The following is a 72,089-nucleotide window of genomic DNA, read 5'->3' on the forward strand; positions in this document are numbered from 1 at the left end:
AATAATACATTGACCCCTTCAACAAGTTTTGATTTAGTTATTAGGATTAAAAACATCTTTAGAGTTTAGTCTTGAATACCAATTCTTTGGATCGCCTTGAAAAAGAAATCGATTTTTTATTGACTTTCAATCTCGTGTATAAACGTTTTTTTTGAATTTTGAATTTCTCGAAAGTGTTTAATAAAAATATTAATACTTTGATGATGATGATTTGATTTTTTTATAGGCCTTATTTCGAGCCACGTTTATTTGAAAGTTACTTCATCTTTATTATTTATTGAATGTTTTGCAATTTTTTGTGTTGAATAGAGCTTTATTGACTCGTGGTATATTTGATGGAATCGGTACACCTGAGTTCTTTTTTGTTTGAGATTAATATCAAGTGGTGATTTCAATATCTTAACATCGATGAGTCGTTTTTGGAAATTGGGGTGTATCTAGTAGAATAAGTACATTAATGCTCTTGTCAACAAAAGTATCAACGTATTATGGATTATTTTCTTCGACACAAGTTCTTCCCATTTCTTTGGGGGTATACTTGTTGTGAGGTCGTTGATACCTTTCAATATTGAAATCTATGTACATAGACATTAGATTTGACTGTACTAGAGATTTAGGTATGGCTTTTATAGGAGGGATTGGGGGAATAGGTTTAGAATCAAATACTCGTTTTTCGAGTATATTTTTGAACTTTGAATATAATGTCGCTAGTTGTGCGGTCATTTGAGAAATCAGGATTTCATTTCAGCCATTTCAGAAGATGACCCTGCCTCCTTTTGTAGGGAATTCCCTCTTCAGCCATTGATGACTTTGTGAACCTTCTAGTTTTGGGACCACGTTCTCAAGTAGTCGTCTTTAGAGCTCCGGAGATTGTAGAGGTTTATTACCTCATGTGAAATGCACGTAATAAGTGTACAAACACATGTTCTTAAATGAGGGAATACCTATTTTCACATTCTTCTTTTGATAGGAGAAATTTCCCCTAATTTTTAGAATTATGATTTTTTTTTCGTTTTTTTAATGAAGATGTACTTAGAGATACCACTTTGACTATAATGAATACACATATTTATAAATATAGTAGTAATGTAACATGGTTGTTTGACGTTGTTTTAACGAGTTTGGGTAATGTAACCAAGATTTTTGTGCTATGGTGAATCATAAGAGAGTATCATTTACCGATAGTGGAGAGGAGTTGACACTGCTATAAACCGAGAAATATCAACTCAATTGGAAATTTTTGCTCATCTCCTCAATGTCTATGTCCTAATGGACGACTCATTGTCAAAAAGAATGATTGATCCCTTACTTCTAGGTGTTTTTATCGCATCATCGCTCAGATAGAACATATCGTCATTCTATTTGACGAACTTTTTGCACGTAGTTCAATAGATGTGTAAAGTGTATCGTGTAATACATCTATTACACATCTTCAAATACTAGGGTGTTTGTTCCCTTTTCAAAAAAGGCTCACGTAAATTTAATTAAATAAGTGTAAAATAATTTTTTTAAAGATTTTTGAATGCCCAAAAAATTGTTTTGAGCTAAGCCTCGAATGTTCCCGTATAATCGCAAAGAAGCTATAATGCCTCGAAATCTCTCGACTCTCTATTTTTAATTTGTTTTAAAGTATATATATATTTTTTATTCCCGGATTTATTTTAGAAAATATTTTAGGATATTTTAAATAAATCAGGAATTTGCTTTTGAAGTATAGAGTTGCAACCTAATAATTTTTAAATTAAAAAAAATATTTTACGTAATTTAACGCGTTTTAGAGATTAGGTGTTTGGTTCAGGGTTTACTTACTCCCTTACTACTCTTCATTAACAACTTGACCTAGATAAAATTATCCAACAACATCATTAGTAAATTCAACCGGTCCGCCAATCCCAACAGCCTTTGGGCTGGTTTTTCTTGGACTTTTTTTTTATTTTAAATATTTTTAACCTTGACCTTATATGATAATAATAATAATAATAATTATTATTATAATAATAATAATAAATTAAACAAATGAATAAGAAAGAAAATCAAAAAATGAATATAAAATAATATTAAAATATTTCTTCATAAATTACTTTTAAAATAATTTCTTTATAAAATTCTATAGAAAAATTAATTTTTTATTTAAAACTAACTTTTGTTAATTAGTTTTTCCCGTGTATTATTTAAATTTTTAAATTTCAATACTTTTAATAATTTAGAATTTGAATAAAATTAAAATTTGAAACAATAAATCTTAAAATTAATCAAAATTTTAAAATATATGGATAGTTATTCGGGAGAAATTTGACGAAATGACCCTAAAGAATGACTTATTTGCATCCGTGGTCACCCCTTAATTTGTATTGCTCTGGTAATCACTTTATTTTTTTTGGACAAAAATACCTCTATCGCGTAACGCGAAGGGATTTATTTTTATATAAATACTCAAATTTTTAAATTTCGTTATTTTCTTTCTTTCTTTTCTCTCTCTTCTCTCTCTCTTCTCGCGACGGCACGGTGACGACACGACGACGAAACCCTTAACGAACACATTATACAGATCGACGACGAAAATCCATTATAATATCAAGTGATTGGATCGATTTATTTTCTTATATTCATCTTCAAACTCTAAACTATGAGGTTTTCTTATTATTTATCTTGGTTCTTATATTCACGTTTCGCGTAGGGCCTTCACATTTTGCGAAGGGCCTTCCCTTTTGACTGAAACCGTTTCCTTTGGTTGAAACGTCCAAGGATCTAAAGCCTTAGGAGTTTGTGTATGAAGTTAGGTTCACCAAAGAGATATTCAGGGATTATCGTTATCCTTCCCACCCTTTGTTCTTCTTTCCTCAAAATTTGCTAGAATATTGTCTTTATTGGCTATTATTCAAAGGTGATATTCAGATTTTTTAAATCTTCATTGGCTATTATTGAGAATATATATGTTTTAGAACTCATCCAACTATTTCGAATGTTACTTGTTTATTCTTCAGCAGGCAGGCCAGAGAGGTTATTAAAGCTATTAAAAAGAGGATTGGAAGTAAAAATGCAAATTTAAAGTTGTTTGCAGTTATGGTGGGTAGAACCTTTTTTGGATCATTGCATTAATTAGAATATGCCTGCCAGGTTTAATTAAACAATCACTTAATTTGATTCTGCAGTTGTTGGAGATCTTGACGAATAATCTAGGAGATGAGGTTCATAAGCATGTAATTGATGTAGGGATTATCCATTTGCTTGTGAAGATAGTGAAGAAGAAGAAGGTACGTACACTGACATTTTGCAAATATTTTTGATCTAAATATGAATAAATCGTCAATAAATGAATGATGATTTTTGTTAGGATCTAGATCGGCGATGGCGGACCGGGGTCCGGCCGATGGATACTCTCTGACAACACTCAATGGTTGGCGTTAATCCGGTTAAGAATTAACATTGGTTTCAATACTACACAAGCTGTCACAAACTCTTGAACCGAGTTCAAGTGCGGAAGTGGTTTGTTTCAGATTGAAGCAACACACACACAGAATGAATAGAGATAGGATCTAGTGAATATCGGTTTGAAGGTTAGTGAGGCGGTTAGAATTGTATGAGTCGGTTAGGATATAGAACCGACAGAAAGTAAAGTTTGAGACAGGTTTTTATGGATTTTCGGAGATAAAACTCCTACGTCACCCCTTCTTCTCAAACCACGAGAAGGATATTCACTAAGGAATACACAAATACACACACAAGCTTTTAATCTTTTAGAGAGATAAGGGCTTATTATCACTTTGTTAACTTGCTTTCTCTGTATTTCACACTTGTTGTTGTTTTCTCTTAACTTAGCACTTGTTTGCTTGTCTGATCAGCTTCTTCAGCTTCTCCTTTTATAGGTGAAATGTCCCAACGGTCACATTTCTTCAACGGATACCTTCAGGGTAATCCTTGAATCTGATTGGTTGAGCAGAGGATCAACATAGCATTAAATGCGGTTTAAACTTCCAAGGCATGGAGCATGCCGACTTTGATTTGTCTTTGCTTGATTATGGCAACTTTCGGTTGGACAGTTGCCTGCACCTGGGAGGTTGCTCCTTTGACTTGTACCAAAATGGTAACTGTTTTTTCAGGCATTTCTTCAGGCAATCTTCTACAGCTTGCAGCATATCATCAGACTTGTACCAATATGGCAATATCACAGTCTGATCCTTTGATGTCATCTTCTGCATATACCCAAAGTGTTTATTTGCACCAATTTGTACCATGTTCTCAATTTGATATTCTTGACTTCTTTCTCTAAGTAGTCTTCTCGTTGGATTTATTCTTTGGATTTGGATTGAATACTTCATTCTAACTGATCATATTAATCGGTTGTTCAGTTCAACTGGACAACTTCCGGTTTTGGATCTGTCACTTGCTTCTTCTGGCCGGTTTGATTACTTGGTCGGTTGTGATTCTTGACCGTTCGAAGTTCTTGACCGTTCCTGCATAATAAGTTTGTTAAGTTAAGTTCTTATTTAACCGGTCAATTTTATTTAACAATTTCTCCCTCTTTGATTATTTAATTTAAAATATTCAAAACCATGCGTCCGGTGGTCTTTTAAGGAGTTTGTTGTTTTGAGAAAATGTTTTGGAAAGGACTTTGAAAAACTATAAAAAAAAAATTTGAAAAAATTTTTTTAGAAAAATTTTATCTATCAATTTCTCCCTTTTTGATTATTTTATTTAAAATATTCAAAACCATGCAAGAAGTAAGAAATAAGCCGGTTTTGCAAAAATACGTTAAGTAGATACACCAGTTTTGCAAAAATATATTAAATATATAGAAAATATTATAAGTTAAACATAGGAGAAACCAATGTAGATATAAAGCAAGTAGATAGAATTTTAATCCCTCTTCTTTTCGGTCTTCTTGTTGTCCCTGTGTATGATTTCCCGGAAATATTCAGACATCAATCCTTTTCTTGGATTGCACGGATCGTAGCCCGATCTTGAAGAGGATGCTCGTGTGCCCGAGTGACCGGTTACCGATGAGGGCCGTGTTGGTGGAGCGAAAGGTGCTTAATAGGTCAGAGGGCGGTGAGGAAAAGGACCTAGAGGAATTGACTGTAGTGGCATTACATTAATTGGAACAACTCGCGGTCTTTTCTACAGCGGTGGAACATTTTCCACATTTTTATCGGAATCCGATAGTTCCAAGTTGACTGGTGATACGCCTGTTGAATTCGCACAATCGTTCAATAACTGTTGAGCTTTTTTCGCTGCTGCCTTTCTCTTTTTCGTTTCACCGCGCGTTGTATGGATAACCAGAGATATAGTTTGTTCCGTTAAGTCCGGATTGTCATTTTTCTCTTCATTAACCTTTCGGGCCATTTCTGCATCCGTCTGTTCTCTTTCCTTCAAGACCCGTAATCTTTCATTTTCTTCTTCTTGAAGTTTCAAGGCTGCCAATTCATTATCTTTGATGTGTGCTTCATTGGCTACTATCTTAGCCGCTATCAACTCTTCAAGTTGTGCCGAAACCGCTTTTAAAGAAGAGTCGGTTTGAGCACTTCCTTCTTCAAGTGTTGCAATCTTTTGATCTGTCGAGTCAAGCTACTAGGTCGTAAACTCGATCAACTGGTGAGATCATGTTTGTGTTTGTTCTTCCATCTTCGCCATCCACGGTGCAATAGCATCTCGGAAGAATTCCTCGAAGCATGCCTTGATCATTTTTTTAGACATGGCAGACTCTATCGGTGGATCGTTGCTTGGATGTTCATTCTGACCGGATATCAGATCATCCGTCTCAATGTTAATGTGTTGGTGTTCAGAAGACTTACTCGAGGATGTTCTGGCCGGGGACGTTGGTGGAGGAGAGGTGTTAGCTTCCTTTCTTGAAGGTTGACCGTCGTCAGGCTCCGATCTTTGCGCTCTATCCTCATCATTAAGATCTGACCGAGAGGGGTGGGGAGCTACATCTTCCTGACCGGTCTCTGATTCCAGCCGCGTTATTGTGTCTTCCATTTCTTGAGCCGATATCGTTAGTGCCTCCAGCACCATATGATCAATGATAGTCTTATCATTTGGTGGTTGTTGTTGTAGGTCGAAGATGAATTTGTTGACTTCGATTAACCTGGCATGTGTCTCCATGAGCGGTCCTCTCTTAAGAGCAACCGCAACTCTCCTTGTTTTCGCCAGATCAAAAACCGACTTTTCAATTTCCACCAGCGTTTCCCACTTCAGATGGGCAGGACAGTCTGGAATCATATCGGCGAATCCGATTTCCGCTCTCAGAGAAGCCCATTCATAAAAGATGTTGCTTCGTTCGTGTACCTTCATAGTGAGTTGCTTTAGGACTTGGGTTATAATAATATTCCCCATGACCTTTAGTACGTCTTCAGCTGTTTCCGGTTGTTCGTCCAGACCGGTTTCGTTTTCAACATTCACCGCTGAATGACCTTCATCATCATCGACTTCATCAACTAGTTTCTCTTTCCCTTTGTCACTTGTTTTATCAGCATTGTCTGACCGGTCTTTCTCGGTTTCATTATTAGGAAACTTAGGAGAAGTGTTTACTTGATGTGCTGAGCCGTCCTTAGAGCGGCTAGATATGCTGGCCGTGGAGACAGCCGGATTTGGAACATGTGCCTGAACATCCACCGAGCCGGCTGCACGAGGAGCGAATTTCGTCCTTTCACTTCCGGTTTCTTCTGCCACCGGAGCCTTCTTCTTCTTGGGTTGTGTTTTCTTCTCTTAAGCCTTCGGCTGATTAACTGCCGAGACTTTTGTCTTGCCGGTTTTTGTAAAGTGGACGGATTTTATGATTTTGATGCTTGGAAGGAAAATCCATGGACCGGTCTGGACGTTAAGATGAATGAGTAGTTTGCCTAAGGGTATGGCGTATCCTTGAGATCGGTTCGAGTTAGGATCCACCATCTCGCATAGGTTGGAAAAGATCACCTCGGCCCAGTTGATCTTTTCTCCTTTGACGATTGCGGTCAATCTTTCAATCTTTAGACTTGTGAGACTGTCAAAGTTTCCTCCCCTTGCCTGAATTGACTTTGATATGATGTCGCACAGCGGCCTGTATTCCGGTTTCAGGTCTCTTTTCTTACCAGAAACCACTATCGGTTCGCTGGTGCAGGATATGACATAACACACCGCCATAGTTTCATCTTCATTTCCATCCTCGGTGAAATCATGACCCTCTATTGGCAATTGAAAAACTCAGAAAGTGTTTCCTTAGTGACATCAAAGGTCTGTCCACAGACCGTCGTGGAGATAGTTTCGTCGTGTAAAGTAGCGTTCGTGAAGAATTCCGTCACTGTATCCTGGTAGATGACGAACGGGCCGTTTAGGAAGTTCTCCAGACCCGAGGCTAAGATCAGTCCTATGACGTATCGAGCTTCTTCCGAACCATTGCTTTGAATCTCCTCGAAGTCGACTTGCACTATGTGGACAAAAAGAGCGGAATCACGACCCATTTTAGATTTTAGGAAATTGGTCGAAAGCTTGGATTTGAGAGTGATTTCAAGAGAGAGAAAGCACAGAGCGTAAAAATGAATTTGTGAGAGATGTGGTGTATTTATTGACCGCGTGGGACGCGTCTCAGAATGCGAACCGGCACTTTGAACTGTCAAATCAATAAAATGGCGCCAAAGTTTTCCTCCAAAACTGTTGGCGGTAACTTTGAGCGGTAAGATTTTGATGAAATGTAATGATTGAATCGACAAAGATTTTTATTTATGAAGGGAGAAATATACTGACATAGTAAAGATAAAACTGATGTTACATCGGTTGGAAAAGCATGAACGGTGAAATAAAGAAACCGTTTCAGAAAGAACCTAGTGGAACAACCTATTAATCATCCTAGTCATCTTCTCTTCCGCCGATTCCTTGGTGAGGACATTCGTTGGATTCAGCGATGAGCCTAGTCCAAGACTTGGATCGGTTGATCGAATAATTCGGCTTAGCTGAGGAACATAGCCGAGCCTTTTCTTGGTGACGACCATTGTTTTCAGATTTCAAAAATGACCGAGCCCCAGTTGATTGGACTTGGGCTTACGATATATGTCATCATATCGAAAGCCTTTTTGGTGTAGTTCTGATTTGGAACCTGACACAATGGATCGGTTGACGATCTCATGAAGTATTTGAATGTGAGGGGCAAGTTGGGCTTTGAGGCCGTTGTTTTGAACCGGACTTTCAGAAATGGAGAACATGTCAGCATACTCATCATGCGTTCCGTTCACCCGGGGGGAAAATCCAAAAATCCCTCAGTCGGGAGATTGAACATTTCAGCAATGGTATCTTCGGAGATTTGAATGATAGTGGTATCATTGATGATGGAGACGATGAGGTCGTCGTCAAGCATGAAAGCATTGGAGAAGAACTCCAATACCTCTGGAAAAAGGATGGGTTCGGATACTTCTAGAAAACCGCGAAGGCCGATATCGACGAGTGAATCAAACACGATCTCTTTTGTTTCAATGTCATCGGAGGAGAGCATCGATTCAAAGTTAACACAGAGAAATTTTTGAAGTGTTGGGTGAGACATTTTTAGGACGTGCTTAGAGAAAAGGATGTTGCGTTCTTTGAGAACTTGCAAGGTGTATTGTGATCTGTGAAGGAAAGTGTGAGGCTCCTTAAATAGGATGTATAAGAGGGAAGGATAACATAAGGGCATTTATTATAGGATTTTGTTATTTATGAGATGTTCTATCAATGCTTTAAGGTTAGAGGAATATTTATGTTTTTAAAACATATTTCTTGAAAAGTGAGAGTTTTTGACTGGTCCGAGGTAAGAATCTAGTTAGGAACTAACTGAATTTAATGTTTTGTGGTTTCCATGCAATCAGAATTTAATATGCCATAAGTAGATAAAACAAGAGTAGGTAATATATTAGACCGATGTGAAGTAGTATCACATGAAAACAAGAGTGGCATTACAGGAAGTCAAGAGAAACACACAAAAGATCAACATAATTAAACATACAACCGGTGCATACAATAAAATGACCGGTTGTCCGAGAAGATGGTTCCTTAGCGACTGGAGGAGGAGTTGCCTCTCTACTTCTTCTTCCAAGCTTTCTCAAAGAGGTCGAAGAATGCGTCGGCCGAGAGAGTCATGATTTGAAGTGGGCTTAATCCTACGCCCGGACAGAGAGGAACACCGAGATTGAAGAGGAGAGTGCTGATTTGGGGAATGAAGCCGGTGTGACGAGTGGAGATCATCTAGATGAGGTTGTCAAAAATCAACCTTGACTAGTTGACCAAAACTTCATTGGTGATGGCGGTCATGATGTCAAAAGACTTGGTACAGAAAGTGTTGGTAACATCCTTTCCAGGATGGATTTACTGACGATATTGTTGAGCAACTGATATTCAGCCCTCAACGAGGATCTTGCCCCGTGATCATCAACCCGAAGAGGAGAGCGAGAAAAATGCTGAAACATTGCGGCCTTCTTTTCAGCCGAGGGAGAGAGGTCGATGAGACCCTCTCTTGGAAGGTCATAACACCGAGCGAAATCTTTCTCGGTGAACTCGAAGACGGTGCCTCTCACTTGGAATGGATGAGAGTGTCGAAAAAGGGGGTACCACGAAAAACTCTCGCGTTTTGGAAAAATTTCATGACGGTATCAGGAAATATAATGTGTCGGTCATCCAGAAAATTCCTTAAACCGGAGTATTCAAGAGATTTGAACATTTTGTAGATCTCAAAATGGTTTGATCCTAAGGCTGATTCAAAGTTAATCTGAAGGATGTTTTAGAATGATGTTTGAGACATTTTGTGTTAGTGGGGTGAGAGAGATTTCTAAGAGATGTAGAATATTGTTAGATGTGTGATTATGTGTTGATGTTCATCTAACTTATATATTAGGCAGTTGATGGTGTTATTTAGTAGATAGAGCACGTTGTATCTTATTAACCATCGGATAAAAGATCTTGCCAAGATTTAGTGTGATAATACCCTAAGGATGTAGGTCATAGGCCCTAGACGGTGAGAGATATCATATCTTCACGTCTTTTGAGGCATGACTGCTTTGTTTTGAAAATGAATCTTTTCAGAACAGATGCGTCCAAACACAATCAGTTATTCCCTTTTGTTGGAAAGCCAAATATTCCAAAGTAGAGTATATCCAAACCGGTTGGTTTTCAGTTATTAATCCCAATGTAGTTATTTGGTAAAGTACTAAATAACTGGTCGGTTTACCGCAACTGATAAGAAATGCGGTTTTTCAATAAATACATAGGTAATTCAATTTTCCAACATGTTGGGAAGAACTGATGGTTTTGTTTGTCTGAGCCGATGTGTCTTTTTAAAGAAATGACATTTCGGTTTAAGAAATAAGTTGATTCATATCGGCAAGGCTAAAAATATTTCTGAAGAAATAAAACTTAGCTTCCTGCAGATGTTTTTTGAAAATGTCAGCAACTTGTTGATCGGTTGAAATATATTCTAACCGGATGTGCTTCCGCTGGACATGTTCCAGGATGAAAAGATGCCTTATATCAATATGTTTGGTTCTTGAATGTAGAACCGGGTTGTACGTGATTGCTATGGCACTTGTATTATCGCAGAATATTGGAGATTCTTCTGCGTTGATACCGAAATCTCTTAGTTGCTGTTGAATCCATAGAAGTTGAGCACAACAACTTCCGGCTGCCAGGTATTCATCTTCTGCGGTTGACGTAACAACCGATGTTTGCTTCTTACTATACCATGAAACGAGCCGATCTCCCAAAAATTGACAAGTTCCACTGGTACTTTTTCTATCAACTTTACAACCTGCATAATCTGCATCAGAGTAGCTTGTTAGGTTAAAGCTGGAGTCCTTCGGATACCACAGTCTGACTTCCGGGGTTCCCTTTAGATATTTTAGAATTCGTTTGGCGGCTGTGTAGTGAGATTGTTTGGGATTAGCCTGGAATCTTCCACATACTCCAACCGCAAACAATATGTCCGGACGACTTGCTGTTAGGTAGAGAAGTGAACCGATTATTCCACGATAGGCTGTCAGGTCCACTCCCTGACCGTCATCATCTTTATCCAGCTTGATTGATGAACTCATTGGAGTGGAGGCAAGAGAACATGTTTCCATCCCAAATTTCTTTAGTAATTCCTTTGTGTATTTAGACTGGTTAATGAATGTTCCTCCTTCGATTTGTCGAACCTGAAGACCTAGGAAGAAGCTTAATTCTCCCATCATACTCATCTCAAACTTGTTAGTCATCAGTTTTGAAAATTTATCACATAGCTTAGGATTAGTTGAACCGAAAATGATATCATCTACATATATCTGAACAAGTAAGATATGTTCCTTTTTCTCGAATTTGAATAAGGTTTTATCTACTGAACCTATGGTGAATTCATGATTGATCAGGAATTTTGTTAATGTATCATACCAAGCTCTAGGAGCTTGTTTTAAACCGTAAAGAGCTTTGTTTAGCCGATACATATGATTTATCATGTCAACATTTTTAAAACCGGGTGGTTGTTCAACATATACTTCTTCACACAATTCACCATTTAAAAATGCACTTTTGACATCCATTTGAAATACCTTAAAATTTTTGAAAGCAGCAAATGCTAGGAAAATTCTAATGGCTTCAATTCTAGCTACAGGACCAAATGATTCTTCAAAATCAATGCCTTCTTCCTGTTTGTATCTTTGTGCCACTAATCTAGTTTTGTTCCTCGTAACCAAACCGTCTTCATTGAACTTATTTCTGAATACCTATCTTGTTCCAATAACCGGTTGATCTTTCGGTTTAGGAACTAAGTACCAGACTTTATTACTCTCAAACTGGTTTAACTCTTCTTGCATTGCCGAAATCCAATCCGGATCCAATAATGCTTCATCCACCTTTTTCGGCTCAATCAGGGATATGAAAGCCGAGTTTTCATATTGTTCCAGTAGTTGTTGCCTAGTTCGGATGGGTGGTGAAGGGATACCTATAACAAGCTCAGGAGGATGATTTTTGTTCCTTTTGAAATTCGGTATAGAGATGTCTACCAAATTACCGGTTATTTGATCAAGGCTAGACGTATCAGGAGGCTGAACAATAATGTCAGACCGACCGATTTCCTCAGTTGAAACTGAGGTGTCAGCTTCCTGCTGTTTGGCAGCTTGATCCGGCTTGGTTTCAACAATACTCATTTGGTCATGGACAAACCGTCTAAAGACTGGATTTCATCTTCACTATCAGAATGAATATTATGATTTTCCAATTTGTTGTGTAGATCAAAGGATGATGCATTATTACTTTCAACTGATTCATCGAATACAACATTAAGGGATTCTTCTACAGTTAATGTTCTAGTATTATATACTCTATATGCCTTATTGACCGCTGAGTATCCTAGCATTATCCCAACATCGGATTTTACATCAAAAGCATTTAAATAGGTTTTGTCATTCATGTGGATGTAACATTTACATCCGAAAATTCTAAAATACCGAATGTTAGAATTCTATCAAAGTATACTTCGTATGGTATTTTATTGCGATGCTTGTTAATCATAGACCGATTTTGTGTATAACATGCAGTACTGATAGTTTCGGCCCAAAATTTAAGCGACACTCGAATCAGTTATCAAAGACCTCGCGACTTCCTTGAGAGTTCAGTTTCTTCTCTCAGCTAGGTCGTTCTGTTGAGGAGTATTAGCACTGGACAACTCGTGTCTAATGCCAGATTCCTCAAGAAATGCATTTAAAGTACTATTTGTAAATTTGGTTCCTCTATCACTTCTAATGGTTTTTATACGTGTTGATTTCTCATTTTGTAAACGTTTAAGTAGTGTAATTAAATTAGAAACAGTGTCACTTTTGGAGGCCAAAAATATGACCCATGTATATCTAGAGTAATCATCAATAACTACTAAAGTGTGATGCATACCGCCTAAACTAGTGACCCTAATCGGTCCAAATAGATCCATGTGAAGAAGTTCAAGACATCGGTTAGACTAAATATTTCCTTTGCTCTTAAAGGATGACTTAGTCTGTTTTCCCATTTGACAAGCTGAACATACTTTGTCTTTATTGAATCTTATATCAGGAATTCCCTCAACTAACTTTTTAGTACGAATGTAGTTTATAGTTTTGAAATTTAGGTGGTTTAATCTCTTATGCAACAGCCATGTTTGATCATTTCTAGCTACCATACGAACAGGATATTCAATTTCATTTTTCCAGTCTACCTTGTAGATATTTTTCCTAGCCTATTTTCGGTCAGTAATGTGCTACCTTGAAATTCTACAGTATATCCAACGTCACGCATTTGACTGATACTTAGAAGATTGAAATGTAGATTTTCAACAAGAAGTACATTGTTAATTGTTAAATTACCATGGACAATCTTACCCCTTGCCCACAGTTCTACCTCTTGAGTTGTCACCGAATACTATCATTGAACCGACTTCAATTTTGATGTCGGTCAGAAGATTGTTGTTTCCAGTCATATGTCTGGAGCAACCGCTGTCCAGGTACCACTTAGAATTTCCAAGCCGCTTTTTCATAACCTGTAAAATGTACATATTTACAACTATTTGGTACCTACATTTACTTGGGTCCGTGGTTGATTAGTCTCTTGGGTATCCATATCGAGGTTAGTCATAATCTCCATTTCCAAGTCTGTAGTTTAAGCTGAAATGTGATGGTAGTTTAACACAAACTCATGTATGTTTTCAAAATAAAATAATAAAACGCAGTATTGTTGAGAAAGCTAGTGCGTCATTAGAGGTATTGAGAGAAGTTCTTGATGATGTTGATCCGCATCATCGTGAGGTATGTCTGTCAAGATCTCTCTCACTCTTTTATTCTCACATTTCATGAATTTGATCTGTCAAAATCTTCTCACTCTTTTATTCTCACATTTGATGAATTTGATCTGTCAAAATCTTCAGGGCGCTGAGGATGAGTTCACACTTGATCTCGTTAAACAATGTTCATTTCAACAACAACGTGTAATGCATCTTATAGTGACTTAATCATCTTGTTTATCAAAAGATCATAACTAATGAGCATATATTAATGTGATTTCAGTGATGATAAGGTGGTCTCGAGAGCAATTGATTTGAATGAACAACTGTAGAAGTTACTAGCAAGACACGATGAACTCAACCGATGGATTGTTGGGAGGACCTAACATAAACCGATGGGTCATACGACCATTAAGTATTGATGAGCCTCAAGAGCAGCAACAACTGCCAATTCGTCAAGGGGTGTCGATTCCACCACCACCCACTAAGTATGTGATGCAGCGTGCGTGGCTAGGATGAACCTTTATCAAGAATCGTTGATTCTTACGAATACCGAAAGTCGATAGATATTGAGGAAACCTCGTTTTCTAATTAATAATCTTCCCCTAACAAAGTGTTTTAAGATTCTTTTAAATACTCAAACCCTAGCTTGCAAAAGAAATAAACAACTTTTAATAAATTGCAAAAAAACACCCGAAACTAATAAAAATGCGATTTTGAGCCCCTAAACGTTTCCGCCCGAAAAACACTAGGCAATCGTCGAAATCTGACACTTGCGAGATATTTTCGGATGCTGCAACTTTCGCATAAACGCCTCTTCGACTCGCACCGCATCATTCCCCCCAGGGTAGAAAAGATTCGTCCTCGAATCTGGAACCGCATCATCCTCATCAGAAGAAGACTCACCCACAAAAGGAACAAGATGCTTCACATTGAACACATCAGAGGTACGCACATGGCTGGGAAGGCGTAAACGATAAGCATTGGGGTTGATCTTCTCCACAATCTCAACAGGACCAATCTTCTTAGCAGCAAGCTTGCTATATTCATGAGCTGGAAAACGATCCTTAGTCAGAATAGCCCACACAAAGTCACCAACTTCAAAATCAACAGCACGCCTTCTCGAATCAGCCTTCTCCTTGTACTTGGCAGTAGCAGCAACCAAGCGGTCATGAGTGGTCTGATGAACCTGAGCCAACTGACCAACAAAATCCGCAGCAGTGGAATGAGGACGCACCTTGCTGGGCAGCGCTAACAAATCAAGAGGAGCACGCGGAGACAGCCCGTAAATCACATGGAAAGGACTGAAACCAGTGGAGCGATTAACAGCATGATTGTGAGCAAACTCGGCCTGAGGCAGCTTCAGATCCCAAGCCTTAGGATGATCCCCAATTAAACTGCGCAGAAGGTTCCCCAAAGACCTATTAACAACTTCAGTTTGACCATCAGTTTGCGGGTGATAGGCACTGCTAAAATTCAGCTGAGTATTAACCAAACGCCAAAGACTCCTCCAAAAGTGACTCACAAAGCGAGTGTCCCGATCAGAAACTATGGAGGCAGGAAGTCCATGAAGGCGATACACATCCCTGAAATAAAGCTGTGCAACAGCCACAGCATCAAAGGTTTTCTTGCAGGGAATGAAATGAACCATCTTCGAGAATCGGTCAACCACCACAAAAATCGAATCAGAACCACGCTGGGTACGTGGCAGCCCAAGGACAAAATCCATACTGACATCAGACCATGGTTGAGTGGGAATAGGCAGAGGCAAGTATAACCCGGCATTAGTCGAAGCGCCCTTAGCCAACTGACAAACACGACAACGAGCAACAAAACGCCCCACCTCTTTGCGCATCGAAGGCCAGAAATAAGAAGCTGCAAGAAGCTGGAAGGTACGATCACGCCCAACATGGCCTTCTTTGTGGAGTTCCTGAATCATCCTCAAACGCAGGCTGCAATCTGGAATGCACAGCTGCACACCGCGGAAAAGGAACCCATCCTCCAAGACAAAGTCCCTCGAATCCCCCTGTTGGATGCGAATGAGGACCTGAGAAAAGAAAGGATCATCACGATAGAGGTCCACAAACGAATCAAAGCCGGGTACATGGACACGCATCTCCGCCAACAGCCCATGACGACGACTCAAAGCATCAGCCACGCGATTAGACACACCAGCCTTGTGTTTAATCACAAAAGTAAACTGCTGTAAATAAGAGACCCACGAAGCATGACGATGAGAAATCTTGTCCTGACCACCAAGATGCTTGAGGGAATCATGATCCGTATATAAGAAAAACTCCCGCTGAAATAAATAATGACGCCAGTGTTTGACTGCCTGGACAATAGCATAGAACTCAATATCATAGGTACTGAAACGAAGTTTAGCGCTAGACAGTTTCTCACTAAAATAAGCAACAGGACGCCCAGATTGGCTAAGTACAGCCCCAATACCCAATTTCGAAGCATCACAATGTAGTTCAAATGGCTGGGAAAAATCAGGAAGAACCAAAATAGGGGCTGAAGTGAGTCGGTGCTTGATCTCAACAAAGGCAGCCTCGGCATCATCCGTCCAGAAGAACTTAACCCCCTTCATACAATCAGTGATAGGAGCCGTAACACTACTGAAGTGAGGAATAAAACGCCGATAGAAGGAAGCCAAGCCATGAAAACTGCGAACTTCAGTGATCGAAGAGGGGCGGGGCCACTGATTGACAGCCAGTACCTTACTCGGGTCCACTTTCAGGCCCTCCCGAGACACCACATAACCGAGGAACTGGGTAGAATCAGTAAGAAATGTACACAGAAGCACCACCCAACTGATCCAACAAGTCATCCAACCGGGGAATAGGAAACCGATAACGCACTGTAATCTTGTTGATAGCACGACTATCAATGCACATACGCCAAGACCCATCCTTTTTTGGGGTAAGAAGGGCCGGGACAGCACAGGGACTAAGGCTCTCTCGAATGTGTCCCTTAGCCAGCAAGTCCTCCACCTGTCTACGCAACTCTTCATGTTCTTTGGGACTCATGCGGTAATGAGGACGGTTGGGTAGGGCAGCACCTGGAACCAAGTCAATGTGATGCTGGATATCACGCAAAGGAGGCAAGGCACAAGGCAGATTCTCAGGAAAAACATCTGCAAACTCCTGTAACAGCGGCTGCACTGGAATAGGCACCTCAGAACTAGCACCACAGGTAATCAGCGAACAAAATAGAGCAAACACCATGCCCGATTCGACCATGGCGGTCTGAAAAGGACCCCGAGACAACAAGGTGGTAGGGGGGGACGCATGATGAGTGGGGGCAGCACCCTTCTTGGGCTGATTTGGCATCAACACAATCTTGGTACCATGAAATAAGAACGTGTAAGTATTAGCACGCCCATCATGTATAACAGAATGATCAAACTGCCAAGGGCGACCAAGTAAAAGGTGACAAGCATCCATAGGAACCACATCACAATATACAGCATCACGATAATGGGAACCAATGGAAAAATTAACAAGTACGCGCTTGGAAACTGTAACATCCGTACCTTGACTCAGCCAGGACAGACGATAAGGTTTGGGGTGAGGTTCAGTGGACAAACCCAGCTTCGAAACTGCAACCTCAGAAATCACATTCTCACAACTCCCAGCATCAATGATGAAGGTGCAAACTTTGCCACCGATGGTACAAGTGGAATGGAACAGATTATTACGTAACCACTCGTTGTCAGGAGCACGAGGGGTTAAACATGATCGACGAATCACCAAAAGGGGGCCAACATCACCAGAAACATACTCCTCCGCTGCCTCATCATCATAAACATCATACACTGGCGCTGAATCTGAAGGAAGAGTAGAGTCAGGATCATCCACCTCAGTAAAAAGACCACGATTGGTGGACTTTGGTTGCGACACTCTGCTTGGCGATGGCCAACTTCACCACAATTGAAACAACGCAAGCCACCGGGACGTCCCTGCGGGGGGGTTGTAGTGCCGCGAGGGGGGGCTGGGGTGGGATGGGCCGTCTGGGAAGAAGAACCAATGCCACTAGTGGGGACAACCTGTTTTCCAAAGCTACCCGAACCGCGCCTGGCTAGCTATTTCTCAGCCTGTGAAGCACGCTGATGTGCCTCAGAAACAGTCAAGGGATCAAACATATTCAAAATATCTTGCAACTGGAGGCGAAGGCCACCAATATAGCGAGAAACCAACTGGAGAGGGGACTCAGACAGGTCAACACGAGCCACAAAGGTGTAAAACTCAGTGGAATAGTCATCCACGGAACGAGAACCCTGACGAAGATTCTGGAACCGCTGGTACAGGTTACGTTCGTAATTATATGGTAGAAACGCAGCCCCAATATGCTTCCTGAATTTGTCCCAATTCGTGAGCTTTGCCTTACCATGATGAACACGTGTCTGTTTCAACTGCTGCCACCATGCTTGTGCACGACCATGTAAGCGGATCGTAACAAGGGGTACACGACGATCTGCAGGAACTTCCTTGAAATCCAGAATCTCTTCAACCTGAGAAAGCCAATCAATAAACTCTTCCGGTGATAGACTACCATCGAACTTAGGGATGTCCACCCTGAAAGCCTGCTCCCAGCGATGATTGGGGCGTTCAGGGGATCGATTCCGAAGACCACCGAGAGGGTTTTCATCTGTCATCGTAACATCATCTTCAGGGTGGTGCATGTGCATAGATGCATCCATCCGTTGCGTCAACCATTCAACCTGCCGCCTCAAATCGTCGTTATCACGGCGAAACTCAGCGTTTTCACGTCGCAACTCAGCAAGGTCACCATCATCAGCACCAGGGGTAGGGTTGCGCGGCTGTCTTCGGGGCGGCATACCTCAGGGTCGACTGGAAACTGATACCAACTGATGCAGCGTGCGTGGCTAGGATGAACCTTTATCAAGATTCGTTGATTCTTACGAATACCGAAAGTCGATAGATATTGAGGAAACCTCGTTTTCTAATTAATAATCTTCCCCTAACAAAGTGTTTTAAGATTCTTTTAAATACTCAAACCCTAGCTTGCAAAAGAAATAAACAACTTTTAAAAAATTGCAAAAAAACACCCGAAACTAATAAAAATGCGATTTTGAGCCCCTAAACGTTTCCGCCCGAAAAACACTAGGCAATCGTCGAAATCTGGCACTTGCGAGATATTTTCGGATGCTGCAACTTTCGCATAAACGCCTCTTCGACTCGCACCGCATCAGTATGTCGAGAGAGAGAAGTTCTTTCAAGAAAAGAAGGTGGATGGATCGGGTTTAGCCAATCATGTTCGTGGACTTTCATTGCACTCTACGGAGGAGGAAGCGTCAACAGTGATTGATCAATGGATCGTTATGGTTTATCAATCTGCGTTTAGACTGGTGTCATTTTGTTTGATATGGTTGTGATATAGTTTTCAAAATTTTCTTAAACATTACTTACTGTAAATGACATATAATGGCATAAAACAAAACATTATTAATGTTTGAAGTTGTGCCTTATTTTATAATATTTCACATCTTTATTCTTTTAATTATTAATACTCAGTATTACATTCTTATTAACTAACACGCGTTTCAATATATTTAAAAGATCGGCTGTCAAAACTAAAAATTGTAACAATCGATTTCCGATTTGGATATTAAGGTAACATCTAATTGCAGAGCAACACAATAAATAAAATTTCTCCAAAATGAAACAAACAATTGTGAATAAAGGTCATGTCAAAAACAACAATGTTTTGTAACAAACAATATATCAAAATTCAGAGGATGTCTATCTATTTGACCAATCTCCTCATTTTATCCATTTGTATCAATCGTTATCATAATCATCATGAAAGTTTCCACAAGACAGACAACAAAAAAGAAACAACACTGATTAAAACGAAAACCAAAAATTTGGAACACCACCATCGGTTTTCTGTTTAGGAGAGGATTAGCGGGCAGTAGTTTGATTAATCGTCCCTCCATCTATTGACATATTTGAGAAAAGATAGTGCAGGATTGTCCCTAGGTAGGGCACGAACACAAGTTGACTTGCGCAAAACAGACTCATTCGTTGCACTATTGGAAGTTGCCTCGTTTAACCTTTTTTGCATCTCAGACTGTAAAATTGATTTGAAAAATTGAATCAACAAACTGGAAAGCACTCATCATATAAATACTTAAAAATTTGACTAACTAACCATATTTTACTATAGTACTTCTCCAGCTGCAGTTTAAGAGCCCTCTCTCTTTCACCTTTTTGGTTTAGTGAGCCCATTAAAGCCTCCAACTATCAAAAACAAAAGTATAGAAACATCAATGGGAATGTCAAAGAGAACTTAATCAGATAATTACAGTGGAATGGAATGGAATGCAACAAACATACCTCATCCTTAGTAGTGTAATAAAATAATAAATCTCCCTTTACTTTCTGTTTCTTCTTTTCTACAATCATTTTGTAAGCGTAGAAAAGTTGCATGTATTTCCACAATCATAACCACATTGCTTTCTTTATGGAAGATAGCACTTTCAAGCACAGGCCGCTCAGAGAAAATTGGATCATCTTCGACTGGTTTCACTAAGAGATCATCAATTGGATACTTAATTGGCTGCTTTTCCTCTTCATTTTCCAAGCATTCCTTCAGAGATATTTTCCTATTACAGATTCTGAAATCCTGTTCAGCAATAGAGAATATAAGTTAAGCTATTAAGATTGTCAATACCTGAAAAGAGAAGTAAGCTTACAGAATGGTAATGCCTACCCCATTTTCATGTTTACCATCCTTCTTACTGTTAACTATCTTCCCTTCTTTAAGAGAAACTATATATGCTTCAACTCCTGGGGAGGATCAGATGAAATGCCATATTTTTTCGCTAAGTTATCATGTATGACTCATGGACCACTTCGATATGTAGATTCTCTAATGAATGACTAGAGAATATCTCTAGTAAAAGGCAACTTTCTTCCTATTAAAACTTTTTCATTAACAATGTCATTATCAATTGTCTTTTTTATCTTTTATCCAGCCATTTTACCTCATATTCAGCTTTTCCATCTACATCAAGAACTTTCAATATTTTACACGGATATACCCGGTTGTTCCTCTTTCCCAACAACTCGATGCCTTATAATAAAGACAATATTCTAGCAAATTTTGAGGAAAGAAGCACAAAGGGGGAAGAATACCGATAATTCCTGAATATCAATTTGATGAACCTAACTTGATACACAAACTCCTGAGGCTTTAGATCTTTGGGCGTTTCAACCAAAGGAAACAGTTTCACTCAAAAGGGAAGGCCTTCGCAAAACGTGAAGGCCTTCGCGAAACGTGAAGGCCCTTCGCGAAACGTGAAGGCTTTAGCGAAACGTGAAGGAGTTTAAAATCTTTCCTAAAACGGAACCGAATCAGAGCATCATCAACTGTAAACATCATCATCGATAAGATTAACAATAAGATGAATATTAAGAAAACCAAATGGTTTAGGGTTTAAAGATAAACATAATGAATATAAGAACATAAATCGATCAAATCACCTCATATTAGAACGGATTTTCGTCGTCGATCTGTATAATGTGTTCATTTAGAGTTTCGTCGTCGTGTCGTCACCGTGTCATTATTGTCGTGCCTTCGCGAGAAGAGAGAAAAGAGGATAAAAGAGAGAAAGAAAATAACGAAATAAAAAAATTTGAGTATTTATATAAAAAAAATTATATTCGCGTTAAGCGATAAAGGTATTTTCGTCTAAAAAAAATAAAGGGTCATTCTTTAGGGTCATTTCGTCAAATTTCGCAGTTATTCTAAAAGAACATTATTGATGAGTAAATGAGAAAGTAAAATCCAGAGTACAACTAAGACCCGAACATAAACATAATCTATAAAAAATCGTTTTATAATGGAAACATTCTCCCTAAATTAAAAAAAAAACGTGTTAACTCTATAATCTAAAAAGTCAATTCTCAATTTATTAAAAATATTTTTAAATTATTTTTAAAACAAATTTGGGAATTAAATTAATTTTAAAATTAAAGATAAATAAAAAAGATATAGAGTCGAGAAATCGAGGCGTTACAATGTTTTTCATTATTTTTTTTAGAATCATTGAACTAAAAATGTATCAATTTTTTTTATTTTAAATGTCGTTGATGCTGTGTTTAAATAATATTTCTTTTTATTTCTTAACGATTAAACAATATATTTCATATTCAAATATGAAATAATTTGTTTATTAATATAAAAATATAATAATAATTTTACACAATTAATGAATCTCCCCACTATTCATTTAGATTGATTACCTTGATTTCTAATTTGGATTTCATTCAAATTCATAACATAGTGAATAAAATATTGATATTTTTTTTCTCAACTTTAATTTAATTTTCAAAATTTAATACAGTCAATTAAATGTATTTGGTTTTTTTTTTTTTAAAAAAAAAAACCAATTTCATAATAATTATAAGATAAAGTAGTATATATGTTATAGTATATTTAAAGAAAAGATTTGCACGATCAGATTGATTGATTAATATAGAAAGTAAAATATTTATTCATTATATACTTTTGGTATAATATAATTAAAATATTTCACTATTCCGTAAATAAAAAAATTTAAAATCTTAAACTTAAAATGATTTATGCATATAAAAAAGTTTAAATAAATATTAAATTAGGAAAAAAAAACTAAATATTCAAAATATTAAGGACTAGTTTCAATTTAAATTAAATCAAAGGCATTTAGAAAGGCATAATCCAAATACAGATTTATCAATCAATTAAACTTTTCTAAATGCATAAATCATTTTTAAGTAATATTTTAACAATCTTCATTTAATTAATATATATTATACCAAAAGTATATATAAATTATAAATATTTTCTTTTTATATCATTTACTGAATCTTTTATACAATTGTGCAAATCTTTTCTTTAAATATACATATTACATATATATACGCATATTATATTAGAACATATATTTATAACTATTTATAACATTAGGTGTCATACAATCAAGACAAAATACGAATGGACAAGTCTACGTTGATTTTGGCTCTGCTGACCATCATTTTAATGACACATTGTGGTACATATTATTAATTTAATTATTTTTGAACTAATTATTTATTATATTTTGAATATTTATTTTATTACAATTATGATAGGAATCATCTTACAATCTGCTCGAGCAGGATTTCCCCCACCAGGGGAAGATGTACAAATGACGTAGACTGTGACTACTCGTGCGACCCAGGTGTGGCGGGCCTTTGCATAAGCGGAATCTGCAAATGTTTTCCGCGGGTACCCTTAACCTAGTTGGCATTATTATTAAATATTATTTATTATAAACATCTTCATAATAATAATAAAGTTCACAATTTTAGTTTATAATCCTTTCTCACCTTCAATTTAATAAACACTATCCAAAATGTGGCCAAAGGGGTTAAACTCATAACCCGAAAACACACTTTATTATTTAAACAGGCGCAAAACTTGTCGTCTTACGGGCTCGAACCCAAAACCTCTCGAGAGGGTGGGGATATCTACCTCTTGTTGTCGGTAGGTTGGAAAATGTGATAAAACACAATTCAATGTCATATAAAAACAAGAATTATTTCTCATTTACTAATTTGACTTAGTTTTAAATAAGCTCCAAAATACAATCAGTTATCAAAATAAATATAATTTATTGTGTGTCTAAACTTTTTTTATACAAATTTAAATGCGAAAGAATTCATCCATTTAGTCACAAATTTATTTTCGAGTTTCATTAAATAACTTTTTACTCCGGTGATAGTTATCAAACCAATAGAGAAATCAAAGATATATTTGTGCAATATAGATGATAATTGATAATTTAATTATTATAATAGTATTTACTAATATAAATGATAATATCTACTTCTAATTGATTATTATTATTTTAAAAAAGAATTATATATTTTAATTAATCATAAATATTTATTTTATATATAATTAATTAATAATATTTTAACAAATTTTTATGTGCAAATAAAGATTATGATTTTTTTTATAAATTAAATTAATCTCATTAATTATTTAAATATAATATGTAATTAATAAAAAATTCTAAGATTATATAATTTAATTATTGAATTAAATGGATAAAATTGTATTTTTATTTTTATATAAAATTATCAAACTTATAAAATTTAAAATAATTTAAATTAACTTATTAGTGATATAAAATTAAATAATAATAATTTATATAACTTATTAGTGATACATCTTTTAATTTATAGTTTTTTATAATTTAAATTGATGGAGAATAATAACATAGTGATAGAACTGTAAGTATCAAAATTTGCAAATGAGATCCTATGCTCTCACTATTCCTTCTCACTGGAAGAAAAGAAAAAAAAAAAGTAATTTTACAATTTTTTTTTCTTTTACCATGGGTTAGGTGGAGCAAAAGATCTCATTTAGAAAACTTAACATATCTCAATTTAAAATAATATTTTCAATTTTTTAATTTAAAATAATAAAAGGAAAGGTGAAAATTAAATTAGGATTAATTATATGATAGTTAAACCCTAATTAGAAAATTTAATTAAAAAATCAACAATATTTTGAGATTAAAATATCGTACTTACGTTACCTAAAAAGGTGTTGAAATAATTTATTTATAATTTTATACATAAGTTATGTGATTTATGACCTAAAATAATTAAATAAATACTCAAAGATATCCAAAAATAAAATAAATGAATATAAATTTTATTATGTTTTTAAAAAAAATTGTGCATTAATTTGGTTAAGAAAAAGGAAAGAAATGGTTAAAAATTTGATTCAAATAACCATTTTATTAAAAATAAAAACTAATGATCCAATGTGGCCGAAATTAAAGAAATTGGCTACAGTAGGAAATTAATCCATCAAATGAGCGTCTGGTCTTCATCCAACGCACTAGGACGCTCCGCGTCTCCGGTTTTAACCAAGAAGATGCGTACCTGAGACCATACAGGATCAACTAATGGGACGTCAACCCCGTTAGTTGAAAATGCCCAAACGCCCAAACGCTTGACGGACCTTTAATGGATCACAACGTCGCGTTTCATTTTAATGAAACAATACAATTTTGGTCGTCTTCTTCGCAAACTCCGGAGAATTGTGCTAGACGTTGGCGATATTCCAAAAATTCTATCTTCGTCGTTTCTCATCCTTATCCCTTCAAACTTTGCCTACGTGCACGTCTTTCCATCGCCATTGTTTCTCCTATGGTTTGAATTCAAATCCAACCCTAGAACTAGGCCCACGAGGATATATAAAAAATGGTGTATCTGATAGAATTGATTTATTTATGTATTGCCAACGAAAGTATCAACATATTGTGGATTATTTTCTTTGCCACAAGCTCCTCCCATTTCTTTGGGGGTATACTTGTTGTGAAGTTGTTGATATTTTTCAGTATCGAAATCTATGTACGTAGACATTAGGTCTGAAGGTACTAGAGTTTTAGAATCGAAGACACGTTTTTCAAGTATATTTTCGAACTTTGAAGATAATATCACTATTTGTGCGGTCATTTGAGAAATTAGGATTTCATTTCAGCCATTTCAAAAGATGACCCTGTCTCCTTTTGTACGGAGTTTCCTCTTCAGCCAAAGATGACATTGGGAACCTTCCATTTTTGGGACCACGTTCTCGAGTAATCGTCTTTAGAGCTCAGGAGATTATAGAGGTTTAATGCCTCATGTGAAATGCACATAATAAATGTACAAACACATGTTCTTAAATGAGTGAACACCTATTTTCGCAATCTTTTTTTGATATGAGAAATTTCCCCTAATTTTAAGAATTATGATTTTTTTGTCAATTTTTTTATATCAAGATGTACTTAGAGATGCCACTTTGACTATATTGAATATACATATTTATAAAAATAGTAGTCATGTAACATGGTTTTTTGACTTGGTTTTAACGAGTTTGAATAATGTAACCAAGATTTTTGTGCTATGGTGAATCATAAGAGAGTATCATTTACCGATAGTGGAGAGGGGTTAACACCTCTATACACCGAGAAATATCAACTCAATTGGAAATTTTGCTCATCTCCACAATGCCTATGTCCTAATGGACGACTCATTGTCAAAAAGAATGATCGATCCCTTACTTCTAGGTGTTTCTATCGCATCATCACTTAGATAGAACATATCGTCATTCCATTTGACGAACTTTTTGCACGTAGTTCTATAGATGTGTACAATGTATCGTGTAATACATCTATTACACATCTTCAAATACTAGGGTGTTTGTTCCCATTTCAAAAAAGGCTAACGTAAATTTAATTAAATAAATGTAAAATATTTTTTTTAAAGATTTTTGAATGCCCAAAAAATTGTTTTGAGCTAAGCCTCAAATGTTCCCGTATAATCGCAAAGAAGCTATAATACCTCGAAATCTCTCGACTCTCTATTTTTAATTTGTTTCAAATTTTAAATACTTTTTTTTATTCTCAGATTTGTTTTAGGAAATATTTTAGGATATTTTAAATAAATCGGGAATTAGCTTTTGAAGTATAGAGTTACAACCTAATATTTCTAAAATTAGAAAAATATTTTACGTAATTAAACACGTATGAGAGATTATGTTTTTGGTTCGGAGTATAATTACTCCCCTTAACTACTTTTAATTAACAACTTGACCTAGGTAAAATTACCCATCAACATCATTAGTAAACTCAACCGGTCCGCCAATCCAAACAGCCTTCGGGCTTGTTTTTCTTGAACTTTTTATTTTATTTTATATTTTTAACCTTGGCCTGATAATAATAATAATTATTATAAAATTAATAATAATAATAATAAATTAAACAAATGAATAAGAAAAAAAATCAAAAAATGAAAATAAAATAATTTTAAAATATTTCTTTATAAATTAATTTTTAAATTATTTAAAATTAAAATAATTTATTTTTTAAATTCTATAGAAAAATTATTATTTTATTTAAAACTAACTTTTGTTAGTTAGTTTTTTTCATGTATTATTTAAATTTTTAAATTTCAAAACTTTTAATAAATTAGAATTTGAATAAAATAAAATAAAAAATTTGAAATAATAATTATTAATATTAATCAAAATTTTAAAATATATAGATAGTTATTGTGAAAGGATATTATTGATGAGTAGGTGGGAAAGTCTTTTCCTGAGTACAACTATGACTCGAACATAAACATAATCCATAAAAAAATCGTTTTATAATTGAAACATTCTCCCTAAATTTAAAAAAAAAAATAGGTGTTAACTCTAAAATATAAAAAGTCAATTCTCAATTTATTAAAAATATTTAAAAATATTTTTTAAAACAAATTCAGGAATGAAAAGAATTTCAAAATAAAAAAGGCGAGAAATCGAGGTGTTACAATGTTTTTCATTATAATTTTTTTTTAAGATCATTGAACTAAAAATTTATCAATTTTTTTATTAATTTTAAATGTTGTTGATGTTGTGTTTAAATAACATTTCTTTTTTATTTCTTAACGATTAAACAATATATTTCATATACAAATATAAAAAAAAGAAGTGTGTTTATTAAAATAAAAAATATAATAATAATAATAATTTTACACAATTAATGTATTTCCCCACCATTCACTTTGATTGATTACCTTGAAATTTAGACACTAGGTAGTTTATTTAAAAAAATACACAAATTTAGCCAAGTCAAGCTGATCAATCATCCTTTAAATGTATCCAAATTTATGGTTTACTTTTGGAGGACAAAAAAAACATGTATCACTTGATTTGTAATTTGAATTTCACTAAAATTCACAACAAACTGAATAAAATATTGATATTTTGTTTCTCAACTTCGATTTAATTTTCAAAATTTAATACAGTCAATTAAATGTATTAAAAAAAAAATCAATTACATAATAATTATAAGATAAATTAGTATATATATGTTATAATATACACTGGTAAAAAAAATGACCTTTACCGACAGATATTACCGAAGGTTTTATAAAACTATCCTAATTGATCCTGAGAGAAACAAATCTTTCATTATTAAAAATAGATTCCAAGAGGGGTATAAAACTTTCGGGTTTACTAATTAGTACCGAAAGTTCTACAAAGAACTTTCGGTTTTGATATTCCCAAAAATAAAAAAAATCAAAGTGTTGGGAGTTGGTTAATTGCGAAGGTTATTCCAAAAACTTTTGGTTTCACCTTTCCTGAATTGTTTAAATACGAAGGTATTCCATTAAACCGTCGGATTTGACTCATCCCCAAAAATTGAAAAAATATTCTAAGTTGGAGAATGATTAATTGCGAAGGTTATTTAAAGAACTTTCGTTTTTACCTTTTCCTAAAATTGTTTATTACGAAGGTTTATCCTATAAACCTTCGGTTTTGACTCATCCAAAAAAAGACAAAAAAAAATTAAATCCCGTGATTCTTATTACCGAAGGTTTATTGGAAAACCTTCGGTTTTAAGGAGGTCAAAACCGAAAGTAATATTAAAACTTTCGGTAAATACCTTTATAAATACAAACCATAACCCTTCTCTTTTTCATTCGCCTCTCTCCTTTCTCTCTCTCCCGCGCCACAGCCGCCTCCGCCGCTTCTCTTCTTCTTCTCCGTTCCAGGTTAGTTTTTTTTTGTTCTTCTTCGCTGTAATTTATTTGTTTTTTTTTAATTATTAGATTTAGATTTGTTATCATTTAGTTTATATTATCTAGTTTAGATTATTTGTTTGTGAGACAACTCGTTTGTGAGAAAAGTATTGTACTTGGATTATATACGTTAAAACTCTGTAGTATGACATAGTATCTGACCTGCTGTATCTTTCAATAACCACTCCACTATTTTGAGTGGTCAAACATTCGTCGTGTTTTTCTGTATAGAATTTGTATCTGTTAACTATACACCAAACATATATACATGAGTACATACTTGGACATTCGCCTAAGATCTTGAGGTCTCTTGATATGTCGTTATTTTCTGATAATTGAGCGACCTATATATATATATATTCCCTCAATTTAGTCGTTAAAATAAATTTAAAGTTATTAAATATGGTTTTGAATCTACTCACTCTATGCTTAAAATAGGTGACATACGTTTCTCCACGGGACTCATTGTTATTACAATACTTCATATAATCGCTAAAAATAGATAGAATATTAAATAACATACTCTTTAATGCTAATTAATAAGACGTGTTATAACAACAAAATATTGAATCTTATATGTAAAAAGGTTCTGCTTCGGGACAATTTTTCAAAATGTATATATGAGCTATCACTCGATCGCTATAATCCAAGTTGTATATTTTTCTGTTGGATAGGTCTTCCAACGATGAAAATATTGAAATGCCCGAGATTTCAGTTTGTGCATGTTCTTGGTCTTCTTCCTCCATATACCTAGAACATAAACTAATACTCTCATTTATAAGATAGTTCTTGCCTATTACGGTTTTGGGGTGGTTTTATTCCGCAAATATCTTTTCATTGTACCCATGTAATGTTCAAATGGATACATTCATCGATACTGGACAGGTGCCCCAAGTAAAGCCTCAAATGACAAGTGAACCGAGAGATGCATCATGATGTCGAAGATTGACGGTGGAAAAATCATTTTAAATTTGTAAAGTGTCAATATAATATTCAAGTACAACTGTTCGAGGTCTGCTGCAATCAACTCTTTGAAGCACATAACAACCGAAAGAACCGAGACAAATTTACTATAGCATCATACACATTACACTAGTAAAAAATCGACCTTTACCGACGGTATTTACCGAAGGTTTTCTAAATCTTTCGGAATTGATCCTGAGATGAACAAATCTTTCGGTATTAAAAATAGATTCCGAGAGTCGTGTAAAACCTTTGGGTTTACAAATTATTACCGCTTTCGGTTTTTCCCTTTCTAAAAAAATCAAAATAATTCTAAGTGTTGGAAATTGGGTAATTGTGAAGGTTATTCAAAAAACTTTCGGTTTTACCTTTCCAGAATTTTTTAATTACGAAGGTTTCCCAATAAACCTTCAGTTTTGACTCATCCCAAAAAAATGAAAAATAATTCTAAGTTTGGTGATGGTTATTTCCGAAGGTTTTTCAATAAACTTTCGGAAAAATCTTTTCTGAATTTCTTAATTGCGAAGGTTTTCCAATAAACCTTCGGTTTTGCCTCATCCAAAAACAATTAAAAATAATTCTAAGTTTGGTGATGGTTATTTCCAAAAGTTTTTCAATAAACCTTCGGTTTTGATTAATATCAAAACCGAAAGTAATATGAAAACCTTCGGTAACTACCTTTATAAATACAAACCCTAACACTTCTCTTTTTCATTCGCCTCTCTCCTTTCTTTCTCTTTCGCCCGCGTCGCAGCCTCTGCCTCTGCCGCTTCCCTTCTTCTTCTTGTTGAGTTATGGAGCCTACACTTATAATAAATTCTACATTGTTAATTAAAGTTTATTGGGTTTTCTTTTTTTGGTTTTGGGCTTGGGCCTGACCAAAGTTATTTAGGTTTATTACCTGAATGTTTACCCTATAAATATGTGATTATTAAGGGTTTACATTAGATAGACAGAATTCTAGAGAGATAAAGTGTGAGGCAAAAACTATGTATTCCTTCTTCTTCATAGTAAATCTGGTGGTGGCTGAAGTGGATGTTGCTCAATTTGAGTGAACCACTATAAATCTGTGTGTTCTTGTGTTCTTCTTTCTTGTGTTTTTACAGATTGTTTTCAAGCAGGTCGGATTTGGGAGATACAAATCCTAACAACTGGTATCAGAGCAGCTGGTCTAGATCTGAGCATTGGAAATGATGGCAAGTGAGAACAGTATAAGACATGGGATTGGAAGATTTGATGGGACAGATTATGCCTTCCGGAGAATGCAGATTGAAGATTATCTCTATGGAAAGAAGCTTCATGTTCCTTTGAGTGAGAAACCAGAGAAGATGGATGAAGCTGAATGGAAACTCCTTGATAGACAGGTTTTAGGAGTTGTCCGACTGACGCTAGCCAAGACAGTTGCTCACAATGTAGCAAAGGAGAAGACCACCATGGGTCTGATGAAAGCTCTTTCTGATATGTATGAGAAACCATCTGCTAACAACAAGGTACACTTAATGAAAAGACTATTTTACTTAAGAATGATTGATGGTACTTCTATCACTACTCATTTGAATGAATTCAATACAATTGTGAATCAATTGCTATCTGTTGAGATTGATTTTGGGGATGAAGTTAGTGCCCTGATTTTGTTAGCATCTCTACCAAATAGCTGGGAACCTATGAGGGCAGCAATTAGTAATTCAGTTGGAAATTCTAAACTGAAATTTGTTGAAGTTAGAGATCGTATTCTTGCTGAAGAGGTTCGTAAAATTGATTCTGGTGAAACGTTCAAAGGTTCTGCTCTGAATGTGGAAAACAGGGGCAGAGGTAATGATAGAAATTTCAACCGAAGTAAGAGCAGATCTATGTCAAGGAGCAAGAGGAGTCAGTCCAAGTCTGAGAGGACATTTGAGTGCTGGAATTGTGGTAAACAGGGTCATCTGAAGAGGAACTGCAATGCACCGAAGAAAAACGGTGATGAAAAAAATGATGCAGCCAACGTTGTTACAGAATCTGTCACTGATGCGTTACTTCTATCTGTTGATAGCCCGATAGATTCATGGGTTTTGGACTCAGGAGCGTCTTTCCACACCACTGCTCACAAAGAATTAATGGAGAATTATGTGGCTGAAAACTGTGGGAAAGTTTATCTCGCAGATGGTGAGCCACTAGATATTGTTGGCATTGGTGATATCAAATTGAAGATGGCAAATGGTTCTGTTTGGAAGATTAATAAGGTGAGACACATTCTAGGTTTAATGCGCAATTTGATCTCTGTTACACAACTTGATGAAGAAGGTCACAATTTCAGTTGTGGAAATGGTGCATGGAAGGTGACTAAATGAGCAATTGTTGTTGCTCGAGGTCACAAAACTGGAACGTTATACACGACTTCAACTTGCAGAGAAACAGTTGCTACTGTAATTGATGACTCGAAGAACAGTGAGTTGTGGCATTGCAGGTTGGGCCATATGAGCGAAAAAGGGATGAAAATTCTTTTGAAGAATGGGCAGATTCCAGAACTGAAGTCTGTTGAACATCAGTTATGTGCAACCTACATTCTTGGAAAACAGAAACGAGTGAGTTTCTTAAAAACTGGGAAGGAGCTCAAGAAAGAAAGACTAGAGTTGGTACACACTGATGTGTGGGGACCTGCACCTGTTTCTTCTATTGGCGGATCATACTACTATGTGACTTTTATAGATGATTCAACAAGAAAAGTATGGGTTTACTTTATGAAGCATAAGTCTGAAGTATTTGTTATTTTCAAGAAGTGGAAGGCTTTGGTTGAAAATGAAACAAATCAGAAAGTTAAGTGCTTGAGATCCGACAACGGAGGTGAATATATCAATTCAGATTTCAAAGAGTATTGTGCTGAGAATGAGATCAGTATGGTGAAGACTGTTCCCCGAACGCCTCAAGAGAATGGAGTAGCTGAAAGAATGAATCGAGCATTGAACAAGCGTGCTAGAAGCATGAGATTGCATGCAGGGCTGCCTAAAACCTTCTGAGCAGAAGCTATTAATACTGCTGCCTATTTGATAAATAGGGGACCCTTTGTTCCTCTTGAATTCATAATTCCTGAAGAAGCTTGGAGCAATAAAAAGGTAAACCTTTCTTATTTGAAAGTGTTTGGATGTTTATCATATGTTCATATTAATGAATGTGATAGGAGCAAGCTTGATCCAAAGTCTAATAAATGTTTTTTCATTGGTTATGGTGATATCGAGTTTGGTTATCGTTTCTGGGATAATCAAAATCGGAAGATCATTCGTAGCAGAAATGTTATCTTCAATGAACAGGTTCTCTACAAAGATTGTGTTGGGAAGACATCAGATGGTGATTCCAAGTTGGAAGAGACTGGTACAGTCGATTTGAGAGAATTTTCAGCTTAATATATACCGGTTGTCGAAGAAGAACAATGTGTTGTTGAAGATGAAATCGTTGAGAACGTGGCCCTAGAGGTAAATCAGCAAACACCGGTTATACAGTTGAGAAGATCATCAAGGAATCGAAAACCAGTTGAGAGGTGGTCTCCATCTCTAAACTATATCTTGTTGACAGATAGAGGTGAACCTGAATGCAATGAGGAAGCAATACAATCTGATGAATCGGTTAAGTGGGAGTCTGCGATGAAAGATGAGATGGACTCTTTGATGTTGAATCAGACTTGGGAGCTCACTGAGCTACCAAAGGGAAAGAAAGCACTTCACAACAAATGGATCTTAAGGATTAAAGAAGAACATGATAAAACCATGAGGTACAAGGCAAGGTTGGTTGTGAAAGGATTTCAACAGAAAGAAGTATTGACTACAATGAAATCTTCTCTCCAGTAGTTAAATTGATGACAATTAGAACTATTTTGAGTTTGGTTGTGAAAGAAGACCTTCATCTTCAACAAATGGATGTCAAAACTGCTTTTCTTCATGGTGATCTAGATGAAGAAATTTATATGCGACAACCAGAAGGATTTGAAATCAAAGGAAAAGATGAGCTTGTGCGTAAGCTTCAGAAGAGTCTGTATGGTTTGAAACAGACTCCAAGGCAATGGTATAAGAAGTTTGATAGCTTCATGAAAAGTAACAATTTTTTGAGGTGTGAAGCTGATCATTATTGCTATATCAAGAGGTTTGATAAATCGTACATTATTCTTCTTCTCTACGTTGATGACATGTTGATTGCTGGAGCAAGCTTGTATGAGATTAACAAGCTTAAGAAAGAGTTGTCTGAAAAGTTTGCAATGAAAGATTTGGGTGCTGCAAAACAAATCCTTGGGATGAGAATTTTTAGGGATGAAGAAGTTCTCAAGCTTTCACAAGAAGAATATGTGAAGAAAGTTCTTAGCAGGTTCAACTTGTATGATGCAAAACCAGTTACTACCCCCTTAGCTAGTCACTTCAGACTATCTAAAGATCAGTCGCTTTCAACAGAGGAGGAGAAAAATTACATGGCAACTGTTCCGTATGCCTCTGCCATTGGTTGTATTATGTATGCGATGGTTTGCACAAGACCAGACATAGCACATGTAGTGGGAGTTGTTAGCAGATTCATGAGCAATCCGGGTAGACAACATTGGGAAGCAGTAAAGTGGATACTACGATACTTAAGAGGAAGTACGGGTCTTGCTTTGTGTTTTCGAAAGTCTAATATGGGTTTGGAAGGATATGTTGATGCTGACAATGGTGGTGATGTTGATAGTAGGAAGAGCACAACAGGGTACATTTATACTCTGGGAGGTACTGCAATCAGTTGGGTATCAAAATTGCAGAAGATTGTTGCTCTTTCTAGTTGTGAAGTAGAGTATGTTGCTGTGACAGAAGCTGCTAAGGAAATGATGTGGTTACAACCCTTTTTGCGAGAATTGGGTGAAGACTACGAGGGAAGTGTGTTGTGATGCGATAGTCAGAGTGTCATTCATTTGGCAAAGAATCCTGTTTATCATGGCAGGACCAAGCATATACAGATTCGTTATCATTTCATCCGGTCAGCTTTAGAAGATGGAGTATTAGCTTTTGAGAAGATTCCCGGGACTGAGAATCCAGCTGATATATTGACGAAAGTTGTGACAAATGAGAAACTGAAGTTGTGTGCAACTTCAGTTGGTCTTCTTCGTTAAGACACCGAATGGAAAGCCACTACCGATCGAGAGATGATGAAGTTAGTCTCCAAGTGGGAGATTGTTGAGTTATGGAGCCTACACTTATAATAAATTCTACATTGTTAATTAGAGTTTATTGGGTTTTCTTTTTTTGGTTTTGGGCTTGGGCCTGACCAAAGTTATTTAGGTTTATTACCTGAATGTTTACCCTATAAATATGTGATTATTAAGGGTTTACCCTAGATAGACAGAATTCTAGAGAGATAAAGTGTGAGGCAAAAACTCTGTATTCTTTCTTCTTCTTCATAGTAAATCTGGTGGTGGCTGAAGTGGATGTAGCTCAATTTGAGTGAACCACTATAAATCTGTGTGTTCTTGTGTTTTTACAGATTGTTTTCAAGCAGGTCGGATTTGGGAGATACAAATCCTAACACTTCTCGCATTCGTTACCGATCCAGGTTAGATTTATTTTGTTTTGTTACTTATTAGATTTAAATATCTAGATTTAGGGTAGTTTAGATTAGTTGTTCGTAGTTTGATTTAGATTTGTTATTGTTTAGATTAGATTAGATTTATGTTAGTTTATATTATATTTTGTTTGTTAAATATATATATGATTTTATTAGATTTTGTTAAATGTATGATATATTTTGGTTATTGAGTTTGATTTAAGTTATATTAGATTTGGATTATGGTTATTTTGTTTGATTAATATATATGAAATTCATTCAGGATGAGTGATTCATGGAAAAAATTTCGACGTACACCAGAGAAACTTTTCAGGCAATACTAGAATTTGATAACAGCATCAAAAGCTGAGGAAGAGGTGAGACAAATAGCGTTGGAATTGGAGCAAAATTCGATTGAGGGATGCAAAAAGAGGTCAATTGGTTACTGAACTGAAAGCGGATAATACTAAAATGAAGCAAAAACTGGAGAATCTAGAACAACAAGTTGATTATTTTAAGAAGCATAATCAACCACCCCTCCTCCCCATTCATCTACTAATTAGTAAATTTTAGTGTTTAATTTATTATGTGTAATCTTTTTCGTTCGAACTGATGTAAGATTTGGTGTACTTTGAATTATGATTTATTATTATCTTTTGGTTTATCAATGTGGTTTATGAATTTTTTTTCCCTTTATTTATTGGTTTTGCTTTTATTTGATCAACATGAAAAATAGGGTAATTGCGAAGGTTTATTAAAAAACTTTCGCTTTTCCCAGGGTATTTGCAAAGGTTTTCAAATAAACCTTGGCTTTTGACCCTTCCCCAAAAAAGTGGAAATTTTTTTAAGTGTTGGGAAGGGAGGGGTATTTGCGAAAGTTTTATTGAAAACTTTCGCTTTTGACCCTTACCCCAAAAAATTGAATATTTTTCAAAGTGTTGGGAAGGGATATTTGCGAAGGTTTTCAAATAAACCTTCGCTTTTGACTCTTCCCCAAAAAAATTTAAAAAATTTCTAAGTGTTGGGAAGGGGTATTTGCGAAGATTTTCAAATAAACCTTCGCTTTTGACCCTTCCCAAAAAAAACTAGAAATTTTTCTAAGTGTTGGGAAGGGGTATTTGCGAAAATTTATTTGAAAACTTTCGCTTTTGACCCTTTCCCAAAAAAATAGAAATTTTTCTAAGTGTTGGGAAGGGTATTTGCAAAAGTTTTATTGAAAACTTTTACTTTTGACCATTCCCCCAAAAAATTGAAATTTTTTCTAAGTGTTGGGAAAGGGTATTTGCGAAAGTTTTATTGAAAACTTTCGCTTTTGACCCTTTCCCCCAAAAATCGAAATTTTTTCTAAGTGTTGGGAAGGGATATTTATGAAGGTTTTCAAATAAACCTTCGCTTTTGACGCTTCCCCAAAAAAATTGAAAATTTTTCTAAGTGTTGGGAAGGGGTATTTGCGAAGGTTTTCAAATAAACCTTCGCTTTTGACCCTTCCCCAAAAAAACTGGAAATTTTTCTAACTGTTGGTAAGGGGTATTTGCGAAAATTTATTTGAAAACTTTCGTTTTTGACCCTTTCCTAAAAAAATTGGAACTTTTCCTAAGTGTTGGGAAGGGGTATTTGCGAAAGTTTTATTGAAAACTTTCTCTTTTAAACCCTTTCCCAAAAAAATTGAAAATTTTTCTACGTGTTGGGAATGGATATTTGCGAAAGTTTTATTGAAAACATTTGCTTTTAACCCTTCCCCCCAAAAATTGGAAATTTTTCTAAGTGTTGGGAGGGATATTTGCAAAAGTTTTTTTGAAAACTTTCACTTTTAACCCTTCCCCAAAAAAATGGAAATTTTTCTAAGTGTTGGGAAGGGTATTTGCGAAAGTTTTATTTAAAACTTTCGTTTTTGACCCTTCCCCCCAAAAATTGGAAATTTTTCTAAGTTTTGGGAAGGGGTATTTGCAAAAGTTTTATTAAAAACTTTCGCTTTTGACCCTTCCCAAAAACATACTATTTAAGGTCAGGACCGAGAGTTTTATCTATAACTTTCGGAAATAGCTATCAAAACCAAAAGTTAATGATATAACTTTCGGTTTTACCACTTCACAAATTGTTAAATTAATTGGTTTTTCACCTACTAATCTAGACTCCTAACTAATCTAATCAAGTGTGTGTTGTTTTTTAAAAATTAAGATTGTGTTTAATGTTAAAATATTTTTGATTGTGTTTGATTATATAAAGAAGTGTATATGTATGTTTGTGTTTAATGATCATATGAATGTGTATAAAGTGTTATCATATGGATTGTGTAATGTTTTAAGGATATCAATGTTGTTCAAAGTCATTAGAAGTTGAAAACCCAATTAATTTAACAATTTGTGAAGTGGTCATTCCGAAAGTTAATGGTATAACTTTCGGAAATAATCACCAAAACCGAAAGTTACACCAATAACTTTCGGAATTACCACTTCATAAATTGTAAAATTAATTGTTTTCACTTTCTAATTTAGACTCCTAACTAAACTAATCAAATGTGTGTTATATTTTAAAAATTAAGATTGTGTTTAATGTTAAAATGTTTATGATTGTGTTTGATTATATAGAGAAGTGTAAATAAATGTTTATGTTTGATTATCATATGAAAGTGTGTAAAGTTTGATCATATGGATTATTTAATATTTTAAGTATATCAAATGTGTTAAATTAATTTTGTTCAAAGTTATTAGAAGTTGAAAAATCAATTAATTTAACAATTTGTGAAGTGGTAATTCTGAAAGTTAAAAAGAAAGAAAGTTACGAATGGAAACCAAATCGATGTATATGGTGTAGCACTTTCACACACGCTACGAATAAATGTCCAGTCAATAATAATCTAAAATCGAAGGCCAATAACAACACTCAAGTAAACGATATCAATGACTCTAACCAGGCTCAGGTTGAGAGAAATGTGAACAGGTCTGAACTTAATAGCAATGAACGCACTAAGGATGATAAGATGGGCAATCAAAAGCAAGAACAGATAAGGGTAAGGAAGAAGATAGGAAAAAGAATGAAGTGGGTAAGGGTACAAGCTGGCCCTACTAACGTTGATCATATTGGTCATGTTCAGGGCACCGGTCCTAGGGATTCTGTTTTCTCAAGAATAGGTCTTGTTCAAAATGTCAGTCCTGGTTAGGGTATCGGTCCTGATAAAGCTGGACATAGACACACCGGTCTTAGAGCTTCTCATAAAGCTACCGTTCCTAGCCATATTGACCATATTAAGTCTGGTTTTGGACTTGTTGATCATGAAACTACTCAAGCTATCGGACTTGCTACTACAGGTCCTGATGAAAAATGTGCAACCATTGCTGATCCTGGCTATATTGGTCCTAATACTGGCACAAGTCCTATTATTGTGGATGATACTATTGTTGGTCCTAACTCCACCGATCCCAATACTGATCAAAGAACTGGTCTTGATGTAACTACATGTCCTAGTTCCAAAGTTTCTGAAATTCAAAGATCTATGGGACGGGGAATACTTGGCCCATATGAAACAAGCAAAATTGGATCTGAAGGCACTCCAATAGGTCGTGAGTCTACTCTTCACAGTTCTAGGAATGCAAGTAGGAACCTAAAAAACAATGTCATCAAAATTCGAAATGACCTGACCATTGGGCTCAGAGCCACCTTTCGAGATGATGAACAGGAGAATCTTGGAATAAGTAATAAAAAAGCTCTTGAAAATGGACTGGGAAATCTTGGGTTTTGTGAAATCAAAAGATCAAGTGTAGAAGAAGACAATTTGGTCTTGAATAAGGCAGTGAGCCTTAATTCTGAAGTAGGGCGAATAAAAACCGATAACAAACATGAATCTAGTAGTGAAGAGGTTCAAAGTCAGAAAAGATCTACTAAAGCAGAACAAGATGAAAATCGAAGACAAAGCAGAAAGATCCTGGATCCAGAAGCTACTAAATCTATCACGGGAGAAGATGAGATCTACATGAGGCAACCCTCATTCAATGGCAATAGTATTCCATGTAATCAAACTGTAGCCATTGAGGATAGTGAGGCAAGTGATGCTTATGATTTCTCTGATGAAGAGGTCCAGGACAGTCTGGAAAGTCAGGAACCCAACACTTATATTCATTCATGAATATAGTGACATGGAACATAAGGGGACTCAATGACCCTCTAAAATGTAAAGAAATCAGTAGGATCATTGAGAATCAGAAGATCACTATTATGGGTATTCTTGAGACAAAAGTCAAAAGTCGGAACGTTGAGAAGGTTAGCAAACTGTGTATTGATAATAGCTGGGAAATCATTCATAACTCAAATGACAAAACGGGCAGAATCTGGGTTATTTGGGATAACAAAGTTGTTGAGGTGATGACTCTTTTTTCGAATGATCAAGCAATCCTGGTGGAGGTCAAAGACAGAATCACAAGAATCGTGTTTAATCTTGCTATTATCTATGGTAGCAACTCAAGCACGGAAAGAAGACTCCTCTGGAATTGTCTTAGAAACTGGATCGGTAATGATAAATTTTGGGCTGTCCTCGGTGATTACAACGTAACTAGAAACGAATCTGATCGTAGCCCAGAATCTGAAATTACTCGGGATATGATTGAATTTAATGACTGCATCAGAGATATGGGTTGTATCGAGCCTACCAATTCTGGGAACTTCTTCACTTGGTCTTCTACAAGAGGGAATGAACAAATTAGAAAAAGTAGAATTGACAGATGTCTGGTAAATGAGAACTGGATTAACCAATTTCCGAGAAGTCAACTTCATGTTTTGAATCCGGGTATATCTGATCACTGCCTGATTAAATTGTTTTGGGAAAAGGAAGAAAGGTTCAAAAGGCCCTTTAAATTTTTCAATTTTTGGATGGATAACGATAAATTCAAGGGTATCCTCGAAAGCGTATGGTCAACAGATGTTAGAGGTTCCAACATGTATAGGGTTTCTGAGAAGCTTAAGCTCCTGAAGAATTATCTCCAAAGCTTTGACAAGAAGAAGTTCAGCAATATCTCCAATAGAGTTCTGGCTGCTAGAGAAGAACTGGAAGAGGTTCAGAAAAAGTTATTAAGGGATGATAGTGATGAACAACTCAATGAAACAGAAAGATATGCGCTTGAAAACTTCAGGAAGCTAAGTCTACTTGAAGAGAATTTTGTTAGACAGAAATCAAGACAGAGCTGGCTTTCGTTGGGTGACAAAAACACAGCTTTCTTCTACAGAAAATGCAAGGCTAGAAACATGAGAAACAATGTGTACAGGCTGAAGAATGATGATGGTGAATATGTTCAGGGTCAAAAGGGTGTCCAAGATCTGGCTATTGATTTCTATAAGCAGCTTATGGGTACAAGAAAGCAGCATCAAAGTCACCTGAATACCTTGTATAAAATTATTGATAGGAAAATCTCTGCAGAAGATAGTCGCGAGTTGATAAGGGTGGTCACGAAGGTTGAGGTTAAAGAAGCTCTGTTTAGTATTGATGGGAATAAAAGTCCGGGTCCTGATGGGTTTAATGCACAGTTCTTCAAAGATAATTGGTCGGTTGTGGGTAAAGATGTTACTGATGGGGTTCTGAAGTTTTTCAAAAACAGGAAGATGTTAAAGCAATGGAATACAGCGGTCCTAACATTGATCCCCAAAACTGCGGTACCTGAGAAAGTACAAGATTTCAGACCAATTTCCTGCTGCAATGTGATTTATAAAATAATTTCCAAAATCATTTCTAAACGTTTTAAAAATGTTATAGGAAAAATAATAAATCTTAATCAATCTGCATTCATCCCCGGTAGGACAATATCTCATAATATTCTTCTCATGCAGAGCCTATTAAAAGGCTACGGGAAAAAGAAAATATCCCCGAGAGTGGCTTTCAAAATAGATATCAAGAAAGCTTTTGACTCTGTTAGATGGGAAGCCATTCGAGACTTTCTGGTTGTTTCTGCTTTTCCTATGATTTTTATCGATTGGATTATGCAATGCGTTTCATCATCCTGCTTTGTTGTTAGCGTCAATGGAGTCCATAGAGGCTATTTCAAGGGTGAAAACGGGGTAAGGCAAGGGGACCCCCTCTCTTATTTCCTTTTCGTAGCTATCATGGCGATCTTTGAGAGCATCTTCGCGATGTTCCGAAAGAATCGTCCATACATCTTTCACCCATTCTGTGAGGTAGAGGAGGTAACACATTTATGCTTTGCTGACGATTTGTTCATTCTAGCGCACGCGGACGTTGATTCCATTAAAACTATTAGGGCTGCACTAACTTTTTTTTTCTGAGGTAACAGGTTTAACTATTAATGAAAGAAAAAGTGTGGCATTTTATGGAAGCGTGAAGGACGAAACAAAACAGGACATCTTCAACATCATGGGCATCAAGGAAGGCAGATTTCCCATAAGGTACTTAGGAATTCCGTTAATTGCGAAGCAGATCGAGATCTCACACTGCAAGCCGCTGATTGAAAAGGTAAAAAACACGATATCTGGCTGGGCAGCGAAAAAACTTTCTTATGCAGGGAGGATCGAACTTATCAAAACCGTGGTTATGGGCATAGTTGGCTATTGGGCGCAGCAAATGGTCATTCCGAAGAAGGTAATGAAGGAACTCGACACACTGATGAGAAACTTTATCTGGGGTAATAGTGGAAGAGGAGGAAAGAAAGTCAAATGGACCGCTCTCTGCAAACCGAAGGACGAGGGAGGCATCGACTTGAAGAACTGTATCGAGTGGAACAAGGCTCTAACCTTCAAGCATCTGTGGGCTTTGGAGCGCAATCAGGAGTCACTATGGATCAAATGGGTGCATACGAGATTTATGAAACACGAAATCAGCATCTGGACTTGCAAAATTCACGAAGGTATGAGCTGGTCTCTAAAAAAGATTCTTAAACTAAGAAGCGATATTGCAGATCTTTATGACATCTGACTAGGGGACGGGAAAGGCACTCTATTCTGGCACGACCCTTGGTTTGAAAACCAGCCTATCATCGACAAGGAGCAGTTTCAAAATACTCGTATCAGAAGGGACTGCGCAAAAGCGAAAATCAGAGACATCAAATACGGGAATTAGAACTTGCTCTTGAGAAGAATTCCAGAAGGAAAGAGGATACTTGATCATATAAGTAACATACAACTACACGACAGACCGGATATTCATGAATGGAAAGCTGAGGACAATGGGAAGCTGGTATTGAAGAAAATATGGGAGGTAATCCGGGAAAAAGCGCAGAAAGTAGAATGGGCTCCTCTTGTATGGTCAACGAAGATTATCCCTCGACACTAGTTCATCCTATGGCTCGCCTTCTGGGAAAGACTCAACACACGTGATCGTATCAGTAAGTATATGAGCATCCCGGATGCGAGCTGTCTTCTATGCATAGGAAATGAAGAAACCATAGATCACCTATTCGGGAGCTGTTGTATTGCTTCGGAGCTTTGGGACAGATTCTATAAAATCCTGGAGCTGATCAGTTTCCCGAGCGAATGGAATGAAATCAAAGAAGCGGCACTACTCAAAGCCAAGAGAAATAGATTTGCAACAAGCGTGTTCAAGTGCGGCTTTGGAGCAGTGGTGTATAACATTTGGCAAGAACGAAATGCAAGGGTATATGACAGAACTCGCAGGAGCATTGACGAGTTATGGAAAGATATTGTATCGGATTGCAGAGCCCTCGCAGGAACGTGGAGAGGAATTCCAAGCACGGGGCAGAACTGGAATATCTGCAAGAACTGGAATTTACCGTTTTTTAAACTCACTAGAATTGAAAGCATTGTAAACAGATAATTCATTTACGTTTTTAGATTTTATTCAGAATGTTACGACTTCAAAATCATTCTAGGCCTGTCTAGAATGATCTCTTAAACTCGTGGTTTTTTTTCCCGTTTTTGGGAATTTTTAATGAAATGACGCTAAGTCGTTTTCCCAAAAAAAAAATTCCGAAAGTTAATGGTATAACTTTTGGAAATAAACATCAAAACCGAAAGTTATACCATTAACTTTCGAAATTACCACTTCATAATTTGTTAAATTAATTGGTTTTTTACCTTCTAATGACTTTGAACAACATTAATTTAACACATTTGATAACCTTAAAACATTACATAATCCTATGAATGTTAAAATGTTTATGATTGTGTTTGATTATATAGAGAAGTGTATATGAATGTTTATGTTTGATTATCCTATGAATGTGTGTAATGTTTAATCATATGGATTGTGTAATATTTTAAGGATATCAAATGTGTTAAATTAATATTGTTCAAGGTTATTAGAAAGTGAGAAACCAATTAATTTAACAATTTGTCAAGTGGTAATACCGAAAGTTAATGATATATATACTTTCAGAAATGAGATCAAAACCGAAAGTTTTATATTAAACTTTCTGAAATGACCCTTATCAAAACCGAAAGTTTTATATAACACTTTCGGAAATGACCCTTATCAAAACCGAAAGTTTTATATAAAACTTTCGAAAATGACCTATTAAAATAAAATAAAAAACCCAATCTTTTTTCTCTTCTTCTTTCCCCGATTTCTTTCTTCTCTCTTTCGTTTGACTCTTCCACCGCCGCCCTCATTTCTTCCGAAGACGCCGCCCTTTCGATTGAAGACGACGAAGACGGATATTGAAGACGACGAAGACGCCCTTCCGCCTTCTGAAGACGTCGGTCATTGAAGAAAGCCGCGACGCCTCCCTACTGCCCTGCCACTAGTCGTTGCCGCCCTGCTTCTTGAAGATAAGGTTAGATTATTGTTTTTCAATATTATTATTAGATTCTTGTTTGATTAAATGTTAGATTATGTTTTGAATTTGGTTTTGAATTAGATTTTGTATTAGGTTTTAGGATTATGTTTTTGTATTAGGTTTTTGGATTTGGTTTTGGAATTGGTTTTTGGATTAATTATGTTGGATTATTGTTAGATTAGGTTTTGAATTTGGTTTTGGATTAGATTTTGGACTAGGTTTTAGGATTATGTTTTTGTATTAGGTTTTTAGATTTGGTTTTTGGAATTGGTTTTGGAATTAGTTTTTGGATTAATTATGTTGGATTATTGTTAGATTAGGTTTATATTATTGTTAGATTAGGTTTATATTATTGTTTGATTATGTTTGAAATTATTCGATTAATGTTAGATTTTGTTAGAGTGAGTTTGAAATAATTTGATTAATGTTAGATTTAGGTTATATGTTCAATAGTTTAGTTTGATTTTGTTAGATTTGGTTTATATTTGTGTTTTATTTGGTTGGATTAGGTTTTTGGATTTGGTTTTTGGATTTGGTTTTTGAATTTGGTTTTTGGATTTGGTTTTTGGATTGATTTGGTATATGTTTATGTTGATTTTGTTGGATTCATGTTAGGTTTAATTTATTATTGTTTGATTAATAGGTACATGTGTTTATGTTGATTTTGTTGGATTTGGTTTTTTTATTAATAGTTTATTGCTTTATTAATAGGTTTATTATTGTTCGATCTACCTACGATGCCGCTCTTCTTCGTCGCTCTTTAATTTCCTGCAAGGTTAGTTATTGTTGGTTTTTTGATTAACAGTTTAATGTTTGATTTATGTTTGATTTTCATGTTAGATTTAAGTTTGATTTATGTTAGGTTTGATTTGTGTTATATTTTGTTAGATTTAAGTTTGATTGATGTTCGTTTAGGTTTGATTTATGTTAAATTATGTTAAATTTAGGTTTGTGAATGAATATTAGATTTATTATTGATTGGTTAGATTCATGTATTGAATGAATTGTGTATGAATAAAATTATGTTGGATTAGAATTGGTTTGAAATGTGTATGAATGAAATAATGTTAGATTATGTTTTATTATTGTTTGTTTATGTGGAATTTTGGTTGGATAATGTTAGATTAGGTTGATTTTTGCTTGGATAATGTTAGATTATGTTGAATTTTGGTTGGATAATGATAGATTAGGTAGAGATTATGTTAGAATTATGTAAGCCTAATTAATTTAGACAAAATTAAGTAATAATAATGCGGGTTGTTTTCATTTTATTAGAAAGATGGAAGTACCCGATAAAAGCTGAATGACCTTATGTCGAGATCATCCATATTACGAGGAAGGTGTTGACAAAATCCTCGAGTTTGCTGTTAGGAGTACATCCCGGCAAATAGTGAAATGTCCTTGCGTGAAATGCTTGAACACGCCGTTTATGGAAATAGAAAATGTGAAGACTCACCTCATCATTTATGGAATAAATGTTCATTATGAGTACTGGTATTGTCATGGAGAAAAGAGACGTGCTACTCGAGTGGTTAATGATAATGTCGATGACGATGCCAATGACTTGGATGATGATGATGATGATCAGTCAGAGGATGCCGTGCCAGAATTCAACGATCCGAGTACGGAGATTAATAATACAGTTAATGAAGAGGTTAATGAAGAACGTTATATGCACGATTTTATAAACGATATGTTCTCCAACGTTAATGATGTACCGAACAACCATGAACCAGTCTAAGATGCGCAGAGATTTTATAAATTGCTTGATGATTCCAAACGGTCATTGTATGAAGGTGCTCGAATAACGAAATCATCAGCACTACTTAAACTACTTCACATAAAGAATGTATGTCAATGGATAAATTTTTCGTTCGATATGTTGCTGCGTCTGCTTAAAGACTACATATTACCGATTTACGCTCAATTGCCAAACTCCTACTACGAAAGTAAAAAATTCATTACTGACATCGGGCTTAAATATGAAAAGATAGACACATTTAAGAACAACTGTATTCTTTTTTGGAAGGACGACAAAACTGAAGATTTTTGCAGAGTTTGTGGTGTTTCAAGATGGAAAGTTGACCAAACAAGTGAGGCAGTTCGAGAGAAGAAAAATGGGAAATTCATTCCAAAAAAGGTGTTGAGATAATTCCCTCTAATACCAAGACTACAAAGACTATACATTTCCTCAAAAACGGCTCCAATGATGAGATGGCATAAGGAAGGAAGAGTTGATAGCGATACGTTGAGACATCCCGCTGATTCCTTAACTTGGAAAATGTTTGATGAAAATTATAAAGATTTCGCGTCAAAATCTCGAAACGTAAGACTAGGTTTATCAAGAGATGGGTTTTAACCATTTACAAATGGGAAAAAGTCATACAGTATTTGGCTGGTTATTCTCATTCCTTATAATGTGTCACCCACTACTTGCATGGATTCTAGCAATTTCATTCTATCTATGTTAATTCCGGGTCCAAAGAGTCCGAGAGATGCAATTGACATATTTCTTCAGTCATTGATCGACGAGTTGACTAAACTGTGGCAAACTAGTGTGAGAACGTTTGATGCACACACCTCGCAATACTTTAACATGCGAGCGGCGTTGTTGTGGACCATTAACGACTTTCCCGCCTACGCGAATTTATCAGGCTAGAGTACGAAAAGGAAATTTGTTGTCCCTATTGTAACAATGACACGGTATCTCTTCGATTGGTTCATGGTTCCAAACAATGTTACATGGGTCATAGACGCTTCCTTTCACCAAAGCACAAATACAGAAGGGATAAAGAGTCGTTTGATGGTCTTAACGGAGCAAGAAAGTTACGAGCAAGCACGAGACCTAGAAGACATAATTCTTACTATGGATCTAAGCAAGAAAACCAAGATATATCATGAAACGCGGGAAGACAATTGGAACAAACTTAGCATTTTATTCGGTTTGTCTTATTGGAAATCACTATTATTGAGACATAATTTGGATGTGATGTATATTGGTAAAAATATTTGTGATACCGTGTTAGGAACAATAATGAATGTGAAAGAGAAGACTATGGATGGTCCTAAAGCCCGTAAAGACTTACAACTCTTATGCATAAAATCATGGTTACATCCTATAAATGATGAATGAGTGGTTCATTATCCAGAAGTGCCTTTCACTTTGACATCCAAAAATAAAAAACGTCTTAGTAAATTCTTGAAAGATCTCAAGTTGCCTAATGGTTTTGCTCAAATATCAGCGGTTGTGTATATTTGAAAGTGAAAAAGATTTCGGGATTAAAGAGTCATGATTGTCACATTTTGTTGGAATATCTTATTCCTTTAGCAACCCGTGGATTACTTCCAGATAATGTGTATGATGTTTTAGTAAATTTGTCTCGGTTCTTTCGGTTGTTGTGTTTAAAAAAGTTGATTCAAGCGGACCTCGAACAATTGTACATGGATATTACATTGACACTTTGCAAATTTGAAATGATTTTTCCACCGTCAATCTTCGACATCATGATGCATCTCCCGATTCAGAGCATTATCAACTGTAAATATCAACTGTAAATATCATCATCGACAAGATAAACAACCAAGATGAACAATAAGATGAATAATAAGAAAACCTCATGGTTTAGGGTTTGAAGATGAACATAATGAATATAAGAACATAAATCGATCCAATCACCTGATATTAGAACGGATTTTCGTCGTCGATCTTTATAATGTGTTCATTTAGGGTTTCGCCTTCATGTCGTCGTCGTGTTATTGTCGTGTCGTCGCGAGAAGAAAGAAGAGAGAAATAGAGAAAAAAAATAACAAAATGAAAAAATTTGAGTATTTATATAAAAAAAAATCAATTCGTGAAATGCGAAGTCCCTTCGCGTTACGCGATAAGGGTATTTTCGATAAAAAAAATAAAGTGGTCCCAGAGCAATAAAATTTAAGGGGTGACCACAAATGCAAATAAGTCATTCTTTAGGGTCATTTCGTCAAATTTCGCAGTTATTCTAAAAGGACATTATTGATGAGTAAATGAGAAAGTAAAATCCATAGTACAACTAAGACCCGAACATAAACATAATCTATAAAAAATCGTTTTATAATGGAAACATTCTCCCTAAATTTAAAAAAAAAAACGTGTTAACTCTATAATCTAAAAAGTCAATTCTCAATTTATTAAAAATATTTTTAAATTATTTTTAAAACAAATTTGGGAATTAAATTAATTTTAAAATTAAAGATAAATAAAAAAGATATAGAGTCGAGAAATCGACGTTACAATGTTTTTCATTATTTTTTTTAGAATCATTGAACTAAAAATGTATCAATTTTTTTTTATTTTAAATGTCGTTGATGCTGTGTTTAAATAATATTTCTTTTTATTTCTTAACGATTAAACAATATATTTCATATACAAATATGAAATAATTTGTTTATTAATATAAAAATATAATAATAATTTTACACAATTAATGAATCTCCCCACTATTCATTTAGATTGATTACCTTGATTTCTAATTTGGATTTCATTCAAATTCATAACATAGTGAATAAAATATTGATATTTTCTTTCTCAACTTTAATTTAATTTTCAAAATTTAATACAGTCAATTAAATGTATTTGGTTTTTTTTTTAAAAAAAGAAAAAAAACCTATTTCATAATAATTATAAGATAAAGTAGTATATATGTTATAGTATATTTAAAGAAAAGATTTGCATAATCAGATTGATTGATTAATATAGAAAGTAAAATATTTATTCATTATATACTTTTGGTATAGTATACATAATATACAAATTTTTTATTCTCACTTGTTATATTTGACTAAAATTAAAAAAATAAAGAAAAAATAAAAAAAAGATACATAATATATAATATATTTAAATACGTAACTAGTAAAATAAATTATAAATATTTTGAAATAAATAAATAATAATTTTGAAAAGATATAATAAATTATTTTTTTTAATAGGTAATAAATAATTATTACCTAAGAAATCTAAATACTTTTCTCTTTCATCTACAAATAAAAATAATGATAAAAATAACAAGAATAAATAAATCTTAATAATTAGTTTTGATAGTGGATTGTTTTGGGGTAAAAAATCAATCAAATCATATATGTATAAATGAAATTTCAATATCTTAAAAAAAATAAAATAAAAATAAAAAATAAAAAATTAAATCATGTGTAAATATTAAAAGAATAAAATTTTAAAATTATTAAAAAAAATTAAAGTAGAGAATAGTATTAGAGTAAGCGCAAGAGCCCTTTCACCAATATCAATATCAGAAGAAAAAAAAAACAGAGCTATAAAACGCGTTTAATTATGCAATTAGGGGATGATCATATACTCAAAATGTCCTGATTTATATAAAATATTCAAAAATATATTTTAAAACAAATTTAAAAATTAAATGACAAATTTAAAATTTTGTAACAAATTAAAATATTAAAAAATAGATAGCCTAGAGATTTTGGAGGCGTTAGACTATAGCTTTAATGAATAAATACTAAATTTTTATATAATATTTTATATTAATTTAAAATTTAAATATTATGTTGTTTACAAAAAGAAAATAACTTGATTTTATTAAAAAATAATTATGTTATTTTATAAAATAACTTCATTTATAATAACTTTTAGAGAAAATTAGAATTTAATTTTTTATTTTTTTATAGTTCAAGTTTAAATACTAACTCCTTACTTTATAAACATGAGATTATTATGTGCTCTTGTAACCTCGGGAAATCCCCGTAACTTAGCACGTGGCAATACGAACCTGAGGTAGTTTAAGGTTTGATGGTTTCAACTTTGGTTTGCGTGTTATGCATCTTTTAAAGTAAAATATTATTTTTACAAGATTTTAATAGTAACTCACAGTTTTTTAAAATTAATTATGTAAAAATAATTATTTTTATTCAAATTTTAATAATTTGGGGATTTATTAAAATTAAATGACTATTCGACTAAAATTCGAATTACATCAATTAAATATAATTAATTTAAGAAAAGATTATTTATTTGAAAATAGAGTCGTCAATTGATTTTAGAGAAATCAGTAAAAATGTACGTGTACAAATGTATTTTATACTAGAGTTTCCATAAGGGGTTCATTATTTAGTTACGCTCGAGAAATGGCTTGCGCGCTATGTCCTCCACGTCCGTTGAAAACGGTTTTATTTTTTAAAAAAGTTTGGTTATCAAAAGATTTATTTATAACGTTTATTTTCTTTAAATTAGTAATCTGGGGTCTTAAACAAAGATAAGTTTGAATTACGCAAATAATTGTACCAAATTATTTAGAGGTGCGTGCCTACGATTGCGATTAGAAAAGATTGAGTAATGGACTTGAAAAATATTCGTAAAGGGTGTTAAAATTTAAAAATAAATCCCAAACAAATCCTTAGTCAAAATATTTATTTGGAAAATATCTCAAATATTTTGAAATCATTTTCCGACCTCTCGAGATCATTTGAAAATGGATTGGGGTTCCAAAATTACAAAAATAATTTGGGTTTTGAAAAGTGAAACCAAACAGGCCTTAGGACCGGAGTCCTAAGAGTCAGGTCCATTCTTGTTAGTTAGGGACTGGAGAGACTTAGTCAAGATCGAGGGAGCTCTTGATCGGAGTTCGGGATACTCGGTCAGAAGACTAGAGTCCCTAGGTTAAGGTGCCAAGGACTCTTGGTCATTGGCTAAAATTACCAGTCTAGGCTTAAAAACCTATCGATCTTGGACTAGCCTAGGGCTAGGTTTCTCGGTCGAAGTGTAGAAACATCTCGGTCCAAGGTTAGCTCTAGGCTAAGATCCTCGGTCATGCGTGTGGGAAACTCGATCCCAAGGTTGGACATCTCGGTCCTAAGACATGGGAGTCTGGTCCAAAGTCATATTTATCGATCCTAAGTGAAACCCTCGGTTGGATTTACCGGTCCTAGATCAAGAACACCAGTCTAAAGGTTCGGTCCTAACTCAATAAAATTGGTCTTTGGTCTTGGTCATATGTTAATTTTATCGATCCTTGGTCTCAATCAGGACCGAGGATTCTCTGTCCTCGGTCCTACAAGACTCGGTCCAAGAACACCAAGTGTTCTTTATTTCGTTCAAAGTTGCAGGCTTACAACTTTTGATACAAATCATGAAAACGTGATCGGTAAGTTGCTATTAAATGAAATGGATGTAGGGATCACAACCCCTAATCCTAAAATCGATCAATCGAGCCCTAAGACAATCAATTTTCGAAATAATTTCTCGGGCAAGATTTAGGAATTTTCGAATTAGGATATATCATGGCCTAAATCTTGTTCCAATAGCTTCCAAATGGTGTTTATAATCAAACATGACCAAAATAAGAACATCAATCCAGCTCTGTAACATATTTCAAAACTGAAATTTAAACTTTTATATTTAAAATTTTCAGTTCGATCAAACATGATCGGGATGTATGTTATATGATATGAAATTCATCATAACATGTTTACAAACATGTTAGGCAACTATTTGAATCAAAATTCTTACTTTTGATTGAAGAACACTCTTATGATCCAAAGGAAGCTTTTCAAAACTCTAAATCAAAGTTTAGAACAAATGAACAGTTTCTACATAAGAAGTCGTTGGAGCTCCAATGAAAATCTTTTATGCAGGCTGTGATAGTTATATTTTTTTTACCAATGGATTGAAAAAAGAAGACCTAGGGAGTATTTATACCCAAGTTATGTCGATTTCAAAGTCGAATTCGTATTCAATTTGGCTTCTAAAGTTCATCATTTTTTTATATATCCTCGTAGGCCTAGTTCTAGGGTTGGATTTGAATTCAAACCATAGGAGAAATAATGGCGATGGAAATACGTGCACGTAGGAAAAGTTTGGAGGGATAATGATGAGAAACGACGAAGATAGAATTTTTGTAAGATTGCCAATGTCGAGCGCAATTCTCCGGAGTTTGCGAAGAAGACGACCAAAATTGTATTGTTTCATTAAAATGAAACGCGACGTTGTGATCCATTAGAGGTTCGTCAAGCATTCGGCCGTTTGGGCATTTTCGACTAACGGGGTTGACGTCCCATTAGTTGATCCTTTATGGTCCCAGGCACGCGTCTTCTTGGTTAAAACCAGCGACGCGGAGCGTCCTAGTGCGTTGGATGAAGACCAGACGCTCATTTGATGGATGAATTTCCTACTGCAGCCAATTTCTTTAATTTCGGTCACATTGGATCATTAGTTTTTATTTTTAATAAAAGGGTTATTTGGATCAAATTTTTATCCATTTCTTTCATTTTTCTTAACCAAATTAATACACAAATTATTTTTAAAAACATAATAAAATTTATGTTCATTTAAATATTTTTGGATATTTTTGAGTATTTATTTAATTATTTTAGGTCATAAATCACATAACTTATGTATAAAATTATAATTAAATTATTTCAATACCTTTTTGGGTAATATAAGTACGATATTTTAATCTCAAATTATTGTTAATTTTTTAATTAAATTTCTAATTAGAATTTAACTATCACAATAATTAATCCTAATTTAATTTTGACCATTATTTTGATCCATCATTCTTTTAAGTGTATCTTAGTTTATGTTATACTTTTGAAGGAAAAAAACATACACTTGATTTCTAATTTGGATTTCATTCAAATTCATAACATAGTGAATAAAATATTGATATTTTCTTTCTCAACTTTAATTTAATTTTCAAAATTTAATACAGTCAATTAAATGTATTTGTTTTTTTTTTTTAAAAAAATAAAAACCAATTTCATAATAATTATAAGATAAAGTAGTATATATGTTATAGTATATTTAAAGAAAAGATTTGCACAATCAGATTGATTGATTAATATAGAAAGTAAAATATTTATTCATTATATACTTTTGGTATAGTATAATTAAAATATTTCACTATTCCGTAAATAAAAAAATTTAAAATCTTAAACTTAAAATGATTTATGCATATAGAAAAGTTTAAATAAATATTAAATTAGGAAAAAAAAAAAAAACTAAATATTCAAAATATTAAGGACTAGTTTCCATTTAAATTAAATCAAAGGCATTTAAAAAGGCATAATCCAAATACACTTTAATCAATAAATTAAACTTTTCTAAATGCATAAATCATTTTTAAGTTTAATATTTTAACAATCTTCATTTATTTAATATATATTATACCAAAAGTATATATAAATATTATCTTTTTATATCAGTTACTGAATCTTTTATACAATTGTGCAAATCTTTTCTTTAAATATACATATTACACATATATATATTAGTATATATATTAGAACATATATTTATAACTATTTATAACATCAGGTGTCATACAAGCAAGACAAAATACGAATGGACAAGTCTACGTTGATTTTGGCTCTGCTTACCATCATTTTAATGACACATTGTGGTACATATTATTAATTTAATTATTTTTGAACTAATTATTTATTATATTTTGAATATTTATTTTATTACAATTATGATAGGAATCATCTTACAATCTGCTCGAGCAGGATTTCCCCCACCTGGGGGAAGATGTACAAATGACGTAGACTGTGACTACTCGTGCGACCCAGGTGTGGCGGGCCTTTGCATAAGCGGAATCTGCAAATGTTTTCCGCGGGTACCCTTAACCTAGTTGGCATTATTATTAAATATTATTTATTATAAACATCTTCATAATAATAAAGTTCACAATTTCAGCTTATAATCCTTTCTCACCTTCTTTTTATTAAATATATTAAAAACAAGAATTATATAGGATTATATTTCATCTTCAGTAATTTGACTTAGTTTTAAACGAGCTTCAAAATTCAGTAAGTTATCAAAATAAGTATAATTTATTGAGTGTCTAAATTTTTTTTATACAAATTTAAATGCGAAAGAATTAATCCATTTTAGCTATGAAACCAATAGAGAAATCGACGATATAGTTCTACTAAATGAGATATTTTGCAATAGTATATTAATATTTTAATCGCTTTGTTGTGAATTTTAGTGAAATTCAAATTACAAATCAAATCAAGTGTATGTTTTTGTCCTCCAAAAGTAAACCATAAATTGAGATACATTTAAAGGATGATTGATCAGCTTGACTTGGCTAAATTTGTGTATTTTTTTAAATAAACTACCTAGTGTCTAAATTTCAAGGTAATCGATTAAAGTGAATGGTGGGGAAATACATTAATTGTGTAAAATTATTATTATAATAATAATTTTATTTTAATAAATACATTTCTTTTTATATTTGTATATTTTTATATTGTTTAATCGTTAAGAAATAAAAAAGAAATATTATTTAAACACAACATCAACAGCATTTAAAATAAATAAAAAAAATTGATACATTTTTAGTTCAATTATCCTAAAAAATAATTATTAATAATAATAATGAAAAACACTTTAACGTCTCGCCTCTTTTATTTTAAAATTCTTTTCATTCCCGAATTTATTTTAAAAACTATTTTTAATAAATTGAGAATTGACCTTTTAGATGGTAGAGTTAACACCTATTTTTATTTTAAAATTTTGGGAGAATGTTTCCATTATAAAACGATTTTTTATAGATTATGTTTATGTTCGGGTCTTAGTTGTATTTTGGAAAAGACTTTCGCATTTTACTCATCAATAATATCTTTCAGAATAACTATCTATATAATTTAAAATTTTGATTAATATTAAAAATTTTTGTTTCAAATTTTTTATTTTAATTTTATTCAAATTCTAAATTATTAAAAATTTTGAAATTTTAAATTTTAAATTTTAAATAATACATGAAAAAACTAACTAACAAAAGTTAGTTTTAAATAAAATAATATTTTTTCTATAGAATTTAAGAAAGAAATTATTTTAAATTTAAATAATTTTAAAAGTAATTTATAAAGAAATATTTTAAAATTATTTTATTTTCATTTTTTGATTTTCTTTCTTATTCATTTGTTTAATTTATTATTATTAATTTTATAATAATAATTATTATTATCATATAAGGCCAAGGTTAAAAATATTTTTTTTTAAAAAATCCAAGAAAAACAAGTCCGAAGGCTGTTTGAATTGGCGGGCCGGTTTACTTCACTAATGATGTTGTTGGGTAATTTAAACTCCTAACCAAAAACATAATCTCTAAAACGTGTTTAATTATGCAAAATATTTTTCTAATTTTAAAAATATTAGGTTGCAACTACTTCAAAAGTCAATTCCCGATTTATTTAAAATATCCTAAAATATTTTCTAAAACAAATCCGGGAATAAAAATAATATTTAAAATTTGAAACAAATTAAAAATAGAGAGTGGAGAGATTTCGAGGCATTATAGCTTCTTTGCGATTATACGGGAACATTTGAGGTTTAGCTCGAAACAATTTTTTGGGCATTCAAAAATCTTTTAAAAAAATCTTTTACATTTATTTAATTAAATTTACGTTAGCCTTTTTTAAAAAGGGAACAAACACCCTAGTATTTGAAGATGTGTAATAGATGTATTACACGATACACTGTACTCATCTATGGAACTACGTGCAAAAAGTTCGTCAAATGGAATGACGATTGTTAGGATTTGTATCTCCCAAATCCGACCTGCTTGAAAACAATCTGTAAAAACACAAGAAAGAAGAACACAAGAACACAAGAACACACAGATTTATAGTGGTTCACTCAAATTGAGCTACATCCACTTCAGCCACCACCAAATTTACTATGAAGAAGAAGGAATACAGAGTTTTTGCTTCACACTTTATCTCTCTAGAATTCTGTCTACTTAATGTAAACCCTTAATAATTACATATTTATAGGGTAAACATTCAGGTAATAAACCTAAATAACTTTGGTCAGGCCCAAGCCCAAATCCAAAAAAGATAAACCCAATAAACTCTAATTAACAATGTAGAGTTTATTATAAGTGTAAGCTCCATAACTCAACAACGATATGGTCTATCTAAGCGATGATGCAATAGAAACACATAGAACTAAGGGATCAATCATTCTTTTTGACAATGAGTCGTCCATTAGGACATAGGCATTGTGGAGATGAGCAAAAATTTCTAATGGAGTTGATATTTCTTGGTGTATAGCGGTGTTAACCCCTCTTCACTATCGGTAAATGATACTTTATTATGATTCACCATAGCACAAAAATTTTGGTTACATTATCCAAAGTCATTAAAACCACGTCAAAAAACCATGTTACGTGACCACTATATTTATAAATATGTATATTCATTATAGTCAAAGTGTCATCTCTAAGTACATCTTGATTTTAAAAAACAACAAAAAAAATCATAATTCTTAAAATTAGGGGAAATTTCTCACATCAAAAGAAAATGTGAAAATAGGTGTTCACTCATTTAAGAACGTGTGTTTGTACATTTATTACGTGCATTTCACATGAGGCATTAAACCTCTATAATCTCCTGAGCTCTAAAGACGACTACTCGAGAACGTGGTCCCAAAATTGGAATGTTCACAATGTCATCAGTTGCTGAAGAGGGAACTTCGTACAAAAGGAGACAGGGTCATCTTCTTAAATGGCTGAAATGAAATCCTAATTTCTCAAATGACCGCACAAATAGGGACATTATCTTCAAAGTTCGAAAATATACTCGAAAAACAAGTCTTTGATTCTAAACCTATTCCGCCAATCCCTCCTACAAAAGCCTAAAACTCTAGTACCTTCAGACTTAATGTCTACGTACATAGATTTCAATATTGAAAGGTATCAACGACTTCACAACAAGTATACCCCCAGAGAAATGGGAAGAGTTGTGGCAAAGAAAATAATCCACAATATGTTGATAATTTCGTTGGCAAGACATAAATATATCGATTCTATCAGATACACCGTAATTGCCAAAACGACTCATCGATGTTGAGTTAGTGAAATCACCACTTGATATTCATCTCAAACAAAAAAAGAACTCAAGTGTACTAATTCTATCAAATATACCACGAGTCAACAAAGTTCTATTCAAGACCAAAAGTTTCAAGACATTCAATAAATAATAAATATGAAGTAACTTTCAAATAAATGTGGCTCGAAATATGGCCTATTAAAAAAATCAAATCATCAACATTAAAGTATTAATATTTTGATTAAACTCTTTAGAGAAAAAAAATTCAAAATAATCGTTTATACACGAGACTGAATTCAAATTGATGATTTTCAAGTCAATAAACAAAATTGACTTCTTTTTTAAGGCGATCCAAAGAATTGGTGTTCAAGACTAACTAAATCAAAACTTGTTAAAAGGGTCTGTATTATTCCAAATTACAAAACAAACCAAAATAAGAAGCGATGATGAAACCTTGTATAAGGGGCATTTTGTTATAAAAAATGCAACGTTATTTTAAATAAAACCCTTTCAATAAAAAATAGGGAGAAAAAAAGGAAAAATGGATTAACCCTGTCAAAAAAATATAAAAAAATGACAGGGGCAACATTTCGTCAACTCTCTCTGATAATACAAAATTGTCGTCATGAATATCTTTGACTTGAGGAAACAATCAAGAAAGAAAATCAACGTAATAAATGTTAACAAGAAATTTGACATCTAAAGTTCAGTCCAAATTATGATTGAGGTAGAGGAAGTTAATTTGAACATTTGATATATGAAGAGGGAGGGGACATAAATTAAATTAACGTGAAAGCGTTACGAAATGAATCTTAACTCAAAAAAAATCATCAAGATTTGATTGACATAACAATCGTCAATTAAGAAATTGTTGGAATTATTTCCAATATTTGGGTACATATATAATTTAATAATTGTATATTAGTTGTTATCATAATAAAGATTAAAGCCCAAATAAAGTGATCTATTAAAGTATAAAGGTTGTGGGCTTATTTAGACATCTATAATAAATATGGGGACATATTTGTGTAGAAGCAGAAATACCATTCATTATTTTGTTGATGGGCCGAATAATAAATGGGTATATTAGGGCTAGGTCCCCAACCCATATAGATAGTCAGCCTATTTGTTTCTCTCATCAGACAATAAGGATTTAGTTCATCTCTCAAGAACTCTCAAGAAGGCTATCGATATAGGGTTGGAAGACTTAAACCCCACCCACATCAAACATTCCGATCCAGGTCCAGATCCAGAACAAGAAGATCCACATTCAGATTCAGGTCCAGATTCAAGATCAAGAGAAGATCAAGAAGAAGAGAATAACGAAGAACGGCTTAATGAACCGTTCTGCATTCAAGATCCAGGTACGTTTCCGCAATTACAGTTTATCTCGATTTATCGACATAGAGTATACAGATTATAGACTTAAGGATTAAAGATTTAGACTAAAGAAACTAACAGAAATATCTTGACAAATAAAAACCATGAAGATTTGATTAACATAACAATAGTCAATTAGGAAATATCTTGACAAAAAAATCTAGATTTAATTGACATAACAATCGTCAATTAGAAATATCTTAACAAACCAAAACCATCAAGATTTGATTAACTTAACAGTCGTCAATTAAAAAATATCTTAACAAAATCAAAAACCATCAAAATTTGATTGACAAAACAATCGTCAATTAGGAAATATTTTGACACACTCAAAACGATCAAGATTTAATTGACATAACAATCATCAATTAAGAAATATCTTAACAAACCAAAACCACGAAGATTTCATTGACATAACAATCGTCAATTAGAAATTATCTTGACAAAACTAAAATTATTAAGATTTGATTGACACAACAATAGTTAATTAAGAAATATCATGACAAACCTAAAATGTGCATTGTTGGGTGTGAATGTGATTGGAGTTTGGCTCAGTCTTTTTATTTATCGATTCCGTTGCACCACTATCTCACACAAAGGAAGTAACCCTCTCACTAACATTCAAACACCACAAAGGAGCTTGACCTCATCTTCCCACCAAGAGAGTAGTATCTATTTGTATTATTAGGTCAAGTCCAATAAGTGAGTTACTAGAGATTGGGCCACAATGTTGGGCCAACCAATACCCAACATGTATTAAATAAACAATAAGGCCAATGACCACTTTAAACGAAGAGAAAGAGTTGTGGGTCTCCACGTTTGGATAAAAGAGGAAGAGACCCCTCATTTCTCATAACCCTAAAATATTGTCGGAGATGAAGAACGAAGGCCACCCTTATTTCATCCCATTCACAAAGCGACGCTAGATTCGGTCTTATCCTTTTGGATAGTTTTATTTGAAAAAAATGAAATAGTCGTAGAAAGAATTGTGTGATTTGTGTATCTTATGTCACTGTTTATGTTAGATAAATTCAGACCGGTTCAAATAAACCTAACTTAAATAAACTTCCCATGCAGGAACAAGGAACCGGACCGGATGAAAGAACCGACTAAAGAAAACTAACCGGTCAAGCTACTAAACCGATCAAGAATATTCGGAACGTGACCGCACAAAGAAAGGATCGGCCAAAGCTTAAAACCGGAATCATCAAACAGCCGATCATCCACAAGACAGAGGAATAACCGGAAGAAGTCCTGTTACATCACTCACACCAAAAGCCTTTAGGCCAAGTCAAATGATCGACTAGTACAAGAAGACATTTCGGGTATCTGTTGAGAACGATACTAAAGGAACAGACTGAACACTTCCATATTCATGCAAGTCTGAGGAAAGACTGTAGGCTGCAGAAGACAGTACTACCGGATCCTTCCACTTCGGGATAAGACAGAAAGGAAATCTTCCAAGTACAGACAACTGTCCAACAGACAGTGCCTACATCAAGTAAAAGACAAACCCGGTAGGTTTGTCTTACACACCGGAAGAACAGACCGCCAGGTCTGAGACAGAATACCAGGTCTGAGGTTGACCGTCAGGTCTGAGGAAACAACCGCAGGTCTGAACCTCTAAAATACTGAATCACTGCACCTCTGATCAGCCAATCAGATTCAAGGCAGTGAAATATGACGGTTGGCATATTTCACCTATAAAAGGGGTAGCTGAAGAAGAGTAAATGCAGTGACTTAAGCGGGACATACACTGGGATAATGAGCGCTAAGAGCATTTACTACAAGTGATAAGATTGTGCTGTTTTAGAAAGCCTAATTGTTAAAAGTTAAAGTGTGTTTTACAATTTCGGTGTAAGTTGTAAGAGTATTATCGAGCAAGAAATAAGTCTCGATCGGTTTGTACTTGTATTCCTTAGTGAATATCCTTCTCGCGGTTTCGAGAGGAAGGGGTGACGTAGGAGTTTTATCTCCGAACATCCATAAAACCTGTCTTGTTATTTATTGTCTGTCGGTTTCATTACTTGACCGATCTATACCACTATAACCGACCTAACCTTATCCAAGCCTAACCTCCAAGTTACCGAAGCCGACCCATCAAACTTCAAATCTTCACTATACAATACCGATTCTGCCTATCATACGAGCGTGCCGCTTCAACCTGAAAGCAAACCTCTTCCGCACTTGAACCTAGTTCAAGGGTTTGTGACAGGTTGTGTAGTATTGAAACCCCGATGTTAATCTCTAACCGGATTAATCACCACCCTTCGAGTGTGAACCGCTAACCGGTCCAACCCCCGGTCCTTCAGCGGCGACCTAGATCCTAACAATTGGTATTAGAGCAGGTAGTTTCAATACTCAAGCAAGCATGTATCAAGATAGGCCTCCAATGCTAGAAGGTGATGACTTTGCCAACTGGAAGGCACGCATGCACCTGCACTTAGTCACTTTGGATGACGAAATGGAGTCCATTCTGACCGAAGGACCGATATTCATTGATAAGGACAAAAAGGAATGGACGGGCTGAAGATAGAAGAAGAAACAACCTGTATAATCATGCAAGAAACCGGATCTCCAACAGTGTGGACAGAAACACATACTGCAAGATCAGAGACTGCAAAACCGCAAAGGAGACATGGAACACGGTTATCCAGATCTTTGAGGGAAATGAACGAACAAGGGAAAACAAAATAATGGTGGCCACACAGAGGTTCGAAAGCATCAAAATGAAACCAGGAGAAACTATGAAGGAGTACAGTGACCGGTTCACTGGGGTGCTAGATGAATTAGCATCTCTGGGTAAGAAGTATGACAACAAGGAGGTCATTATGAAAGCTTTGAGATCTCTTCCAAGTACTTGGGATATAAAAACAATGGTCATGAGGGAATCAAAGAGCCTACGTAAGATGAAACTACACGATGTATTCGAAGATCTTAAGGCATATGAGTTCGAGATGAGATCCAGAACTGAAGAGGAAGTCTCGGCCTCAACATCAACCAGAGCACTAATCACATCTACAGAACCGGCTGCACCTACTCCTGCACCTACACCGGCACCGGCCCCTGCACCCGTACCAATCAGAATCGTCGAACAGTTCACCGATGATGCCATGGAAATGCTTGCACAGAAGTTTGGGAGGTTCATGAAAAGAAGCCAACCAACGAACAATTACTATGGTGACAAATCCAGTGTAAGATGTTATAACTGTAACTGTTTGGGACATTTTAAGTGGGAATGCAGGAAACGGAGGAGAGATACCCAGAAACCGGACTACTAAAACAACCGGAACAACTATCAACAAATCGGTGAAGGAAGTGAAGTACCGAAAGCACTGATAGCCGACGATGGAGGAAGTCTATGGGCTCACAGTGACAGCGACGATGACCTCACATGTCTCATGGCAAATGAGGAACAGGTATTGGACTCTCCTTGTGAAGAATTTAGTAAAGATGAATTATACAATGCATTGAATGACATGGTAGAAGAATATAAGAACCTACTAACCATGCTACCTAAGCACCTCAACATTAGAACCGATCCTACAATACCTATTCCAATAGAACCAGAGGTACCTATCAGAACCGAACCGGAAGTCATACAATCTGATGATACCCATACTCTAGAAACCGAGTTAGATCTTAAGACCGAACAACCTAGTGAACCGACTAGAGAATTAACCAAGGAAGAGAATGCCCGACTTCAATATAAGATGGCCGCATTTAAGAGATCTAGTGATATAGTAAAGAACTTGAATAGACACTACATGCATCCTCGCTGTAAGCGTGGCCTAGGATACACAAAGAATAGCTCTAAAGACCGAAAACCCATAGGGAAAGCAAGTCTTACAAAAGGAAACCTTCCCTTTATAAAATTTCTTAAAAGCTCCTGGACCGCTGAAGAAGAGGAGACCGCATATTATAGGGAAGAAAAGCTAAAATACGACTATGTTGGTCCAACCGATTCATGGCTTGACCCTGTGAAAAGAAAAGCCGAAATCCTCAAATATAAGAAAGACTTTCCTGAACCGCGTAGGTCAAACTACAGATCATCAAATCAAAGACCATCACCATTTAGGTCATTTATAGGGAAACCAAAATACACAAGACAGAGTGCCAAAAAGACAGTTAAGACCCTAGCAAAGAAGACCGTCCGGTTTATCAAAGTTTGGATACCTAAGGGACTAATCGCATGTGGACCCAAGTAAATGTGGGTACCAAATAGTTGTAAATATATACATTTTGCAGGATTCAAAGAAACGGCTAGGAAACTCTGAATGGTTCCTGGACAGTGGCTGCTCCAGGCACATGACCGGAAACAGCAATTTGCTAACCGACATTAGATCAGTAACCGGTGCTTTAATCACTTTTGGTGACAACTCAAAAGGTAAAACTGTGGGCAAGGGTAAGATTGTCCATGGTAACCTAACCATTAATAATGTACTTCTAGTTGAAAACCTACGTTTTAATCTGCTTAGCATTAGTCAGATGTGTGATGCTGGATACACAGTAGAATTCCTTAAACATGCATGTTTAGTTAAGAACTCTCAAGGCATTGTACTATTAACCGGAAATAGGATAGGTAACATCTACAAGGTAGACTGGAAAACTAGAGTAGAACATCCCATATGCATGATAGCTAAGACTGATCAAACCTGGCTATGGCACAAGAGACTAAACCATCTAAACATGAAAACCTTAAACTACATTCGTGGTAAAAAGTTAGTTGAAGGCATTCCTGATATAGTATTTAACCAGGATAAGGTCTGTTCAGCATGCCAAATGGGTAAACAAACTAGGTCATCCTTTAAGAGCAAAGGAAACATCCAATCTAGCTGATGCCTAGATCTTCTTCACATGGATTTATTTGGACCAATTCAGGTCATTAGCCTAGGAGGTATGCTTTATATCATGGTAGTTATTGATGATTATTCTAGATATACATGGGTAATATTTTTACCATCTAAACGTGAAACGGTATCAAACCTGATTACACTTCTTAAGCGCTTGCAAAATGAAAAATCAACTCGCATTAATAGCATTCGAAGCGATAGAGGTACCGAATTTACCGATAGTACATTAACCGCATACCTTGATGAATCCGGCATTAGACACGAGTTGTCTAGTGCTAGGACTCCTCAACAAAATGGCTTGGCCGAGAGAAGAAACCGGACTCTCAAGGAAGCCGCAAGGTCCATGATAGCCGATTCCGGTATTGCTCAGAAATTCTGGGCTGAGGCTATCAACAATGCATGCTATACACAAAACCGGTCTTTGATAAACAAATTTCACAATAAAACACCATATGAGGTTTATTTTAACAGAGTTCCCAAACTTAAGTACCTTAGAATTTTCGGTTGTAAGTGTTATATACACATAAATGGTAAAAATCAACTCGCTGTTTTTGATGCAAAAACCGATACCGGAATCATGCTAGGATATTCAGCAGTAAGCAAAGCATATAGAGTATACAATAATAGAACTGCAACCATGGAGGAAACAATTCACGTTGTTTTCGATGAATCGGTTGAAAGCAATACTGCTTCATGCTTTGATCTACACAACAGACTGGAAAATAACAACATTCACTCTGATAGTGAAGATGAGACTCCGGTCTTCAGGCGGTTTGTCCATGACCAAATGGCTAACATTGAAACCCAGCCGGATCAAGCTGTTTCACAACAGGAAGCTGACACTTCGGTCCAAACTGAGGAAGCCGGTCGGTCTGATAAACCTGCTCAGCCTACCGACATGTCTAGCCTTGATCAAATAAACGGTAATTTGGTAGACATCCCTGAGCTGAATCTCAGAAGAAATAGCAAACATCCTCCTGAGCAAATTATAGGTGACCCTTCAAAACCTGTTCGAACTAGGAGTCAACTTCTGGAAGGATATTTTAATTCAGCTTTTATATCCCAGATTGAACCGAAAAGAATAGATGAAGCATTGTCAGATCCGGATTGGATCTTGGGAATGCAAGAAGAGCTAAACCAGTTCGAGAGCAGTAAAGTCTGGTACCTAGTCCCTAGACCGAAAGATCAATCGGTCATAGGAACAAGATGGGTATTTAGAAATAAACTCAATGAGGACGGTTTGGTCACGAGGAACAAAGCCAGATTAGTGGCACAAGGCTACAAACAGGAAGAAGGCATTGATTTTGAAGAGTCATTTGCCCTTGTAGCCAGAATTGAAGCCATTAGGATTTTTCTTGCATTTGCTGCTTTCAAAAACTTTAAGGTTTTTCAAATGGATGTTAAGAGTGCATTCTTGAACGGTGACCTACGTGAAGAGGTGTATGTTGAACAACCACCCGGTTTTAAGAATGCTACATTTCCAAACCATGTATACCGACTGAACAAAGCTTTATACGGTCTAAAGCAAGCACCTAGAGCCTGGTATGATACACTAACCGCATTTCTATTACAACATGATTTCACCATCGGTTCGGTGAATAAGACATTGTTCAAATTTGAAAAGAAGGAACATATCCTACTTGTTCAAATCTATGTAGATGATATCATTTTTGGCTCAACCGATCCTAAATTATGTGATAAGTTTTCAAAAATTATGACTGACAAGTTTGAAATGAGTATGATGGGAGAATTAAGTTTCTTCCTAGGTCTTCAGGTTAAACAACTCAAGGAAGGAACCTTCATAAGTCAACCTAAGTACACCAAGGAGCTACTAAAGAAGTTCGGAATGGACACTTGCTCCTCGGCGGCTATTCCAATGAGCTCATCAGTTAAGTTGGACAGGGATGATGAGGGCCAATCGGTAGACCAGATTGCATACCGGGGCATGATCGGTTCTCTCCTATACTTGACAGCAAGTAGACCGGACATCTTGTTTGCAGTCGGTGTATGTGGAAGATTCCAAGCAAATCCCAAACAATCCCACTACACAGCCGCAAAAAGGATACTGAAGTATCTAAAGGGCACACCTGATGTCGGTCTGTGGTACCCAAAGGACTCGTCCTTCAATCTAACAAGTTACTCAGACGCAGATTATGCAGGTTGTAAGATTGACAGAAAGAGCACCAGCAGAACATGTCAGTTCCTAGGTGACTGGCTTGTTTCATGGCATAGCAAGAAGCAGACATCAGTGGCTACGTCCACTACGGAGGCTGAATATTTGGCAGCCGGAAGTTGCTGCTCTCAACTCCTCTGGATACAACAACAACTGAAGGACTTCGGTGTCATAGCCGAAGAATCCCCGATCTTCTGTGACAACACGAGTGCCATAGCGATAACTTACAATCCGGTTCTCCATTCCAGAACCAAGCATATCGACATAAGGCATCACTTTATCCGGGAACATGTCACGCTGAAGCATATCCGGCTGGAGTACGTATCGACCGATCAACAAGTAACCGATATCTTCACAAAGCCTCTACAGGAAGCTAAGTTCTCTCAATTCAGACTAACCCTCGGTTTAACCGACATTAGTCAGATCCTTCCTAAGGATGCTTAAAGGGAAACCGGTTCAGACAGATAAAACCGGTAGTTCCTCCTAAGCTGTTGACTTTTAAATCTTCGAGATACCTATGGAAGAACCGCCCAGTTCATCAGATAGAGTAAACCGACCGGCTACTTGGTGGATGCACCAAATAACCGCATCGGGATGAACAACTGATGACTGACCGATTCGGAAGCAGGTCATTCTAGATTATTTGAATTTCACAGATGTGGAATAACTATCAATGCTTGTAGATATCTATTCTGAAACATTGCCTTTTCAAAGTAATATGGTCGCGCCTAAAAAGACGTTAAGATCTTTTGATATCTTTCACAGTCCAGGCCTATGACCGACACCTAGACTGCAAACATGCCTATTTTATACAATATCTCTTATCCTGCAGTTAATACATATCATCCCATTTAATGTCTGGATAATAGGATAGTCCCTAAACTAGTATTTAAGTCAATCAAACATTCACCACAACACTCACAAGTCACAAGAACATCCTTTCACTAAGGCAAAAATGTCTCAGTTTCCCAACATCCTTCAGGTTGATTTTCAATCTTGCTCTTCCACAGACCAATATGAGATATACAAAATGATAAAATCTTTGGAGGAAACCGGCCTTGAGTGTTTCCTATGTGCTAAGCACTCCATCTATCCGGACTCCGTTCTGGAGTTCTTCCACAATGCAAGGGTGTTTCGGGGCACCCCCCACTTTGACACCCACATCCAATCCAAGGTGGGAGGCATTTTCTTCGATTTCACTGAACGGGACTTTGCGAGGTGTCATAGCCTGCCAAGGCACGGGATCACAGATCTGGACATCCCTGGGGATGTAAAAGCCGAAGTCTGCGTGGCCTTTTCCCGGTCTGACGAACCGGTTGAGGACCATGAGGCAAAATCATGCTTGAGAGCTGAATATCAGCTTCTCAACGATGTGATCGGCAAGAGCATTTTTGGTAGGGATGTAACCAATACCTACAGTGTCTCAAACATCAACATGATGGCGGCTATAATCACTGGCACACCGGTCAACTGGTCCAGGGTGCTCTTTGACATCCTTATCTGGATGATCGGCATCCGATCAGGTTTCATTCCCCAACTAAGCTGTCTCCTCGTGGAGCTTGGAGTCCCAACCTGTCCTGGCGAAGGTTTGAACCAAGCTCACGTGCTCACCAAAGAAGTAACCGACCCATTTTATAGGCGGTTCGAGAGGGCTTGGAGGAGAAGAAACCGCAACAACGGTGGTGTCAACCCCTTTGCACCCTAAGTCACTCCTTCCTGCACCCGGTCGTTTTGCTTCATGCACCGGGTGTATTTTTAACCAACTCAAGTTTGATCATGTCGGCTTCATCCATGTCTCTTTCGACTTTGTTTATGATTCTCTTGATTTCATGTTTTCTTCATCGTTCCGTTATGCCATTTTCGGCATTGTCTCTACTATTTTCGGTTTCAATCTAATCAAATATCAGTTATGTTTTAAGTGCATTTAATGAGATAATCCCAATTAATGAGATAACTCCCAACCACCTGCACATTTAAAATCCAACTAACCTGGTTACTTCCCAACTAACACTTACCTCGGGCTTTGCAATCTGCCGCTTCCCCATGCGCCTTGAAAAGATAAAGATTCTTTTTCTTAATAAAACAAAACTGACCATCAATGCTTAGATTTTCCCTCCAAAACCGATCCTATATAAGGAGTCATCCTCTACTCATTTTATCACATCCGAAAGCGCAAAATCACTTCTGATATTCTTGAATCCCGTCTCTCTCAATACCGACATCATGCCGAGTCGCACTCTGAGTAACTTCCTATGCATCGATTTCAACTCTTGCATGGGCGAGAGGGATTGTACTTCTGCGCAGAAATTCATGTACGACTCCCTAGTTGAAACCGGACTTAAACCTTTTCTTGAGGAGGCCGGTCCTATTCTATTAGACGATGTCAATGCCTTCTTTCGAAGCGCTTGCATCATGGGGAAGTATATCGTCTCTACTGTTAAAGACCATACGTTCTGGATCGACAAGGTCGAATTTGCCTCACTATTCGGTCTACCAACAGAAGGTTTCTCTGACTTTCCGACCATACAGGATCTTGCGGGATTTGAAACCGCGCAATATCTGTCGGCCACCCCTGCTCCGGTGGAACACTTTGGGCCAAAAACCCAGCTTGCTATTCACGGTCAGCTACTGCTCGAAATCGTGACCCGGTCGATTCTGTGTCAATCACCGAATCAACGGTATTCAAGGAATACCTACAACCTTATGACCCACATCCTTTGCGAATCGGCCATCAACTGGTCAACGGTCATATGGTAAAACCTAAAGAATATGGTGCTGACAAAGAAAGGTTTCGGGTATGCACCGCATATCAGCAGGCTGATCCTTGGGTATAGACCAGAATTCGGACCGGGCACACCGGCTCCTTCCTCAAACATCCTCGACAAGGATTCGGTCATAGACCGAATCTGTAGAATGTTCTTTCAATAGGATGTACTTTACATTACTTCTGTATGCCTATCTTTGTACCGAATCTTATGCCGGTTTCCTTTCTCTACTATTTCTTGAATTTTAATATCATTTCAGTTTAAATGACCGTCTCTTCCTAATTCTTTGAGCATTAATCTAAGTAACCGGTTACCATTTTCAAACTATAATCGCGTTCTCATCCGGTCACATAAAATCTGCTTAAAACTGTTAACACTCTGATCACTCAAAATGTCCGGTTAGACTTGGTAACCGTTCAATCAATCGGTTTCAAAGAAACAAGTGCGTCATCAATGACATTAGCAAAGGATTTTGGAGGGAAATTTCCTGCCCAAAAATTGCCGCCCCCCTTTTTTGGTTTACCGCCCATAGTTTGGCGCCTCTTCCATTCTGGAGGGAAAATTCCCGCCCATTATTGATGGGACGGTTGAGCTTCCAAACCGTATCTATAAAAGGGACCTTCGGTCATTTTGTTTCATTCTCACGCGAATCTACTTTCTCTCTCTAAGCTCTCTAAACTCTTTGAAGCGGTTCTCTCTGACTCTCAAACTCTATAACATGGGGCGTGATTCGGCGTTGTTCAGACTCTACTCTCAGGTTGATTTCGAGGAAATCCGGTTGAATGGTACGACCGAGGCGAAAGAAGTTATTGACCGGGTAATCAAAACCGGTCTGGAATATTTCCTCGGCGGTCCTCACGTCATATACAAAGATGCGGTCGAAGAGTTCTTCAAAACCGCAACAATAGCCTACGACAAGATCACCGCGACTGTATGCGGTTCCCAAATAGAGCTCACCGAAGAATTGGTGGCCGAGAGCCTGCATCTTCCAACAACCGGCCAGGATGCAACGGCAGAAATAGAGCAGGACATCTTTGAGGCGGCTTGCCACATTCTATCGGCAACAAATGAGCCGATCAAAACATCAGGGAGCAAACAAATGCTGAGGCCGGAGTATATCCCGGTGTGTGACATCTTCGCACGAGCGATTCTGGCGAGGGGAGGAAACCTCAGCAACCTCACAAGAGATAAAATCAAGATGCTAATCGGTCTTATGGAGGGAAGAGAAGTCAACTAGGCACGAGCGGTGTTCAGCAATCTAATGGACATGGTGAAACCGGATTCAAACCGGTCGTGGGGATACGCCGTGCCTCTCGGAAAGATTTTCCTCCACCTAAATCTCGACATCGGCCCCGGCGTCGCTGTCGTAGAACGATGCCTAATCAGATCAAGGCATTTCCTTGAAAGGACGCAGCCGGCCCCCAGTTCCACAGGTGGTCGAAAGAAGAAATCCGCCAAGATAACTTTCTCAGAACCACCACAGCAAACAGAAGATGAGTGGGCATCTGAGCACACCGATCCGGAGACGACCGAGGATGGTAGAACGGTCAATGAAGACGACTTTTCGGCCCTGAGTCCGAATAATGCCGGATCACACATCAACCCTGAGACCGCCGAAGGAAGAGAAGAGGGTGGTGAAAAAGAGGTTGACAAAGAAGCCGATGACGAAGGCACCGACAAAACGAGGGAGGAGGCCGAAGAAGTAGAGGCCGATAGATTAGCCCGGAAACTCCTTCAAGGTGTCAGAAGAAGAGCTGAAAACGTTGAAGAACTATACTTGGAGTGGCATGAGCACCGGTTCGGTACACCTTATAGAGAAATTCTACCGGGCCACACGGAAGTAGAGGATCTGATGATGGACGTTACAAACTCCAACACACTCCAAGAAATACAATACCGAACCTGTCTCTTGTTACCGAAGGTTCAACGTCGGAAACTAAGATCTCGGATCCGGAAGATTAAGGAGGAGATCAACAAGATGGAAACGGTGGACACCATGGCACCGCGGGTGATAGCAAGGCTTGAAATAGCCAAAGGGGAACTAATTCAAGAAATCGAGCGGCTGGAAGCCATATGTAGCCGGATGCAAGTACCGGTCTATACTGCTCCCGTGATCGAAAAGTTTCTGGTCGACTGTCCAACACCTCCACGGGAAGATGCGGCACCGATAGAATCCCGTGACAGAGCCGATCCAAATCTCACCGAGCAATCACCTCCCCCACCACCGGAAGTCACCGCTTCAGACCTCACTAAAGATTGGGTTGAGGACCGACTTCAAAAGCTTGAAGCATCCATATCGGAACGGATCGATAACCGCATAAAAGAGTACAACGAGTCCGAGCTTCAACCATTCAAGGATAGATCCAACAGAATAGTTGATTCGGCCCTGAAGTTCACCGACGTGACAAGGCTGCTTCTGGAAAGACATCAAGAACGACTCTCAGAACTCGGCAACGGTCTGTGGGAAGAGGCGGCTCAGCGCGATAAATGTGTTCAGCGAACCGCAATTCTGGAGGATGTGACCTCCGATTTAAAGAAAGACTTCGAACGGGTCGACACGACACTTAACCGGGTCTCCGAACTCGAGAAGACAAACGAGAGCCTCGTAGCCGAAGTGAAGGCGCTTTCCGAACAAATGGCCGAAATTCTAAGGGCTAAGGTGAATGCGGACGACGCGGCTGTAGCAACTGATGCTCAAGTGGCTAAAAGGGTCCAGGATGCGCTGGACGCCGAAGTTAGTAAGGAGAAAGAGGCGCCGCGATCGTCTCAACTGACCGAAGCGGAAGAGGAAGCCGCGCGAATTAAAAATGTTGAGGCCATTTTCCCAGGGTTTGATGAGAAAGTAGCCGCTCAAGCAGTGGAAGACGCGGAGCGGTTGGACAGGCAAAAACGGAAGCTGGACGTATTCGCAGCCAAAAATAAGAAGAAAAAGGCGGCCGCATCCACCTCAGCGCCGAAAGAGCGAAAAAAGGCGGCTCCTAAGAAAGTTCAAATAGCCGAGCTGCTCAAAGAGGTCTCTGAACCGGTCATCTCGAGTGCATCGCAGCAGGCCGACCAAGTCGAGGATGAAGTCGAAGAACAACTGCGGTCCCGGTCTAAAAGGCGACGACCTTCTGAACCGACTGGTCAACAGCAAACAAAGAAAAAGGAGAGCATCTATGACTTCACGGACTCTGAATAGGGACTATCCTTCTTTTCTTATTAGCATTAGTATTTCAATATATTTTGTCTTTTCCGGTCATCTATATATATATAAATATAAAGTTATTTTTGAATTCAGCCTTATTTTGCATTTCTACTTAGTTTTGATAATTTTAAATAAAATAATCAAAAAGGGAGAAATTGATAAGATAAAAGATAAAGACTCTTCCAAAACTTTTCTCAAAATTTTCTCTCAAAATTTTTCGAAAAATTCTCCTAAGTCATTTTCAAAAACCGGACAAACAAAACAACCGGCCTACGGTTGCAAACTTACATGATTTTGATAATTTTAAATAAAATAATCAAAAAGGGAGAAATTGTTAGATAAATTCATACCGGTTCAAATAAACCTAACTTAAATAAACTTCCCATGCAGGAACAAGGAACCGGACCGGATGAAAGAACCGACTAAAGAAAACTAACCGGTCAAGCTACTAAACCGATCAAAAATATTCGGAACGTGACCGCACAAAGAAAGGATTGGCCAAAGCTTAAAACCGGAATCATCAAACAGCCGATCATCCACAAGACAGAGGAATAACCGGAAGAAGTCCGGTTACATCACTCACACCAAAAGCCTTTAGGCCAAGTCAAATGACCGACCAGTACAAGAAGACATTTCGGGTATCTGTTGAGAACGATACCAAAGGAACAGACTGAACACTTCCATATTCATGTAAGTCTGAGGAAAGACTGTAGGCTGCAGAAGACAGTACTACCGGATCCTTCCACTTCGGGATAAGACAGAAAGAAAATCTTCCAAGTACAGACAACTGTCCAACAGACAGTGCCTACATCAAGTAAAAGACAAACCCGGCAGGTTTGTCTTACACACCGGAAGAACAGACCGCCAGGTCTGAGACAGAATACCAGGTCTGAGGTTGACCGTCAGGTCTGAGGAAACGACCGCAGGTCTGAACCTCTGAAACACTGAATCACTGCACCTTTGATCAGCCAATCAGATTCAAGGCAGTGAAATATGACCGTTGGCATATTTCACCTATAAAAGGGGTAGCTGAAGAAGAGTAAATGCAGTGACTTAAGCGGGACATACACTGGGATAACGAGCGCTAAGAGCATTTACTACAAGTGATAAGATTGTGCTGTTTTAGAAAGCCTAAGTGTTAAAAGTTAAAGTGTGTTTTACAATTTCGGTGTAAGTTGTAAGAGTATTATCGAGCAGGAAATAAGTCTCGATCGGTTTGTACTTGTATTCCTTAGTGAATATCCTTCTCACGGTTTCGAGAGGAAGGGGTGACGTAGGAGTTTTATCTCCGGACATCCATAAAACCTGTCTTGTTATTTATTGTCTGCCGGT

The sequence above is a fragment of the Impatiens glandulifera genome, chromosome 5 (assembly GCF_907164915.1).
Source record: "Impatiens glandulifera chromosome 5, dImpGla2.1, whole genome shotgun sequence".
NCBI lineage: Eukaryota > Viridiplantae > Streptophyta > Magnoliopsida > Ericales > Balsaminaceae > Impatiens > Impatiens glandulifera.